The following is a 64,657-nucleotide window of genomic DNA, read 5'->3' as shown; positions in this document are numbered from 1 at the left end:
AGTAGAGTTTGGTGTCACAGATTTCTGGCTTTGACTGGCGTATTTTAAGCTTAGTGCACATGTTTTTCACCGCTGTATTTCAGTGTTTTAGAATTTAAAGCATCTTTTTAAAATAAAATAAATCTTATTATCTGCTTTATCGCCGAACAAATGCCCTGTTTGTGGCATGTGAGTATCTTTTAATGTGCAATATAGATGTGATAGAAGTATAATATGTGTCAGAACTGTACATAAGAGTGGACATAGCCACCTTTGGTTTGTGCTTTGAAGATTTTGGCATACTGACTGTCGCCGTCTGGGTCAAGAGGTCAAGTTTAGTGACTCAAGTTAGCTGAGGTGACGCCTCGCAGGCAGCTAACGGCCCCTGGATCTCAAAGCAGCTATACTGAAAGACCAGCTCCAGTCATGTTTTAAGACGTATAAAATGCTCTGCTTGAAATACTAAATTGTGTTTGATATATTCTTTCTTTGTGAACATCCTCCCAAGGCATCTCCTCCTTCTCCCTCATTAAAAACTCCTGAACCTGCAGAGTCCCCGCCGACTTTGTGCTACGTTTCTCCTTTCGTAAAATTACAGCCAAAAACAAAACACGTCTCTGCCATCCTTTAGTGGCAACTTGCTGAAACTTAGCCAGCTTGAAATGTAGTAATTAGTAGTAGTAACGTTAACATTAGTAGTCAGTAGTGAGTTTGCAAAAATGAAGATGACAGTCACGGCTGGCTCACGCATCGCTGAAGTGGTTGCCATAGGTTACACATAATGATACACATAGCATCACCCCGTCCATTAACGGGATTGGCTCCTTAGGTTTGTGATGTCTCAAACCTGCCAATCTGAAAACGTGTTGTTCAGCCTGTCCTTGGTACGCTGCAGTTTAAAAGCAGACAGGCCCAGCCGTGGAGATGACTGCTGATGTTGTCCCTGATATGTCTTGTAGCACATGAGAAACACCACATGGAGATGTTTACAAGGTTAAACACTTGATTTATACTGGAGGGGGGCTTTAAGCATGTTGTATAAAGATTAACCCCACTACAGATGGCATGTACACCCCTTTCACAAAAGCACTCACATGCACTGAACATTTCCTGACATTGTCCGGCTGGGCTGCTTGTGTGAGCACAAACAGCTAACTTTTCCACCCTGACTTTAAGCAGACTTTTTCCTGCCAGCCTCCCGGTAAAAAACGTCAGCAAGAAGTCAGGAGCCGAGGTGTGAACGCAGCAGGTGATAGTCAGGAACATTCACTACAAACGAGTGGGTGATGACGTTTATATTACGCAAACCAAAGACATGACAGGATGATTCGAAAACATCTGAAGTTGAAGAAGAAGGATCATTTACAAGACGACAGTAGCAAAGATGTCTGCAAATTGGATAGGTGAAGAGATTCAGGAGCTTCTGGCTGCGAGGGCCGACAGCGAAATTGTTCAGCAGTTGCAGTGACAGTCTCATTTTTTTGGCCTTTTATGCGTTTACTGAGTTTGACAGTGGACAGCATCGGAAACAGGGGAAGAGAGAGTGGGGACGACACGCGGCAAAGGGCAGAGAGTGAGAGCCGCATCGAGGACTGTAGCCTAGCCTCTGTACTTAGGACGTGTACAGAGGCGTCGCTGCGCTAAACTGTCGCCCTGCAGCTCACTTTTTTATGTCACATCCTGCCTCATGTGACCCCCCAACCCCCAACAGGAGACTTATGAGGAGGAACACACAACACTCTGTCCTGTTGAGGATTAGGCCTAAACGACTGAAGGGAGAGAAGAAGATGAAGCTGGCTGCAATAAAAGAGCTGGTGAGAGTACGCAGTACAAAGTCTGTAGACACACTGCCCCCAGCAGACTTCACACTTTAATATTAGAGTCAATGTGGATCTTCCTCTTGATGATCTAATGGTGCTTATTTGTCCGCTGCTATTTTCTCAGAAGGACGGGGAATTAAATACATTAACCAGACAAGGAGTGCACACAAAAATGAACTACAAGAATAAAATGATAATTAAACTCTCTCACCAGGATTGATTGTTCTGTTGTTTCCTCTCAGCGGGAGAGAGACAGCAGACTGAACGTCTGTCCTGAAAATGAGTCGTTGTGACTGACTCACGCTGAACTGATGGAGTTAAAGTGACACGGCTATCACTTGTTTATGCACACTGTGATGTTTCTGATTGAGCTTCACTCCAGAGAAATGTTCAGTTTGTCCCAGACGAGCAAACCCCACTTGTTTCCTCTGACTGGTGTGCATGTAGGAGGAATTATAATGCTGTTTTAATCTGACAATTTGGGAGACAAACTTCGTTGCCAGACTGGAATGTTAATGCTCGAGAACATGACCTCTGAAAGAGGAAAAGACTTTCTGCACAAACAATTTTGCATCCAAAACAAATAGTCCTTGAACAAACCGATGACTTTCTCCTTGTGGATTTCTTCATTGCATGATGTAATTACTCACTTTATACCTGCTTGTTATTTTTCGCAAAGTTACAAGCTTGTAAAACTTTACAGCCTCTTTTTAATTGACATCAAAGTCTGTTACAGAGCAAACCTCAGGTGCTCAGTGACCACAGGGCAGCCTGAGTTTTGATGGGTGGATGGATGCATGCAAAATAAACCAAGCAGAGAGGGAGAAGTTCTCACGTTGCTGATTTTAGAGGGTAGGAGAATTGGGACAGTTATCTGGCAGCTTTCAGCAAATCACCACTTCGCCCAAGGCAAAAAAAAAGTAAACAAAAAGCAAGACTTGCAGGCACGACAGTTCCCCAGTCTGCCATTAGAGGGCAGCACAGGCCATTGTTCTAAACAGAATCTGACTGTTGATCATTTAATAATCAGAAACTTTATAAAAGAGGAAAATCACAAGCTTGACTGTGAAACTCAACACACTGAAGATGTTTCTCACCCTGCAGAGCTCCTGCTTTATGAAAGAAAGTTTCTATTTTTGTGTTTCTTCAGAGCTGATGGAGAAAACGATCTGCTGTCAGAGGGACGGCTGGTCATTCTAATTTGCACATGGAGATAGTCTGCCAGCAGATTAACCGCTCATCGCACCAGCTTTTATTTTGAAATTTGGGCTTCACCTCCAGTGTATTATGTGATTAATATCGCTGTACATTCAATATTAAATATGGGATGTACCATTTTAATTTATTTTGTCTTTATTATGCAACAGAATTGGTTTGAAAGCAAAACTTTCCACACTGCAATCAAAAAATGGAGTTGAGAGCAAAACCTTAAAAAAAAATGTTTTATTCTAATTAAAAAATACATTTGTGATTAAAAGTGTTTTAATGCAAATCCAAAAGTTTAGCTTGTGGTTTAGCTGAATCTCGTCGACGGGACCTCGGCTGAAAGACGTCAGACACCTCTCTTATTGACCAGTTCTGATCGGAGTGATAGCTTGGCAACATCCACATCCACAGCAACTTCCTCATTAAACTGTTTCCGGGTCCTATTTACAAAATGCCACAGTGCCGTTTTCCTCGCTGTTTTTACCGTTCTGAGTCTAAAAAATATCCTTAGTTGTCTTAATTGATCTCCATGTGTTCGTAATGAGTCCCTGACGTGTTTGTTATCACAGATGATAAAGATTCCACGACCACCGGACACTGCAGCATTTTGTAAATAGGAGACGCTGCAGCACCTTGGACCCGAAAACAGTTTGATATAGAAGTGTGACATCACCACTCAACAACTGTGTTAAACTGTAGACGTTGCCAACTATGGTTGACAAGCTGTCACTCCAATCGAGACTGGCCAATAGAGATGTGTCTTATGCCCGTGAGATTGAGCTAAACCGCAAACAAAACTTTTGGATTTTCAACCACTAATTTAAGAAAAATGGCGTGTAGGTTTTATGTCCTGGTTACAGCCCTGTTTTATTTTGTCTAACTTTAAGCTTTTCCTTTTAATTACACATTAAAACTGCAACAATCTGATGTGAACATCTTGGCAAATAATACAAATATAGAGTCCCAAAGAAAATGTCAACATGTTGTAAACTAATTAACACCGACCGTACAGATCTTCTTCACCACTTTATGAAAAGTCATGCTGACATCTAAGTGGCTCACATTGACCTCAGATAACTGAGCCTCAACTCCCACATATACACAAATACATTAACATGCGGTGTGTATTGTGGACTTTCATCGCTGTCATAACAACAAGTCAAACAGTGACCAAAGCATCACGAACACAGACGCCAGGAAGGCAATGAAATGCTGCATTAATAAACTAATGTTCTGTGGTCACAGGGTTCATGCAGAAACACGGCGAGTTTTGCTTTGTGAAACATTAATCAAACTCAATGAGCGCCTGAGGCAAGCACACACACGGGAACACCTGAGGGGCAATATCACAGGAGCGCTAAACACAAGCCTGATTTATACTGCTGGTTATAAAAGCAACAAACAAATGCCTCCTAATGACTGAATATTCAATTAAAATGTGAAACAGGGGCAGATGATCGGCGTTGTACGACATATAAGAGCTACTGCATCAATCTGTTGACAATATTTCACTGACTGGTAGCGATAAATGTGTAACAGAGTGCACGGCGAAGCTTACAATGATCCATTTTGCAGTCAAACATTAAATATGAGCACATGTGCAAGCGGACTAAGTGATTATTATTCATACTGAGGATCCAGGACAAATGTGAGGGAAGCAACCGAATGTAAAAACTATCAGAGCTCATTTTTTCACCAGAAAACATCACGTGCTTCTTTAAAATGTTAATGTGCCTGTTTAGTCTGGATTCAACTGGACTATTCAGGAAATATTGTTATGATTATTCAGTTTGACATGATGACAAACATAAGCGATTGAATCCAATTGGTTCTATCTGATTTGATCTGCTGCCTATCACTTTCACACCGCGACCTTTGTCTGCGAAGGTCATCACATCTGCAACCAACAGCTTTCACTGCAGCTCAGACTCGACAACTACAATCTCGGATCCCATCAGCTATAGTCTGGCGACGATATAGCCTCTGGGGACGACAGTGAACATGCCGGGCGTGTAGCCAGCGGTTAGCGATAAACGACTTCCAGTCATGACTTCCTTTTCCACGTGCTGCATCGTTTACAGAAAAACAACCCGTCTTTCTTGTGAGTGACTTTAATCATCGGGTCTTACCTTTGCTGAAATTTCAACATCATTATACAGATTAGTAAAAAGTGAAAATGAAGCTTTGTCAGGTCTGTCCTCAAGAGGAGAAGAAAACTACTTTTAAAATGCTTGTTTGTTGAACGGAGGTCGGAGCGAGCATTTCTGATGCATTCGAGGAAGTCGGGAAATCTAAACGCTTTCATGACATAGTGTCAGGGAATTTATCTCAAGTTGAATTTTAGATCTAGACCAAATTGCTAGCTGTTAGCATGCGGATGTTTATAGATGTCAATAAGAAGGTAAATAATTGTCAGATGACGCTGATGGGAGCCAGGATGTCATTATGGCGCATTACGTTCCGCCTGCTTTCGCTCTCCACACAGACTGTTTTTCCTGCATACGCCGCAGCCTGCTGATACGTGATTGGTCAATATTACTCGGACTGCAGGCGTAGTACAAACGGAAACCAGAACACAAATTAAAAATACATGCAAATGAATGCACACTCTTGATTACATAAAACAGTCTGACCAATATAATTAATATCTCTTCTAAGAGAAAAGGTGTGAAACAAAGCGATCTTCCTTTTGTAATCAACAGATCCTAAAAAAGGCTGCAGGTATTTTAGCTTCTCCAGGACGCCTTGATGTTTTACCTGCTTGTAAAACTAATCGCTTTTCCAAATCGTTCGTCCTCTCTGCAGTTTGATTGCTAAATGTTCCTTAGGTTCTTTATATTTCTCGTTGAGTTTTTATCCTTTTATCAAGACCGATCTGTTATTATTCTATTTATTGATCAGTCTATTCAGTATCTGTGTTTAGTTTAGATCTTATTTCATTTTTTAGCTATTATGTTTAATCTATTGTTGTCTGTGCATTGCTTGTCTTTTCTGTACAAGCTGCTCCAAATCAATTGCCCCTAGAGGGATTAATAAAGTTGTTTTGAATATGAATTGAATTTGAGTTTCTCAAACATTAGTATTGTATTTGTCAGTAATACGATTTACATCAAAAATATTTTAAATCAATATATAACATTTTAAGGTATTTAAGTTCATTGTAAGAGGGTTGAATTTGTCACAATGACCGGTTCACAAAGGCAGTAATAGCTCCTTTGGTATAAGAAAAGGAGCTCCAGCTGTTGTTGCTTTGTATAATCCTTGAATCTGGTGCTCCCTCAAGTCATAGAACTAACTGTAACGATCGATCAAAGGAAATACTTTGACCGAGCTCTTTAATTTATGATCCTTACCTTCAGCAAAATGATTCAAAGTGACTCCTGACTTCTCCTCTGCTTCCTTTTTGGTTTTCATCACGTCTGGATCCTTGGAACGGCCAGAAATCTGCGTTAATTTGGATACAGCACTGAAAACTCTATGCAGAGCTCAGAGTGGACAACGTGTTTCCTGTGTGAGAGGTGCAGCATGAGTGTTCGCAGGCAGGCCCACAGGTAGATGGGAATGGGTGACTACAAATGAATAACACCTTAATGTCCTCCCTGCCAATCAGAGTGAAGCTGACTTTATGTGCGGAAGGTAATGTGGAAGGTGAAGGTGGGCTTTGGGGAAAGAGACGGGGGGAGGAAAGTGTGAGGAAACCGCTTTTAACCCCTGCTGGGACTCTCTCATATTCTAATGTGGCCATCCTGTGAGACGTTTGCCACTTCACTGTTATGCTAAACCGTGAATGCAACCTAGTGTCTCCCAGCCAAGTGTTTACCTGTATGATTCATAGCAGTATTCATGTTATTCAACGGCTCAGTCCAAGGGTAAACTGGCATGTGACCGCTCTGTTTAAAGGCAACAATTACTGGGAGTTACCGGCCACTAGATTGCAGTTTTAATTTGATTTTATAGCTTTTGCAATAAACAGACTTCAAGTTGTGCACGTGCACAGTATACTTTCATTCACGCAGAGTACTGCTGGCCCACATGTTGCACAAGCAGTCATTGTGAAGTCATTCAAGCAGGAGAAGAATGGGTGTATATTCAGTTGTCATGGTCTGCATGGAAACTAATCCCTCTGTTAAATATCCTCAAAGTTGAGCTGAAATAAAAAATAACTTTTAAGAAAAATGAAACACTTCTCTAGATCACATCTCTATTGTGCGCACTGAAAAAGAAAAAAAAAGAAAATCTCCTTTCTAATACCAAAATTTTTTTTTTTTCTAAAATAAAATTTTTAGGAAAAAAAATAAAATTTATATTAGAAAAGAGATTTTTTTTAATGTGCTTTTTATTGGTTTGAACCTAGACTATATAAAAAGATGGACGACATGACAGCTCCCTAAAAGTGAAGCCAAACCCTCTATATCGCCCCCTGCTGACTGGCTTCAGTGTAGGTCATAAAGCCCGCCTCCTCCATGTTAACAGATGGGACATGGGTCAAACTATAAAATCAAAATACACACCGAAATATTTCTCAAACATGGTTTCTGTCATTATAGTTAGTTCTTATCATGCTGATTTATGTCCAAGTGTTCATTGTTTTGACAAGTTTATTTTTAATTAGTTATTTGATGCTGTAAAAAGGATGATTGACAGCTCTGTTGACAAACACGGCCCCTGCAGCTGTTCCAGATTAGCAGAGTTGAAGACGAACGGCGTGAGGAAACGTAGCTAAAATGTGGCTACAGCGTCAGCATCGCAAGATGGCAGCGCCCGTCACAGGGGCTATTTTGGCATCAATTTTGTACAATGAAAGCAGATGAAGACGCGTCATCCATCTATATATACAGTCATTGGTTTGAACCAATAACATCATTACCTCTTCCTTTATCAATCAATTTTAAAATGTTAGCAGCAAAAAGCTAACATACACGAGTAAGCTAGCTAGTTACAGCATGTTATGTTGGTGTGTCTTTGGGTGTTGAAGGTGTGACCACATTTCAACATCAAATTCCTCCCGATGTCATACCCTGTCTGCCTATCCTGTTTAATGTTGTGACATGATAAAGAAGCTATATATGCTCAAAATGCGGTTACATCTGAAAAGTAAGACTTCCTCATGGTTGGGAAAGACCGATTTCTGCGGAAAGATGTTTGATCACTCAGCCGTTGGTAAAACGATGGCTGTCATAGGGTGGGATGAAGCGTAATTAGCATTTAAATACGAAGATATTTTCAGACAGCCTCCAGTGTCACACTCATTATCACCCATCACACGTTGTTTATTTTTCAGCAGAGACGTACAATAAAGCACTGCTGACAGACACAGGAAAATCTTCTTAAGAGTTTTAAGAGTTTATTAATTGGGCAATGCAAGCAAAGTATGCAAGTGAAAAGAGACGGGTCATAAATAAAAGTAGATGAGATACATCACACCACACAGATGCTTCTCGTGTGTGCAGTGTCCACAGTGTTTTGCAGCAATCATCTACCATCACGTGTAATCTCTCACTTATTGTGTCAGCTCCCTCAGACAAACATCACATTCATCAGGGAGAATTTATTCCAATTGCACAATATCTGCTGTTTGTGCCAAAGAACTGTGTGTACGGAGTTATTTCAGATGCACTATTGATTTAAATGCAAGAGCGACAACAGCAGGACTCATGAAATTAGATTTTCTTTTCAGTTATCTTCCAAAGCAGAATGTATGATGTGAAACGAAACAACAAAATATGCACTCACAAAAATCTATAAAAATGCAACATTAGCTGATATGCAAAAGAGTTTGGAGAGTCTAAAGGCAGCTAAGAAAAGCCAAATACTGTACTATTTGGAATTCAATTCACACCACTGAAGAGACATTTTGTAAACTTCACACCCCTTGAATAAGAAGATTAGAAGTGCAGTAGTGCTCTGAGCTAAATGCTAAAACCTGCATGTTAATAAGGAGAATGCTGTTGTTAAGCAGATATCTTCATTTGTTCGCCATCTTTGTTTAGCGTGCCAACATTTGCTATTAGTGCTAAACACAAAACACAGGCTATCATGATAGGAATATGCAGGTATTAGTTTCAGATATTAAGTCATAGACCAAAATATTGGACAAATATTAGACAAATTAAACCTTGGCCTGGTGATGCTGTAAAGCAAAAGCAGCAAATTCACCCAACTCTTATCAAGACATTTCTCTCAAAAGCACAAAAGTGAACCTCATGGGACTTAAAGGAAAAAGAGAGGTTGACTTACCAGCGTCAGGGGAGAAATATCCTCTGGGGATCATGAATGGGTCAAGATTTCATGGCAATTGCAGCTGAGGGGATTCCCGTCAGGACCAAAGTGCAGGACAAACCGACTGACCAACACTGCCATCCATTGAGCCATGATGCTTCAACAAAGAATGGAAACATGCATAAGACTTAATTGCGTCAATACAATTTAGGCACATGTGAGTACACAAGTATAAGCACTTTGTACAAGATGTAACTAAGTCGTTATTAGTTTTATTACATAAGAGAAAGGCTTCAAACAATGGTTGCACATCAGGAATCCAGTTCTCTGGGTGTTTTTTCATTAAATCCCCCCTCTTAGAAAATATGCTTCTTGCTAGTTACCTCTATTAAATGTGTTGCTCTTTTATATCAGCCTTGTGTGTTACAAGTTTGAATGCATGAAACACATACAGTAAAATGTATGAATTAAAAACTATTAAATGTCTTGACTTGATTGGCTGTATATCTGTTTTTTATTACACATTCAAAGACCATTTACAATCAGACCGGGGGATTACAGTGTCTCAGTCTTAATATACATCTAAAACTGTCACTCTGTATGTTGTCAAAGTAGGTTTCCCACTCCTGATCTATGTGCCAAACAACAATATAAGAGGAGAAATTCATTGGGATTCTTTTAGAGTAATTTAATCTGTCTGTGGGAATTGAAATGAACTGGCATCATACATTTGGCCTGTCATATGATAACAAGAATCCTCGTTATGGATTGGCAGAGGAGATTTCCAACTCATAGCTACGGATTACATCATTAAAGTTCACTTTGAGTTCACTAGCGCAGTGCAACTTGTTTAATTGGCTGTCATAAAGAACACTCGATCTCTCTCTCTCTCTCTCAGAGCTTTGATTTGCAGTAATTTCCACACAATATCCAAAACACACTGAATGTTGCTCAGTGTACCTTTCTGCATAAGATCTAAGTGGCTAAATCTGCAGGGAGTTTATGCATTGTAGTGGGTATTGCCAGTAAGTACATTTTGTCTCACAGTGGAATTGTTACAGCGCCAACATCCTTTTTTATTTCTTCCTTATATGCAAGACCAAAGCGAAGCCTCCCAGAAGTGGAACTCTGCATATTTGGGAAAGAATGTATTTCAGGTAGCTGACAGAGCAGATATAGACAACAAAGCCTTAAAAAATAGTCAGCTCTTGTAATATCAACATACACAATACTTATGTGACTTCTGTGTCTCACTTCCTTTAACTATGTTGACAATCTGCCAACAAAGTAAACCACATCCCTATAAATAGTTAATCTGTATCTGATTGTTCCAGGATCAAAATTTTGTTATTCATTGACAAACTGTTTCCCTCAAACGTGATTACCATAATACAAAAGCAACAGCTGACATGAAAGGATAGAGGCAGCTTTTACAATGGTCTTTTCGATGTTTCTGAAGGTTTTGTGATTCTAACTGCATGTTTGTAGATGTTTTTTGCGTCAGAATTCAATAACAGTTGTCTAACAGTTGTCAATTGTTATTATATACAATTTTCTCAATAATCAAGTTAAAAAATGGATTTGAAGTCCAGTCAATATGGTGTCCAGTTTTGGTTGCAATGTGGAAGCTACTTGAAGTCCCATTAGGTTAAGAAACTAACTCTCTTGGTGAGGTTAATTTAGGTTACAGTGATATTTAAGATTTAAGTGGTTCTCAAACGATTAAAACTTTATATAAATTTATTAAACACAGCCTCATTGAAAACCATTAAAAATGTCGTTTACTAATGCTAAGTTTCAGTTTACAGTTCATGATACTGTTGTTGCTATACCACTTCCGGCCACTACTGGCAGCACTGAGGACAAGCAGGTATAATACATTCATGATGAGAAAGGGAAAAAAATATGCGCCATCTTGGATTTTAAACTGTTCAACGGGACTTACCTACGCACAAGTGGAACATGCTGTTTGTTTGTTTTTTAACTGTTGCTGAAGAGTTCGCCTGTCCTCCGGCCGTGTCGTCTTTTCATCTTTGGTCCTATAAGAAACTTTATTTAGCACTGCATGGACGTTATGGTTGCTTCACTTTGGTAGCAACACAGGACCGTTTCAAGTAAAATATTGCTCATGTAATTGGTATTGGTAGACTTCAAATTGTTCGTGAAATTGGTTGCCTTTTTTTCCATAAAAACAAAATGCGTACAGTCCAGCTACTTAAACCAGCAGTAAATAACTAATGTTAACTAGCTAGCCAGCAACTGTCATTGCAAGCCGGATGAACATGACCAGCCGCTTTACTTTACGACAGAGATGGCGGGAAATACGGCGGAAGCTGCTGTCATCTCATCGGTTTCAGCCCTGCTATTCTTCATATCAAAACTGACCCCAAAACAGTAAAACTATAATGGCGGATTGCTTCATTTACCCCCCATGAGACGGTTGGAAACGCTTCCATTGTCTGCTACTGTTCTACTACAACGCTATAAAAGAGCAGCGTCATAATCAAGATAGCAATCAACGAGTGTCATAATCCAGATGTCCCTGTTACAGCTGGTTAAGAATCCGAAGTGGGGACTACCTTTAACGACTTGATTGGCAAGTTTCCGTTACAATGATAAGTTTGCACACAAGGACCACAAGATGCTCTCCTAAAGGTAAGAGTCATATTTCATTAAATATGCCAGTTTGTTGTAATTTAGTGGTCGGATATTTGCTTAGCATGACCTTTTTGGACTTGTTATGCCCCTGTAAACTTATGTTGTTGTTTAGTGGTTGCTATGGCTGCTCTTTCAAAGCTTTTTACCTGTGCTAGAAGTGGAGTGGAGGCGTTTTAAGTGCTGAGGCAGCAGGTGGTGGCCTGCAGCTTAACCCAATTACACAACATAGCATAAGTTGGACGTGCATTGGGTCCAGGCGTTTGAGCTGTATACCTTACACTGGTCTGTTTTTACACATTGTTTTAGGTGTAACCTAATTAAGAAGAACTGGAGAGACATCAGATAATGGACAGAGGCATCAGATTTAAGGGTAGTGAGACAGCAGATCCAACAGAACTTTATTCAGGCACATTCGTTGCTCGTTTAACTTGTCAAGTGGAGCGTCTCTTGTTTACATAAAGAAAAAAGTATATAACATAATTGGTCCGTTCTGCGCCTTCAGTTATCTTAACAAAAATAACTTAACGTGAAATTATCATCAACTGAACAAAGGGTAATCTAAACACAGGGAAATGCATCAGTCAAAATTAATTTACAACAAATACGTGGCATCATCAAATTTATAAACCTTCTAGAGTAACTCACTTTAGACCTGCTTGATAAACAAACCAGAACATAGGTCTAGTTTGAGGCAGAGCAAACTGAAACACGGGGTTTCCTCTTATTTCTAAGACTCCTGATTGAGGGGAGATTGAGTTCACCTGTGTCTAATCGACTCCAGCCAGCACAGGTGTGCATGTTGCTCCTCCCAGAGCTCAGAGGGATCATGGCAGGCATGAAAGATTCCAACACACATTGTGCTTTCTTTGTGTGCAGGTGGAGTATTATTTTGCAGTTTTGTAAGGGAAGCCACCTATCCTGTCACTATATCCATCACTGGCCTCGTGCATGTGAGGCCACAGCTCTCTGCATCACAGTGAACACAATGAGTACAAACTGTGCTCATCTGCAGCTAAACCTAACACGATCTTTGGACTTTCTGGGTTAATTTATGTAATTAAGTAACTTACAGCTCTTGAATTCAACGTGACCGCTGAGCAGTTTATGGTTTTATAATGACAGTGCAGTGTTGTGTGAGATTTAATTGCTTCCCTCTGAAGGAAAACTATTTCCATGAATCCAGAGGTATAATGCATGCATCAAGCTCAGCTATTCTTTTTCTTGTTCGTCTGTCCCATGACAATGCAATCTCAAATCTCAAATAGTTTTACACCAGATGACAGCTGTGGTCACGGTATGTAAGTGCAGATAAGTTTGTCTGTGCGAACAATGTTGTCATTCAAGTCCAGCACTGACTTGAATTATCTCTTCTCTTCACTTGGTAGCTCGTAAAAGTGCACTCACGTTTTTCATGACGCCAAGTTTTGATCTCCCTGCCGGTTCCCTACTCATAAGCATGAGGTGAAATTCACTCCTCGTTACATCATCAACGTGCACCACCTTGATGTACAGCGAAGCCGGCTGTTGTTTCATTGTTAATGCCCCTTTTAAATTGCTTTTATTTTTAAGTTTGTGATGCAGTCTTTTAAACGTATCTGTTGATGTCTACTTTGCTATTGATCGCAATCTTTATTTTCCTGCCTCCTGATTCGTCCACAAATTATTTACTTAATTCTATTTTGTTTTATTAACATTTTTCCACTGATCATTATTATTTATTAGGGATGCACGATATTATCAGCATGTTATCGGTATCTGCAGATAATAGCTTCGAAATGACATACCGGCAGATGTGTCATTTTTCTGCCGATATTTTCCGGCGCTTTAGTTCTGCCTAAATGCTCGACGATTCCCTAAAAAAGCTTGATGTAATGCTACGACATTAACTCGGTGCAAGTGTGTGCTCGCACTTGCCTGCCTTCCATCAAGCGTGAAGAAGGGTGCAAGATGTCTGCGGTATGGCAGTTTCCAAAACAGACAGCAATGTTGATTTCACTTTATGTATTTGTTCTGTGCAGTACCTAAAATGTGCCCTAGTTGTGGCTATTGTCAGGATGGTCTCAGGGAGAGCATCATCCACGCCTGTCTAAGTTGTATGAATATTAGTTTTATTTGAAAGAAATTGTTACATACAAATAAATATGGCATTTTGTACATAACCTAAGTTTAAATACTTTTCTTATATTGCCCAGTGAATGTGTACATTTTATAAAGCTCTGTATTATGTTATTTCTGCATCTGCCAGTGGGCCGCTACAATAAGAGTAGGCATGATATCAATTCCACTACAGGGGAGACTTGATGTTCATCATTCGTGCATAATATTTCGGTATCGAAATTGGCAATCGGCAAAAATGGTTGGAAAATATCGGCATATCTAATATCGGCAAAAAAAATATCCAGTTTCGTGCATCCCTTATTATTTATGTTATGTCAGTTTAGATACATTTGATACATAATCCATTTATTTAGTGAAGTATAACCTACTTGTATGCATTGTTATTTGGTATATTTACTGGCTCTATTATGTTGTTTTTTTCTGAGTTGGTTTGGTGTACAGCATCGTCTCTAACAAACCACTGATAAAGAGATCAGCAGTTGCAGAAACCACTTTCGTTCCCCGTGTGGCTCATGTCGGATGCGAGCTCTCCGATAAGGACGGGTGTTACGAAAAGGTCACTGCTGCTTTGGAGTTAATGAGCAACAATTAGGTAATCAATGACCCTGCACTGTGTTGACCCCGCCAGAGATGCTACCACTGTGTCTCCAGCAGTCTAGTTAGGACGGGATAATAAACCATAGCGAGACTGAGACGTGAACTGTGAGCCTTACAAAGATGGGGACATAATGACACAGATAGGTGACATATTTTCTGGTCGAGCGAGCCCGAGGCAGCGAGGCAGCACTAATAAAGTGACGGGGAGAACTTAGGATACGGTAGTTTTGCTGATACTGCCTGTTCTGTGGCACTGAAAGGTTGAAAAGGAGTTCATTGCAGCAACATGAAATATAATCATTTCTCTGGTTTCGGTTTTCATGAATTGCTTTGTAGTGAGGCCTTAGTTTCCCATCAGACTTCTTCAGCAAAAAAACAAAACTTGCAAGAAAAAAAAATCTATTATCACTAGAATAGTTATAATAGTAATAATATTATAACTATAACTAAATTGTACAATGATGCAACACTGAAAAAAAAAGCATATCCTTCCATTTTATAAGCTTGAGTTATTGACAGTGAACTTAATCAACTAATTGATGATGGTTTTAACCCAAAAATGCATGATGTAAAATCAGATTGAGCTTTATCTAAATTTTGGGTTATTCAAATACATTCATAACACAAATAATAAATTAATATTATAATTCACACAGTATTTATTTCCTCCATTAAGCTTAAAAAGATATAATCAAAGAATGTGGCATCTTTCCCTCACATGTCATTCCGTCACTACAAAGTAACAATGCAGTGTGTCACCCCAGTGCCACTGAACTGTGTCCTGTTTATCGCCCTGGCCAGATATTATCCTCGTAAAAAAGTAGGAATGCACCGATGCATCGGCTCAACATCGTAACCGGCCGATATCGGCCGTGTTGATAGACATCGGCCCATCGGCAAATAAGGTGGCATGTGCCGATGGGAGTTGCTGATGTTTTTATTATTTAACTGCTTTAAATGTGCAGACACGTAAATGTAAAACAAAAGTATTTATGTTTTCAGAAAGATTTTTGTTAGGCTATGTAAGCACTGAAACATGTACTATGACCAGGTGATTATCAAACAGACTAAAGAGGCTTTTCAGGCAGTTATTCTTTGAAAAAAGATGATTTTTAAGTGAAAAATGTTTAAATAAGAAAATGTATTGGGAATTTGAAAGATGAAGTGTGATGAAGGCCTGAATACATTTATTTTTTTATAATTAAAGTAAATTTTGGCCCCTTATCCAGACGAGGGTATTTATAATAATAATAATAATACAAAAATTACAGTTATTTAAAAAAACATCGGTATTGGCCATTAAAAATATTATAATTCGCACAGTTTCTATTTCTTGGATTAAGCTAAAAAAGATATAACTAAAGAATGTGGCAATGTTTTCTTTCCCTCACAGGTTATTGCGTCTCTGTAAAGTATAACACAATGCAGTGTGTCACCCCAATGCCACTGAACTGGGTCCTGCTTATTGCCCTTGCTGGCTCTCTCTATGTATTATCCTCATAAAAAAGCAGCTCTCTTTTTCTTTAGGTGTTCGTTTCATCCTGTTTGCAGCCTGAGAAAGAATGCATTTATGAAAACTTAATAATTGACATTTGCAGTGACCATTTCCTAATGGCATTCCTGCTCGGTCTGTATGAGACTTGACATTTCTTTATAAGTATGTTGGGAGCACCTGCGTGGACTCTCAGCGGGTGTCCTCCTGGGTCACAATGACTGCAGAGAGATTCGGTTACTGCAGGTTGCTTTAAAATCTGTGACTATTAGACCTTCAGGATCGACAGTCAGTTGGAGGAAAAGCATTGAATTACTCCCACACAGAGCAATCGTTTGATTTCAGTGAAAGAAGCACTGATGCAGCTGTATTAAAGTGATGATCAGGCTTTAATAGGTTCTGGAGAAGTGCTGCGCTGCTTAACCAAAGCACTAGGGGGCAGTATAAACCTGTAATCAGTCTCTAAAAGCAGCACGTTTTTTAGAGGAGCCACACAAACTGGAAAGGCCTCTTTTCTGTTAAGTAACAGTTGGTCTAATGTTTTGTAACAAAGACAAATAAGATATGCAAATTGTATTGTTGCTTTCCTACCAACAAAATTGCTGTTGCTTCAAGTGGAGGCTGAATGTTTTACTGAGCACAGCAAGTGTGTTTGATTGTGTCAGGTCTCCACTGATGTAATCAACCATGCCTTATATTTGATTGTAAATTGCTCCCTTTAAACTAGTTTTCATTCCTCATACCTCCACTTCACCTGAGTGAGCCTATGATGATATTCACTCCTTTGGAGAACACAAAGGTGGTTTTGTCAAGGCTGACTTGATCAGGTGATGTGCTCCTAATGGGCAGGTGTTGGCTCGACTTACAGCTGGAGCCGAAGCCGTGGAAAAGTTGGTTCAGCAGTTGTTGGATGTCTGCAGGAAAGAGAGAGACAGAAAGAGAACATGCCAACCTCCAGCCGATATATCTTTGCCCATGCAGAGACTTTGCTTTGGGGCAAATAGCTGTTTGGTCTAGTCTGAACGGCTCCACTACAATTGTAGTGACTGAGTGAGGGCATTGCTGGTATCAGAGGTGGATGTGAACTGACATCCACACACACTTAACCCACCAGCCTGTTGCCTTCAGAATGTCTCATTCAGCAGCCGAGCAGAAATACAGACAGAGATGCTCTGAGAGATTAGCGTCAGTGATTCGGTCCAAAGTCAAGACGTTAAATCATCGGGGATGTTTTTTTTGGTGGCAAATTTGAATGTTTGTGTGTGTGCAGCTGTGGGCCCCTGCTTAATGAGCATAAATATGCGGCAGGTGTGTAATGGGGTGTCTCAACTGTACCCCTGAATAGTCTAAGAATCATATTATTAGCTAAGAAGTCAATCAAACGTCAGACACAGGACAAAAGTAGGGTCTGCATTCCTTCTTGTATTTATAGTCCAGCCTGCAGTGCACACGTGTGGAAAACCTGATAAACGTGCATCTTAAGTTGGAGGTTTGCTTTTAACTACGTGTTTGCGTACACATGATGGCTGCCGCTCGCTCCCTGCGTCCGTTTGGCGCGTTGGCCGTGCACGTCCTCAAAAGCAAGATGCCGTATGCACATGACCGGTAGTAGGGCTGAACAATTAATTGAAATTTAATCGAGCCGCAATATTTTTTAAGGGTGAAATGTGTGTTAAAAGCACACAGGATTGCAGGATTAACATCATAGTAACATCCTTGAGTGTTGCCATGTCTGTTGTTTACATCCTGCACATATGGCAGTTGCATTCAGCCTAAGCTCTCCGGTGTGCCCTCTAGCAGTATCCTCCAGTAACACGCGTAGTGCAAAGAGAAGTCTGTGACCGATTATGTTCATGACGCAGCCGGTTGTGTACGTGAACGCAAGGCCAAGCAGGAAGTATATCTCCGGCCTTACATGGAGAACATGAGACTTATGTAGATCAATAAAGTTATTCAAAAAGCTTCCGTCAAAGCTTCCTTTTGAGTCGCTAAATCTGATTCGACTGACAGGATTCTGAGTTGGGTACAGCCTTAGTAACGGTCAACATAGGCTAGAATCAAACGCCAAACCTGTCGTGAAATATTCCCAGGCTGGTTAAAGTTAAAGCCATTCAGACTCATTTTGCCACATTGTTCTTATTTTCTATCACCAGGTCATCCAGGTAATTGCTCCAGAGGCTAAGCTTCAGCTTTCAAACCAAAAAACATTTTCTGTGCCAATTAAATCCCACAGGAGTAGAAGCAACCATGGGTAAAGGGTTTCATTTAATTAGTGCACTTCAATTTGACGTGGGCCATCTATTTATATGACCCTCTAAACATTTCACCTGCTAAATTAACTTTAGTCTGTCTGCAAGTATAGTGAGCTCTAACAGGAAGCAAAACCCGAACAGTGTTTCCTGTTAACTAGCGAAACAAACTATTTTGAAGTGAACATGCACCGTCGGACAGGCCGGGTGAACGCTGTGATCTCTGCTTATGAGATATTTATATTATTCCTACTTAAATCACAAAAGGTAAAAGTGTAGACGAGGACGGGTGAGAAACCGTTTTTTATTTCTCATAATATTCCAGGCATGGAATGAGTTGTTGCGTGGTGTAACTCCACAAAAGGTCACTGACATCCTGATATTTTGTAAACTGAATTTCTGTACTTAAGCTGCACACACACACTCACTGCGGGCTGCTGTGTGAGAGGCAAAGGCTGCAGTTTAATGATTAAAATGTAATGTAAAACCTGAGCTGCAAAGTCTCCCATTTTTCCAACACCTTAACGTATATTATATAGGGATGAACCGATCTGATACTGATATCGGATTTCTGTCCGATACTGACTCAAAAAGCTAGATCGGGTATCTGTTACAATGGGCCGATCTATTATATACAGTTCTATGCTATTGTGTGTTTACAGCAACCACGTGCGTGTACGACCTCACGTGTCGTAAGCCAGCAGGTTAGCGCGTGCATTTTGCGAGAGCTCAGAGCTAACATGGAGGGAGCTAAAAACAAAGGCTCAGCAGTTTGGAGACATTTCACGCTTGTTACGCCAACAACTTCTACAGCTACTTGCAGATGTAACCGCGATGAGCTTCACCACAGATATCTGGAGCTCTGACGTTTCCCCGTTGTCACTTTTAAGTTTAACTGTACACTGGCTGGACGCGAGTTTCACTCCGCACAGTGCTGTGCTTCACGCTAAAAACTTCCGCGGATCACACACCAGCGACTCGATTTCGGCTGTAACATGTAACATTTTCTTCTCATTTGATGCAGTTGTTTTATACTTGAATTCCTGACCAATCCCTTGCCTTGGAAAGGTTTACAGTTAAATTATAATTCCTGTTAGTTTTGAAGAAAATTCACCAAACTGCTGGTACACAATTATAATTGTTATAATAAATAACAATTGATATTTATATATGTGTATTTATTTCATTTTGTTTTACAAAGTTAGAAGGCCAGATGTTGCCTTACACAAATGATTACCAGTCTCATACTCAGAAAGAGGAATAAAGGTTATTAATTTAACACTGTATCGGATCGGTACTCGGTATCGGCAGATAACCAAGGCCCAGTTATCGGATCGGTATTGGGACCTTAAAATTTGGATCGGTGCATCCCTAATATTATATATTGGTGCTTTGTATATCATTAGATATACAGTATGATAGTCATTAACTTGCACTGGATTAACTACATCTGAAGAACATGTTATTGCTCGACTTTATATTGTACAATACATTAGTTTGTGTACGTATGTTTTTTTTCAGTCCGTTCTAACACAATAATTTGCTCATGTAAAACAGCTGTCCTGCAGAGATTACAGGGCGGCAGTGACTCCATGTCGGTAGGACATGATTTAAGCCGGGGGATGATTGCGCATGGCATTTTTGAAATGTCAACAGGGGTGAGAAGTGCAGAGCTGCCAGCTGGCTTATCTGTTGTTCTTCTGTCCCGTAGTATCACACTATCCGGGCTATAGATTTCATTTCATGGGTCGGGTTGTGTTGGGGTGTAAGGGGGTGAGGGGGTTACTTCCTGCTGCTGCTGTTGGAGGAGACAATAGAGAATATCAGAGGGAAAACATCCTGTTGTGTGAGCTGTAAGCGCACATTCAGACAAACAATTGCACCGATTGAAAAAGAGGAATGGAGGTGACACGTTTAGATTCAGTATGTGTCCACAGCCTATATGTTATTAAGTACTTTATTGACGAGATCCCATACTCACCATGTAAGTTTCAGGCTCTTTCTAAACACTTCTTTAAAAGTAGGAATGACTTTATGTAGGCTTTAAGGATATCACAGTCCTAATGTGGTCAGTGGACAATTCTGAAAAACACACTGAATTATGTTCAGTGAATGTTTTTTGTTTTAATTTGTGTAATATCTTCAAATTGCATCTACGTGTGAGTGGCTGCTCAAAACAATATCTTTATGTAGAGCAGCATTATACTTACTTTAACTGAAGATAACCGCTTCACAACCTTTATAAACTACGCTTACTCGTAATGGAGAGATATGTGCCGCTCTAAAACCACTCTGCACCTCAAACACCTGTACTTTCACTTCATAACTTGGGTTGAGTGTGATGATTACCTGGGTCTCTTGCAGGAAATCCTTAAGGCAACCTTACTGGTCTTATCCTGATATTCCGATGATATTAAAGCAGCAGCAAAGATAACCAAAGAGTGGCTGAGTGATAGGCTCGACAAAACATCTTTGACAGGCTTTTAAGTTGCCTTCAAGAGAGTGAGTTGTAATTTTGGACCAATTCTTAAATAACTGCTTTAAGAGCCTGCACCTTTGCTGCTTTGGTACCAGCTCAATAAGAACAGATAAACAGGCAGATAAACAAAGGCACTGACGAGCTGCTGAACATAAAAAACAATATAAATTCATGCTCATTCCTAACCCTGAACTCCAGAACCCTAACCACATTATCTTGCTCCATCAAGAGCATACTACTATATATACACTCAGTTGCCTCAATTTTATACGGCGCAACTTGCTATAGCTAATTCAGTGATGCTGAACTTTATTGCATCATTCAAAAACATTATTTAGCCTCATTTTTGTCGGCAATGACTATATATGGATGCGTCTCCATCTGCTCTCATTGTACGAAATTGATGCCAAAATAGCCCCCATGACGGGCGCTGCCATCTTGCGATGGTGACGGCATTTGGCGCCAGAGTCTGCGCAGTAGAGATCGGCGGGTGGAGCTGCCGTAGCCACTTCCACTAACCAAAACGCTTATCTTACCGAAAAAACCCCCAGCAAAGATCCCATACGCCGGTGTGTTTAATACCAGAACAGCTTCTTGTGTTGGTCTGAAGCAGACGTTCACAGATATGTAAACTTCAGTGACTGTAGTGATTGTTTTAGTAACGTCTCTTATCGCTGATCCTCCTCTACTCGGGACTGGGGGCATTTGTCAACAGAGCTGTCAATCATCTTTTTTACAGCATCAAATAACTAATTAAAACTAAACTTGTCAAAACAATAAACACACGTAAATCAGCATGATAAATAACTAGCAGTAATGACAGAAACCATGTTTGAGAAATATTTATTTGCAGTGTATTTTGATTTTATAGTTTGACTCATGCCCCATCTGTTAACATGGAGGAGGCGGGCTTTATGACCTATACTGCAGCCAGTCAGCAGGGGGCGCTCAAAATGTTTTGTCCTCACTTTTAGGGAGCTGTCGTGTCGTCCATCTTTTTATACAGTCTATGATTAGCACCAACAGGGTGGGCAAAATAAATGAAACGCCTCTCTGTATGAAGCAATACAATTAAAAAGCGTTACAAACGGCAGCCTCCGAACGACCATAAAGTTGAATCATATTAAGTATTGTCCAATATGAATGTCATTTCTATAGACGGCTTTAATATTGCCACATTTCTCTACCTTAATGCAGGAAATCTGCTCTGCATGTTACTGTGATTCTGAGTCACGGCACTATATAGCGGCTCCCCATGAAATACTGCGGTCGTAATTGTCAAGTGCCTCTTGAGGAGAGACATTTGCTCAGAAAATGGCCTCCACAGGGAGATTTCAAGTATCAAGCAATCTAGTGAGCTCCCAGGAGGCCTCAGTTGGGGCCCACAGGGCTAAAGGCCGGCGAAGGATTGGAGAATAGCGGGCAGTCATTACTGTCCAGCTGCTCCCCCTGTGACGCTGTCCTGCTCAGGGACACTAAGGCGTCTTCTACAGTGCAGCTGCTGTAACAAGGACTCAAACACAGGACTTTAGTACACCTGAAAACATAAAACACATGTGATTGCATATTACTGCTGGGGCACTGAGTCTTCGTCCTGTCAGAAACAAACAATACAGCATGGGAAAAAAAACCCTTCACAAGTCTGTGCATTCATGCAAACGCACACAAAGACACAGATATGCATGGACACACACAGATTACAGCCACAAAAACAGATGTCCGCAGACGCACGCCTACATGCTTCACATATATACGCATGAACACATCGACTCGCATACAAACGCAGATGTGAGCCGACAATCGTGAACATGCTGGTACGTCTGGAGGAGTGTATCTGTAAGAAAATATGTTGCGCTCTTTTCAAGTCATGGAGACGCTTGTCAAAGATAGAAAAGCGCACAGTTTTGGTCTATAAATATGCTCAGATTCACATGTTTAGAAAAATCCATTAATGGAGGAAGAAGGTGAGGAGGTGTTATGATTCAAACTGGACAAAATCTCGAGTAATAACTTACCAAAGAGAATTCTACCTTACATTTAACACACAAAGCACTATTGCGGCTTGCTAAGTTTAAACCATAGACTGAAATATGGCCATGTTGCTTTACAGGAGCCTGACGTGACCAAATTTGGATGAGATGGTGATGGTGCTGCAGAAAAGTGAGTAATCAGAGCTAAACAGTCTGTGTCTGTGGCTGATCCATTAGCTTGGGAATGAGCGAGTTTAACTTTCCCAGGAGGAGATTCTGTGTGTGGTGGTGACTGACTGCAGGTGTTTATTTATTAGACTTAAAAGAAGTAGTGGAATCGCTGCTCGCTCGTCCGGTGAGATAGCGGCGGGTGAATGACACGTACCGGGAAACTTGGAGCCTCAAGTGGCCAGTCGAGGAACTGCAGTTTTTTGCAGTTCCGATTGGCTTCATTTTCACTGAAGCTGAGCAGTCATTGCAAATAGCAGTTTTGCGATCTATTTCGGACACTTTGAAAAACTTCCACACCACGGACATTTTGGCTTCTAACTCTCTCATGCTGCAGGTAGACACACGTGACGTCATCACGCTGCGCTGCACAGGTCTTCTTCGCTCCGGGGAAATTGCACCGAGGTCGGGCATTTAATCAAGTATGCAGCAGCCCATTATTTTATTGGTTAATTATATCGGCGGATATCGGTGTGTTGGCCGATATCCGATAGTTAATTTTTAAGCCGATATCGGCCGATACCGATAACGTGCCGATAATATCGTGCATCCCTAGTTTAAACAAGATATCCATTTTTTTAGCAGACAGGATTATAAATGTCCGATTGTAGTGTAATAATGGCTTTGTATTAGATTTCCCTCTCTGTGAGGACCGGACAGCAGCGGCACTGATAGTCTTGCAGGGGAAACACAAGTGATGCCCTTCAGACAGATTATTAGAACTGATTAAAAACCAAATTGAGTAAACAAGAGCCTTTCTGGGGATTACAGGCTCCAAGACAGAGGCATAATACGCAGACACAATTTTCCTTGACAATCAGTATAACCAGTACAACCTCTCTTTGGCTTATTACAGTGAACATTCTTATTACGTCCTGAATAGGCTGAGGCTAATTTCAGCTGTCATTGGTGCCATTATTTATGCCTAAGTGGATCTGTGTGTCAGAACATATTTCAGTCATGCTCTGTTTTCACTGTCATAGAAAGTGTCATGAAACCTCTACATGCAAACTATTGAAATTGACATTTTAATGAGAGATCTTGCAACAGAAATCAATTTGTTTTGCTTCAGCAGAGTGAACAGTTCAGACCCTCCTGCCGCCCTGCTCTTTAATCATCATCATTACTCCTTTATCTGTTACATTTTACAGCTCAAACAGTGAATATTTAACAGGTTTCATTGTGTTTGCTGTGAATTTTTCATCAAGCTTACCGTTTGTGCGATCGTGTTTCTCTCGCTAACAAGTCAATATGCTGGAAAGGAAAGCAGTTAGAAAATTAAGTTGACATATGTCAAAAGCTGTGGCTGCTCTCTGTTGCGGTGTTTACAGTAATTAGTGGGAGGAATCAATTCAATTTCCTTCTTACACACACAAACAAGGGAAACACAGAAACAGCTTGGAGTCTGAAAACACAAGCAGTGATGGTGTGTTTATATGTTACACGTAAAATAATCCAGTGCCAAATGATTTCAACACCCTGGAGCAACATTTGATTGTTGCTATTGATTCGTGCTGGATTCAGAGCCTCGGTTTGGTAAAAGTGTGGTGAATGAAGGAGCAAGGGCGATGGGGGTGATCGAATCCAAGCGACAGTCCCCAACACATGAAAAATAAAAGGCATATTAGAAGGAATGAAGCAAAGAAAGAAGTGTTCTTCTTTTTTTGCACATCAGGATATTTCACCTGCCCAATTCATAAGCCAGTTTCTGCAGCTGATTAGCTGTTTGACCTCACACAAGGTCATACATGAACCTAAAGACTAATTAATCATATTAAAGGGGCTACAGACAAAGTGGTGTATGTCGGTTGTAGATATACAGTGTACATGTTACTAAATCAGCTTTTCTACATTGGAAGGGAACCCTGAAGGGCAGGTTTAACACATTTTCTCCACTGTAAGGGCTCCATGGAGGGCACTTTATCACATTTTCTTCACATGAAGAGGCCCCTTTGAGTTTGCTTAACTCCTTTCTCCACTGGAAGGGCACCCTCGAGGGCACTTTGAAACATGATTCTCCACTGGAAGGATGCCCTGTGAGGCCATTTAACATGTTTTATCAACCAAGTCGACCAAGTAAATACTTTCTCTTTGCTGGTTTTGTTACAACTTCTATTCATTCAACTGTTCTTAACTTTCTAGGTTGTATTTGTGGAGATCTTTTTTGTCAACGCTGTCCTAATCTAATATACCTGAAATAGCTTTTTGCTATGAAGTATTTGCGTTGGCAAGGGCGACAGCTTGCAACCAATGGGAATTTCATGTACAGCATCTTTTGAAGGCGGCAATTATTTTTACTTGAATTGTCAAAGGCAATTTCCTTCATCTTCTTTGTCTATAAAAACAATGATAAATTTAGATTTTGTACTTGTTCTCTGTGTCTTTGATGTTGTAGGCTGTATATTTTTGGGTTGTCCTGCTGTCAAAGAATTTAATGTTGATGATTTTAGTTTATGTTCCCTTATTTTCCCCATTTCCAATTTTCTTTCTTTTACTGTTTCCATGTGGCTACATAAACAGATGCATTTATGAAACATATAGGATTCCACTTGACAAGAGGCCATGCTCAGGTTCAGGCTGCAATCAACCATAATCAGGGAAACTCAATGCAATGAATGAGGTCATGGATTTGACCTTCATCAAACATGAATGCTTGCATTAGATCTTATCTTGATCTCCATGAAGTTTTCCTTGGTGGATTTTCCAAATCTTCACCTACACTGTGGTTATAAACCTCCACTCTAACAAATTGCATCATGGGTCATCAGACCTAAGAGATGATTTAAAACTAACTTGTTTTTCACAGAACACTGCACACAGAAAATGAGAATGCATCATAGCTGGGGTGACGAGTGTGTTATATATCAGCTGAGCAGATCATATTTTGAGCGTACAGATTCATCACAGCAATCTGTTTCTCATCTACACGTGTAGTAATGAGCAGCGTTCCTCCCTGAGGAGCTGTGTTTTTCAAAGTCACTGCTACAGATTATTTCAATGTCGATGCCAATGGAGAAATATCACCAGGACGCAGACAAAGGTGTTTAGAGCTTTGTAGACCTGTTCCAAAATATTACCTATAATGAGTAAGCTCTCTAACTCTGAGCCTAAGAATTCATTGACAGCGCTGAAAAATCATAATTACTTGCTTAAATTGTAATTTTCCTTTGATTAAATTTTAATATTTGTTCCTCTTTCCTACCGAAACACAAGTCATGATCCCTGACAGCAGCATTTGTTTCTTCCTCATATTTAACAATGCCAACAAGAAGATAATTACATCCTCCCGTGTCTCAATCAGGGGTTAATTATGCAGACTGTTGTGACTTTAATGCTGTTAATTGTCTGCTTCCAGCGCACTAAATGTGACATGTTATACAATAAAAACGGTTGAGGGTTATGGGTGATAACCAGCAGAAATTAACCACTTACAGTCATCCCTTTTTCTTGCAATTAACTGCTATTTAATCTCCTCATATATTGGAAGTTATTCTGGATTCTGAACAAAACTCTTGCCAGTTAAGTACTTCATCCCTTTGGCCTGTTATGTTATTTTTACTCTCATGTCATTCCTAGTAAAATGTGCACATTTATAGCTGCAACTTGATGAAAGTCTTTCTTTTTGAAAAAGATGGATCTTTATTGTGATGTCACGGTGCTTGATTCTAATTCCAGCCATTTATTTCTGTATTTCTTGTTTTGTCTGAAGCTAAAAAAACACACGTTCGATACACATTAGATACTTTAAAGAATGTAACACACTAACATCTATTAGCGGAAGAACCCGCTAATAGATGCCGATTGTCTCTTTTCCTTTGCCGGCTGAGTATACTCCTGTCGGTCTCTTTTCTTCTCTTGTTCTCCCCATGCATGAGTGGGTTCCCTCCAGGTACTCTGGCGTGAAAGGTTGTCTGTCTCTTATACCCACCTAAATTTCCCACCTAAATTTAGCGCATTGACGCAGGTTTTTCAGACCCGGGAAGACCTGCGTATGGATGTTTATTGTTTCTGTTCTCATTGCCAGTGGAGTATCCTGCTTTCGGTCTCTTTTCTTCTGCGCCACCATCTGGCATGGCAAACGCACCAGAGACAGGGTTAGTAAACTCACAAAGAACTTAGATTATGCTCTTTGGTAAGCAGCATGGAGGCCAGTGAAGATGTTATGGTAGTTAGGTCTTTTTGTTGTTGTATGTCTGTTTTAGGGATAGACCGATTATCGGCGCCGATATTCGGCATTTTGAGGCATATCGGCATCGGCCTTTTTTTTTTTTTTTTTTTTTTTTTTAATCTGACGGCCGATAAGAGTGCAGAGTGCTCACACACACGGCGGAGAGGAGAAAAAGTTGCAAATTTTATTTAACTTTGTTTTATTTACTTTATAAAACTTCAGGAACTTAGTTATTTAAATTTTCAGTAAACTTTATAAGAGATGCTGCTAACCAGGGAACTCCCTGCCCCTTTTGTTTGTTTGTTTAATAAACATATGCTTAAAGGCATTTAAACAAAGTTGTTGTAGAGTTTGTATTATTCAAAATTTTTACGCCAATATTTTCACTTATACTGCAAATGAATATTGGCTCCAAATATCGGTTATCGGCCTCCTTGACTACTAATAATCGGTATCGGTATCGGCCCTGAAAAAACCATATCGGTCTATCTCTAGTCTGTTTATCAAACTCGGCGCAGACAAATTTGGAACGATGTTCGAGTGCTGCTTGGACAGAGACGGGTGGAATTTGTAGCTGAGATGATAGCGGAGACGAGCGTGACGACCCGGGTTTTGTGTGCCCATCAATGCCGATCGGAGCCGAGGCAATAATTACCCGGGTCTACTGCAGAGTCATTTAACCCGGGTCTGAATGCCGATTGTAGCCTTTCCCACTAAGCAAAAAAGCCGGGTGTTTGCGGGTTTTTTGACCAGTAGGAAAGGGACTATACTGTACTTGTGTCTTAGTTCGCTAAAAGGTCTTAAGGGTTGAACTTCTTATGTGAGGTCTGTGATAAGATATACAGTTGCTTTAAAGTGAAACAGCTTGTGAGCTTTTAGTCTAACGGATCAGTTTGAAAGATTGTACATCACAAAAGGCAAAATCACGCTGTTGTATTTTCACTTTTAAAACGATGCCAACAAAGTTTTGAGTGAGTTCTAGTCGAAGTAAACATGTATTCAGTTGAGTTTCTTTTGTACCCCCAGAAGATGTTACTAAAAGCCTCCATTCAAAAGCGCCAAACAAAGCGTACGTCCTTGAAAAAAGAGTTGCATGATGCTAATGTGTAAACATAATGATCTGAGAACTTTTATTTGCAGCACCTCTGGCCCTGTTCAGAATTCACTGGCACGTTCCCAAAACAGAAAATACAGAATCATTCATAACTGTAAGGCAGGCTCTGTACTGGCGTTGGCGACGCTCGACAACGTCGAACCCTTCACTTCAAAGTCTGGCACAAAAGCTCAGAGCCCCGTATAGCAACGTTCACGAACACAATGAGAAAGAAAAGGGTAGTACACTCACAAACATATACAACAGCAGCTACAGGTAGAGAGTTACTGCTCTTTTGAGTATTTCCCTTTAAGTCCAAGAACTTGTCTTAGCGGATAAAAACCAAAGATTTGTGACTCTATTAACAGCTACCATGGCTTTAGCTATAGCAAAGTGGTGGAGAGAGTTTGGCAATGGGCAGCTATCTTGATGGAGGGGACTATTATACTGTCATGGTTTATCTTATGTACTCTGGTTGACCACATCTCTTTTAGATGGTGCTGCTGGACATTAAGCGACCAGGGCATTTGTCCGGGATGTCTGAGCAAAATGCAGCTCTATTGTCTCTTAGTCTCTCCTCTATTCCAGTATTGATCAGAAATAAAAGTCCTCTTTCAGTCACTGGAGGAGAGTCGTATTAGAGCCCCATATTCACAAGCAGTTTCCATCCTCTGAGCACAAAGCAGATTCATTGGTTTACTCCCTCCATAGTCCCTCATAATATTTAAAATAAGAGCTTCTGTTGATAATACAAATCTTCACAGGTACTGACATACTTCATGTCTTTGTATCATACATATATTTTCATGATTACTTTTGAAAATGGATACAGGTGTAAAGCTGGGTAAGTCCACAAAAGCAGCACTTTGACTTCATTTCAGCTTGATCTTAAACAACAATGTACAAATGTACAGACTGGCTTCTGTCTGCAGGGGCCTCCCACACTGTGAGAGAGAGAGAGAGAGAGACAGAGAGAGAGAGACAGAGAGAGACAGAGAGAGAGAGACAGAGAGCACTGGCAGGTGGAACTGGACCACTTAGACACAAAAATAGAAAAACAGAATCGCTGTACATATTTAGAGGGAGGAGGAACGCCACATGGTCCATTTTCCTCTGAACTGCACCGGTCCTCCCATCTGCTCGGTGCTAGGAGGGTCCTCAGCACGCACCCCTGCAGTCTTTAGTGTCCATTGTTGAGCAGATGAAGGAGGAACAACAGAAGGCTGAAGGCAGCTTGAAGCATTAAGCTGGAAGGCGATGCAGAGCTTGGGAGGCTGTTGGATGGCAGGGTGGACTGGCCTACGAGTAGTTCATTTCCTAGAGCCTGGGAGGAGACGGAGAGATCAGTTTATGGACATTATTTACTATTATTATCTCATGCTGATGATCTGCTTCTACTGCTATAATAATGCCTGAGTTTCAGGTGATTACTTGCATAAAAGTAGTCTGGAAATTATTTGTCTCACGGTGTATTTTAAAACAAAGTGTTGGCATTAAAATATAAAGCCATGGCCATCACAGAACCCATCGACTATCCTCTAACAATGGTTTATCCTCTGGGAGCATGGGACAATTTTCTCTGGCTTCTGGTGTAGCTAGCGGTTATTTGGATTAGCCATAAACAATTTTCATTTGTCATTGTTTACAGTCCAAGTAGCAACTTGAGATGCAAGAATCGAGTTGGAGTTAAGAGAAGATGCCTGATTGCTATTGCACTTGTATGCAGGTGACAGTTTTTAAAGACCCCGTCCAGTGAAAATCCAGTGTTAAACCTTGTAAACATCTCCATGTGGTGTTTCTCAAGACATATCAGGGACAACATCAGCAGTCATCTCCATGGCTGGGCCTGTCTGCTTTTAAACTGCAGTGTACCAAGGACAGGCTGAACAACACGTTTTCAGATTGGCAGGTTTGAGACGTCACAAACCTAGGGAGCCAATCCCGTTAATGGACGGGGTGACGCTATGCATATCATTATGTGTAACCTATGGCAACCACTTCAGTGATGCGCGAGCCAGCTGTAACCGTCATCGCCATTTTTGCAAACTCACTACTGACTACTAACGTTAACGTTACTGCTACTAATTATTACATTTCAAGCTAGCTAAGCTTAAACAAGTTACCACTAAATGATGGCATAGTGGGTGGGGACTATGTAGATTTGGGAACTTTTAAAGAGGGAGAAGGAGAAAATGCCTTTGGAGGATTTTTACAAGGTAATTAAATGTATTTCGCAGAAAAAAAACATATGAGACACAATTTTATATGTCTTAAAACATGAATGGAGCTGGTCTTTAATCGAAAGTTCAATTGTTGTATCATAGTTGAATGGTGCAGCCCCCGCCCCCGTGGTAGTATTATAAAACAGACCGTGGCTAACAACAGTCTATGCAACTGCTTCTCCCTCAGTGGATTCCCTCAGGACCATACCATTAAAACATACACTTTTATAATCGCTTTAATATTTAAATATTCCAACATCGTTAAATGTCAATGCTGGCTCCTAGTGTCAGAGAATGTGCCCTGCTGGATATCTGACCATGACAACAAGACCACACACCTGTGTTGGTATTATTGTATCCAGAATGTTCCTCATAGTTTCTATGGTTTCCTGTGGAGAAGTGGTGCTCCTGTTTTCTCTGCTGCTGTAGCCGGGGCTGGGAGTACTGGGCTGGCTGACGGACGGCTGCTGGTCCGATTCACTTCCAAACGTCATGAGAGCGTTCCCTGAAACATGAGGCAAGTTGGGGGGAAAATTCAGCAACATTTTCTTTATACTGTGTGTTTTCATCTACTTCCAGTTATTTCCCATTCAATCACTGCAGATGCGTTCAGTTCTAAATTGTACATTTATCATGAGAGCTTTTGCTTGGTCAGAGCTGGTTTGGATTTAGTCAGCAGCGACGAGAGAAACGAAACAGAAAATACTCAGTATTCTCTTCAAGTATCCAAACTGCACCTGCCTCTCCACATCGACCTCATTAACTCATAGACCATTTGCACTGGCCAAACAACTCTGAGACCTCTCTCTGTATCTTTTCTAGGCAGGGGGCCCGAGGAAAGACTGGCCAAAGATTCACCTCGCCGCACACACTAAGCAAAGATACTCATGGTGTGTACAGGTTCAATGATAGATATAGTCCCGCTGAGGTCAATAATAAGGACCATTAATTATTCACACTCGGGAGCAGAGGTCGTAAGAGAGATGGAACTATGGAGTTAGGATGAGAATTATCATTAGGAAACAGGCCAGAAGAACAGAGGACACGATAAATTACAAGAGACCCATGTAGCACACTGTAATGAAATGATTTTATGAGCTCACCTTTAGACCACGTTATTGTTGCCATTCATTATGTAATATAATTTATTTACTACTGCTGGAGCTTCTTCATTCTGTAATCAACAACCTTCATACTGTAATTCATACAGTATACCTCTCATGCAATGTCGCTTGAATTCCTATGGGGTCCTTTTTTGGTAATGTAAGATTTTCTTTCATCTCAATTCCCATCGATGCAGCTGTGCGCACCATTCATGTATTTTTAGTCGCACTATTGATGTTGCTCTGTGGATTGAAATCTGTTGGTTTTTTTGGTCGGTCAGCCACCTTGGTTCAGAACAAAATGTCTCAAAAACTACCGGATGATTTCTTATTAGAACTGGCACAGAAATGAATGGTGCTCAGATGATGTGTCCTGCTGACTTTTGTGATCCCCCCCCAGCTTCCTCTGGCCCAAACATGAGTTTGACATTTTGACATGAGTAGTTTTGAGTGAAATATCTCAAAAGCTTTTAAATACAGTGCCAAAATATTTGGTTGAGGCTTTCATGTGTCCTCCTCAGGATGTTTTGTCATAGCTTACATCAGTGGTTACCAACCGTTTTTCCTTGGAGCCCCCCCTGCTTGTATCTAAGAAAGGTTTGTTTTGTTGTTGTTTTAGTTTATTAAAATTATCTAGTTATTAAAATAAACACCCCATTTAGTTTAATTTAAATATGTGGATGTGGGCATCTCTGCATGCATGTATGAATGTATGTCAGAAAATATATCTCTGTGCATTCATGTATGGATGAATAGTTGAACAGACTTTTGATTATCAAGTAAGTGCTTTTTTTTTAAAAACGTTCAACTCTAATCTTGACAATCTCACTGCAGACAAAGCCAGGCACACCTCCAGCGGTCTTTGTCGCCCCCCCCTAAGGGGGGCCCGGACCCCAGGTTGGGAACCACTGGCTTAGATGATCCTCTGATAGATCATCTAGTGTTATCAAGCCATCGAGTCATAGTTTTGAATAATACAAAACTATGGATTATGATTAAAAACCTGACGGACTGGAAAGGCACTAGAGCACAGCACACACATTCACCGAGGCCAATAGTCCATTCTTCTATGACAATGCAAGTCTTCAATTATGGCCAATATATGAGATGTTCAAATATATTTCCAAAGCAATAAGAATTATCTGAAAATATGGTTTTGCCTGGCTAAAGTTTCAATATCTCTGCTGTGAAGATTAGAAAACACTATCATCTACATTTGCACAAATACTGTATAAAATGCTTGGAATGAACATCACAAATTGGCGCTTGTTATCAAATACATTTGTTACAAAAAACTGGATGTTATAAGGAATTTGTTCTCCAGTGGGGTCCTCCATTATTTAGACACTAGTGTTTAAATTTAGTCTGACCAAGTCATTTCATTAACTACAGGCACACCATGAGTCACTCCAATTAAGTTGTTCTGAATACAGTTGAGTTAATTATACAACAGTTATTTCCGACTAAGTAATCTGATTGGACAATAGGAATTCCATGAGTAGTGATATAGAGCACAACATCACTGGGACTTTTCACTCTGTGTATCAGTCCGCCTCAGCCAGGTGTTCTGAATACTGTCAATTAACAATACAGCAGACTGTGTATATCTAGATTGATCAAGCTGGTACCTCTGAATGTACACAACAGACTCTTATTTTACTGGTTGATGATACATTTAAACAAACAGATAAATGTACATGATAAAAACAGCTGATCTGTGGTAACCTGGAGACACAGAGTGCCTCCTTTGGGTTGCTTGGCAACAAGCGTCAGGTTTCAGTTAAGTTGTGGAACTAGTTGAGTTGGTGGAGCAAAAAGTAATCTGTTGTTGATTTACAAGTTACAACAGATGCAAAAACTGTTGTATAACTGTTGTATAAAAGCAATATCACACTCAAGGTCATGATGTTGTACTGAATATCATCACGGCTGTGATTCAGTCATAGATCATTTACTTAACATTATCTGTTGTTATTATCTGTCATTATCTGTTGACTATTACTTTATTTTACTACAATATGCTGCTTGTAGAACTGTTGTATAAAACCAACATCACGCTCCAGTTTGAGCTGTTGTACTGAGTATCAGCCAGCAATATATTCCTAAATAGATGCTAAACTTGTGTTACAAAAGTAAGAGTTCACTCAAGGACAGAGGTATGAAGGATTTTTTGTTGATATACCAATGCATTTAAAAAAAGTTTTCAGAAGCAAGTTTTTATGAGCCAGCTCTCCAGCTTTTTCCTTCATTAATTAAAAAAAAAGTACACAAGGTGTTTTGGGGAGATTTAATAAATATACAATTACCTAACAATCACAGGACCTGCTCACTTATAATTCACTGAGAAGTGACTGTCACCCACCCGGGTGAAATTACCAAGGAAACAGCATGAAGGGGATGATTAATAACTGGAGACGATGGAGTGAGCGAGTAAATGGGAGAGAAAGAAAAGCAGAGAGACACTAAGAGAGAGAGAGAGAGGGAGAGAGAAAATACTGTTAATACTACAAGAAGCATAGGATCTGTGGTTGAAACAAATTGCTCTGCTGCTGTTCGAGCATGCTGGGAAACATCTGTCTCACAGGATCCCGACTGCTTTGTCATGTCTCACCTTTTGTCACAGAACTTATTGACTTTTCCTTCATATATAATCCCACATTGCAGCTTGTGAGTGCAAACTATTATCATTTGGGAATGTACTTTTTAGATTTCATTTCATAATGAAATTACTCAGCAGTGGAGTTGAAATGATATGAAACCAAATGAATCAAATCAAACACTGGAGGAATGTGTGGAGCAGTATTTGTTTCAGCTCTACAGTGATATTCTTTTCTTTATATAACTGCTCACACTCAGAAGTCCTGCTATGTTCACACTGGGACTGAAAGAGTTCAAATGTGTACTTTTCTTTATCTCAGTTAATTAAAAAAGCAGTTGGGAGTGATTTTTTTTTTTTCCAAATCTGATGCAAAATTATGCTTGTAGGAATAGACCTTTTTCTTTACTGCTCTGTAGCGAGGATCTTTCACATGACTGCCTATAAACTGCCACTTACACTTCTTTAGATTTAAAGGGTGCTATGAATGAAACCCATGAGACGCATCATGTTGATTAGTGATTGTCAGGATAGCTAGTGGTTGGATTTTAGTTGGACTGAGCCAGGCTAGGTTTTCCCTTCTGTTTCCACTCTTTATGCGAAGCTAAGCTAACCCGATTTGTTTGTTTATTTAGATGCCCATTAGCTTTAGCATAGCGAAAGCTATTCCTCCTAGGGTAGGGAAAATGTGGGACCGTGACAACACAACTTGGCACATTTCATCACAGTACAAACACACAACATTATACATCACATCTGCAGTATGGCTTAGCCTTACATTTATTATGTGAGAGAGATATGTGAGTGACATCTTTCTTTCCATCTAACTCTCACTTAGAAAGCAAGTCTACATATTTAGTCGGGGTGGGAATTCCAGGGTAACTCACAACACGATACGTGGCCCACAATAACGATAATATCTGCGATAATTGATATATTGCAAGACAATCATATAAAGACACATCCCAATATCTGATTAACTGAAGAATACAAAATGCCCCTAAAAAGGTAAAGTGCAAAATTCATGTGATTGATCTGTTTAGAGCGCCGTAATAAAAAAGAAAAAAAAAAGAAAATTGATATTTGGCGCCAGCGATACGATAATTGAATCGCACCAGTCGGGACAGCGATATATTGCAATATTGATATTTTGTCCCACCTTTAATATTTTGCGTGTAACACCTATGCAGTTTGAACTTCAATGCTGATATTGGAAAATGAAAACTACTGCAACTCTGATCTTAGACAAGCTGCTCATCGTTGCAGTCTGATGATGCAGTTTGTGTCCTTGGAGCTGAATAGAAACTGTAATTTATTGTACATTTTGAAACTTCAAGTATCTCAGTACTCTTCTTTTTCTCCTGTGAAGAGATCTGTTGCTTTAAATCGTCAGCGACCAGAAACGGACCTAAATGTATTCTGGGGGGGGGGGGGGGGGAAGTTGCCCAACCACCGAAAAAATCAGCTCTTTCCTTTAAACTGCAACACATTTGTTAAACAGAACAAAACGTCACTTTTGTTAATAATCCCTTTCTACAAACACAACCCCTAACCCACACCCTGAGTCAGTACATTCCACGATTGTGGATAGAGTGGCACTCACGGAGACAGATGTTGTCAGTGAAGTATCCCAGGAAGGTATCGCAGTCTTCTCTGCGGCTCCCGCTGGCCGAGCAGGAGCACCACGGAGCCACGCTGGACGTGGAGTTGTCGACGTAGTTGGGAGTGATCGTACTTCCTGCAGAGAGACCGCACCAGGCCTCAATCAGTATAAAATATTCATTCTCCTTTGAGCTGTTACACTGTATGCATAGTGCTTTATTATCTGAAACATTAATGGACGGATGATGCATTTCCTATATGCTGACCTTTTGCAGAGGGCTGATAATAACCGTGTGTTATTAGCTAGACTAGCTGTCCACTGGCTTATGTGATAGGTTAGTGAGATACTCAGAAATCCTCCACTTTTCTCTCTTTGAGGTCACAAAAAGGCATTGAAGCCTTTTTTTTCTGTGGCTGTTTTTCCTCCCATCATAGTGGAGGTAGGATTTCAAGTGCTTTAATAAATACAAGACAGGAATGAAAATGCCAAGTGTGTGTTTGTGCTGAGGGGCACCATTTGAGGTTCTTGAAATGCATTAGGTCCTCTCCGCAGTGTGTGGAAAAGAAGTGGCTGTTCTTCTTCTTTTACGGACTGTTATAAAACAAATTAAACATTCTGCAAAGAGCCTCTGTTTTTCTGTAATGAAAGATTTTTATGCTTTATCGTGAACTTTTGTCTTTTCGTTTGGATCGTGGAGTTTCATTTTATTCTCCCACTCACATTTTTACCTGTTCTGTATTTATTAATTCAGCCTCTAGCCAGCTTTTACTCATTCCTGCCTTTCTGTTGCTGCACAGCTTTCTCTTCTCTAAAACAGCATATGGCTCACATATATTCCCTCACATTCTGCCTCTTTACTTCTCCACCACTTCATTTTATTTCATTCTTCCGTCTCCTCTTTGTTTGTTTTCTCTCAGGTGTGCACCTACCTATGAGCCCTGTGTAGGCGAGGAGACAGGCTCCATAGTTCCCATGCTTGCAGCCGTTGGCGGACGTTTCGGAGGGTTCGCAATCGTACTGGAACTGTGCCAGGCGAGACCTACAGAAACAACGATCACCGGTTAGCAAAAACATGATAGATCCCTGCTTTTGTGTTCTGTAAAAGTTTGCTGGTTCTTTGTTCTACATATTATCTAATAGAACTTTTCATTTAATTAAGAGTTTCCCCTCTGACATTAAGAAATATTGTTGCCAGTGGTGAAGAGTGAAAGCGTTGGACTGTAATGTGAAAGTGATAGAAAGAGTAATATATTTCATCCCCCAGACCTGGGATCATTAGTAAAGCCCTCTGAGTGTAATGGGGCTGTGAAAAATAATGGCCATGACCAGAGATAGCAATGAGCGATAACTCTGATCCATCTGGCTCTTTATCTGCGCTAAATATTTAATGTGTTATTCCAACAGGCTCTCTGGGGTGTTCTAACCAATGGTGGTAGAAAGCTTTAGGGTAAAACAGCGGGCCATTTTGTTGATTGAGTGGCTGTTTATTTGGTTTCAAAGAGACATAATACTGAACAACTCTGACCAAAATATGTAAGGTGAGTGTATCCAGAATCTATATCCAAGGAATACTTGAAACAAGCTGGGAATGATGAAACATTGGCTTTGTGGTTGTGGTATACCTTGAGAAAAGAGGTGGATCATTAAGCACAGAAAAAACACAAGACCATATTATAGCAATATGTTATTGTACCCATATGAGACCATATCTATGTGAAATATAACTTTAATATAAGAACTGAAAGAAGGGCCTACACTGAAATAAATGGGAACCAATTAAAAGTTTGCATTAAGCTCCGCACTCACCTGCACACATAGTCTGCATTGCAGATCCTCATCTGTGTGATGCAGTTGGGTTTCTCCCCGCTTTCATAAGAGCAGCTGGGAACAATAGTCTGCCTGCGGCGCTCTGCGCAGGCCGTGTCCGTGCACGGGCAGAAGAGCAGCTCGTGCGTGTAGTCGGCGGGGACGCGGTCAAAGAACCTGCGCAGGGCCTTGTTGCACTTGGGCCGGTTGCACAGGCCCGACTTGGCGGTGGGTTTGATGCAGGCCGAGACGTATTCCGTGCGGAGCTTCTGGCACAAGTCGTCCACGTTGCAGGCCTTAGCGGCATCGAGGCAGCGATTCACAGTTGTCATGCCAACATCAGAGTCTGTGGAGGGAAGTAAGGTCAGAGATATCAAGTGGATATCAGTGAAACAGTAACAACAAAAAAGTGAAAAGGTGTGATTAAGAGCATATGTGGCTTTGCTCATGTGTTGTCTTGAGGTTTAAACATTGAGAAAGTTGTTCAGCTACAAGGAGGAAGCTGCACTGAAACGATGCTGTCCTTCACATTTTCAACCATTTTATGTTTCTGAAGTGGACATTTGTTTTCTGGGAGCTTCTGCAAAATAATAGCTGAAGCTCATACTGGTCAAATAAAACACAAGTCTGCAAATGAACGCTAAATTGAACTTCTAATATTATTGAAACATGTCAGAGATCCTACAATTTCCGTCTAGTGATCACTTTATTTCTCCAATCTTAAGTACCAGTAGAGTGACGTCTGCCCACTGTCTGCAGCCAATCCCTCACTGTCCCTCACTTCTTGTCAGACGTGCGTCAATACCACGTTACTATGGCTATGGCTCCATTTTTTATTTCAAGGTTAGTTTAAGCGCCCGGTCATATGTGGGCTATTATGTGAAATAGTTCTATTTTTTTTTTTTATGTGATAGCCGTCTGAAAGCCTCCTAACAAAGGTTCAATCAGGCTTGAATGTGTGTTGCTGCAGTTCATGTCTCCAATTATTGATTATTTAGGCTGGAATACATTGCTTTGAATGCTACAGATGGATCTTTTTTGTGCCCTGATGATAGCATTGTCCACTAGCATTAGTGACAGCTGTGTTATTAACTGAGTAATGCATGAGAGCACGAGAAAGCAATACAGACACTGATTTAAGTGAGAGCCAGAATGCATAAAATATTTGATGTCCACATCCAAAGACAAGTTTAACTAGAGTCATAATAGTTTTAGATGAGATGCAACATAAACATCCAACTCCTATCCTTCTAACAGGTCTGACGCTCTGACTAGTCATGTCTGAGAGTGAAACATGGTCCTCGGCGTGGCAGCTTCTGAATGAACCTGCTGCCTGGAAAAGAGCAACCAGCAGACCTCTTGGGGCTGTTTGTGTCAGGGATGTGTCGTCAGTTGTCATTAGGTTTGTGTGATTTGATGATATGTGTTGTGTAATGATGGATTTTTTTAATTGTGCAGCAAATAAAACTCTTAGGTAGGGATTTAACGCTACACTTAACTCACGATACAATTCATGATTCTGGGTTCACAATACGATTTGTTCACCTTTTTTTAAGGGAATAAGATTGAAGTCAAATTATGAATGAATATGATTTTTTAATTCAGTTTTCAGACAAGAGCATGTTGAATATTTGTTCTCTTGTGTTTCCTTTATAAAATGAAGTAATCCTTTTTTATTTTGAGCTTGTGTACAAACTGAAAAATGTTTTTATGTGATAAGTGAAACTAAAAATACCTAACAAAAAAATCTTTTTGAAACTTGATTTCTACAGACATTTTAAATTTACATCAACTAAATGTATAATACAAATACAAACAAGAAGATTGTTTTTTGGGAGGGAGGACAGTAATTGGTGTCGGACCGCGGGATGTCCAGCAAAATAGTTAACTTCTTGTTGTCAAGGGTCCAAGTGTTTTCTCCTTCTGTGAGGCGGCTATTGAAACATTCGGTTGTAAATTCAGTTGCAGAAGACAACAAAAACTTTTTATTTAGCTTTGGACTTTTTTCGAGCTATACTTGGTGCTAAAGAGTCTCTCTGCTCCCCCATATTGTGTTTCCTGTGGCCGCGCCCTTAGCACCCTCCGGAGTCGATTGCGCCCATTCAAGTCAATGCTTGTGATTCCACAGCACGTGTCGCGGTCCGTCTCTGGCACGTCCCAGAAGCGTCTCTCCGCTCTGCTCCGCTAAAGATACGCGCCAAGTCTATTGTTGACGGAGGGCGCTTCAAGCACGCGTCAAGCTGAACAGAGCAGATCGTTCTGAACAGGAAGTCACACACGAAAGCAGCATACAGCATCCGGTCATTTCAAAATAAAACACAAAGTAGACTCCTGTTTTTTTCCGATTTCATAACATCAACACACTGAAATCTTGAAGAAAAAGAACACTTTTAACTTTTATTGTGTGATTACGCGAATCTAGCTTCTTGGGCGCAGACACGGCGCAGGCCTAACGTGTCCAGCATTAGGATGTCCAACTTAAACTTATATGGACAAATAAAGGCTTATCTTATCTTATCTTATCTTATCTTATGTACTTTCTTATTTTTGGAGTATATTATTTAAAATGTAATGATGGAAATGCTCTTACATGTCTTACAATGTGCTATATCACTGAGTACAGTGTGTTTTTTTACATAGTTTTTTATTTTACATAACACAAAATATAATCTTCGCTTCAGACTTTTGGCTTGTTTTAATCAACTCCATCAGATTGCACATTTCTTTGATCCCGAGGCTGTAAGGAACAATGCCTGGATTAGTGTTCATTGACAGTCATGGATTATGTTGTTTACACTGATCCTGGAAAATGATCAAAGTTGCCGTCTTAGAATTCGAGGATGAAAATGTCGAGCTGGATGCTGGAGTTGTTTTCAGATGAAAGGTAAAACTTGTGTTCGCAACAGAAGGGACCTCGGCTTGTTTTGGGCATGCTTCCAGGGAAAAATCTGTCAACTCGTGTACTTGTGCGAGAACAAAACATCTTCAAAGGGTAAAAATGTTTTAAATAAGGTGAAAGTTAATGAAGGTCAGTGAACTTGCCAGCTGTAATAGAGGCCAAGCGGACGTAGTCGTAATCCCTCTGCACTGTCTCATAGGGATAACTCTCCACCAGGTTGAGCCCTGAAAGAATAATTGACACAGGTAGAAACATTGGCTTGAATGTTGTACAATTCACCAACTGTCTACATAAAAATATATGTACGATTTGATGAATAATTCAAGCTCATGCAGCTGTTGAAACAGACCATGTATGATGGACTGATGAAGACTCCAGTAGATGCTGAGACAGTTCTTCTCCTTCTTCATGCCTCGTTTACACTGGCAGCCGTGTAAGGGGCTGGACAGTAGGGCTGACACTGCGTTGGCACACTGGCTCCTGGCACCGGGGCCCAGCTTCACGCTGCCATTGCCCGCCACACACTGACGCAAAGTCCGCAGACGTGGACTGCAGGTCTCATCACTCGAGCACGAGTCTCCAGCCACCAAGCAGTCTCTGCCGGCCAGAATAACCTCTAACAGAGCTGTGCGAGAAAATCAGACACAGAGCAGAGAGATTTAACGTTATGCGATGAGACAGGAAACAAGGAATATGGTAGAAGCAAGCTGAAAAGTCAGGCACAAATATGGGGAATGAGAAGGAAGAGAGTGAAGAGGAACTTTTTAAGGAGCGAAAATAAGAACAATTGTACAGGATTAATGAGCATCAAGTTAACATGCCATGAAGTGTTTCTGTGTTATTCTGAAAAGGTGACAATGAGGAGGTGAGATTGTGTTTAATTTTGGCACTCCAATCATACAAACTTGTGAAATTTTAATGGATGAAGTTGATTCTAAGACATTGTGTGCGACTGTTCACTTCCAACCAAGTAATTAGTTTGGATAAGTGGCATTAAATAAACCCTAACTTTTAACATGAGCACTCACTTTTAACTTCATTAACATTACAATAGACAGACTTTGTTTTGATTGATCAATCTGGTACATCTGAATCTCACAGGCCACCAAAGCAACCGTCTACAAAGTAAACAACAACAAGCTGTTATGTGGTAACATGTAGACATACACAAAGTAGCAAGTATGTTTCGCTCGGCAACAACCCGGTTCCCGTCAAGTTCCCGGACTAGTCGTATAGATGAAACCAAACAAATGATTAAATAAACAAATAACAGTAACATGTTGTTGTTTTTACTGTTCAATCTTATGTGCCACTTGTAGAACTTGTTAAAAGTAATATCACACTGGATGTTGCGCTATTGTACTAAATATGAGCACAGCTGCGATTATCTTAAAATCACAACCATGCTGATATTCAGTATAACAGCACCTCCGCTCGAACAAACAAAAAAATGTTCTCAGTCAGGGGTGGAAATGGCAGGGCGGCTCAAGGTATGATACGTGGCCCACGATAACGACTTTATCACGATACAGCGATTCTGGGATAATTGATATATTGCAAGACAATGTATATCATGATGTATCGTACAATAATGATACATCACGGTATCTGATTAACTTCTTTTGCAGCCAGTTCATTTCTGTTCACGTTAACCTCATTCATGTCATAAGCGCCACTGCGAGGAGGCATGAAGTACAGATGCAGTGGGTCAAAATCGCAGGGAAATCTGTTTAGAGTACCAAATATTTGTAATATTTGTTACGATATATTGCGGTATCGATATTTTTTCCCCTATTCTCTATGTTTCTTAGGACAGCATTTTATGGTTTAAGCCTTTTGCTAGCTCTAGTGACGGTCTCTCCACCTCTTTGGTCCAGGCTTTAGACAAAAGTATTCTCGACAATGGGATGGATTGTAATGCTTTTCTTTCTTCAGATATTCATGGTCCCCAGAGGATGAATACTCATGACTTTGTGGTTTTTATGTCTTTTCACAGAATCTCTATTAAGCTGACCATAACTTTGCATGATTCCCTGACAGTGGACAACATGCTTTGTTCCCATCCAGTCTCTTCCTGGCCTGTAGATTCCAATAATTGCTGCTTTGTTCTGAACGTCCTCGAGGCTGAATTGCTCGAGGTATTCTTCCTAACGTTTCTCAGACTGTAAGTTATGAAACACTGCATTGTGAATGCATGCTGAATAAGTATGCATTATATTCAAATACTGAGTGGCAGACTCATACAAATGCTAAACCACACTCGCTTATTCACTGACGGACCTTGTCTGGAGTAGCTTTACTTCTACCGCATGAGTCAAGTCCATTGAGAGAGCCGGAGAACATGAATAATCGGTGTGTGTCGCGTACAAAAAAAAAACCGGGGAGCATTACCGAGTGAAAGAACCATGACTTAGCCGATGAAGTGCCACGTCAGTTTATTGAACACTGTCTCAATGTTCCAATGTAACAGCCAGTAAAAGAGGAGGTGTGCTTTTTCAGGATAAGTGCTTCGGGTAAGTGGCGTGAGCAGGAAAGGTGAATTTAAAGGTGAAGGTTGTTGAAATGAAGATCTTTATCAGGTCTTTTGTTTACTAGAAAGCAGGCCTACCTGCTATATAAACACTGAGGAAGTATCAAAACAATTAATCAGCATAGAAAGGCACAAGGCTAGGATTCAGACTCTTTTGTCTTAAATGAGGCGCCACTTTCCTACTGATGTCATTATTATAGGAGACTTGAGCCTTCGTTTCCAAAAGTTACTGTCACCAGGCTCCTAATGCTGATTAATAATACATTTGAACAGCACTAGAAACGGTAGATGAAAAGCTGTATAAATAACATGACTGCCGCCCACAGGTCTGTTTGTATTTATAAAGAAACGTGTCGCTCCACCTGAACTCTCTCTACGGTTATGCAGGTGTCTGAGCTGGTGGCCCAAGAGTGGTAAAAGTAGGGAGGGGGGATTTATTTTGTTTGAAGATAACTACACTTAAAACCCAAATAGTCCAATAAGACATACTTTTTCTTGTTAATTGTATATATGAGCATTATTGTACACTGCATTTATCATATAGACTTTAATTTCCTGTTTGTTTTTTTTTAATCACAATAAATAAACTGTACAATCTAAAAATCCAAAAGGATTATTTCAAATTATATTTCTTTATGAATATGCGAAAATTGTATCGTGAACCCAGTATCGGGGTTCGTATCGAATCGTGACTAATGTGAATCGTTACAGCCGTACTTTTTTGCGCAGCCACTCCGAGCGCTTCGAGTTGAAAATCACTGAACTTTTCAGAAAGCACTGGTGTCGTCCCCGCCCCTTTTTTCAGGCAACCAATCAGATGTGTAGTAAGTTAAACATATTGTTGTCATAGAAACAAAACCTGCGTGCAGCGTTTTTTCTCTCACCACACAAGCGCCTCATCCCAGCGCCCTGCCAGTGCTTTTCTGCCAGAAAAAGGCGCTATGTGGACACGGGGCCACACACACATTTCAGTGTCCTGTTGCCTTTAAATTGGTCTTCGTGTTTTTAAAAATATATATATTTCTTTGCCTTTTATGCCTTTATTTAGAGAGAGGACGGTGGATAGTGTCGGAAACGACGAAGAGAGAGTGGGGTCCACACACGACAGGGCCGAGGGTGGGAGTTAAACTCTGGGCTGCTGCATCGAGGACTGCAGCCTCGGTACATGGGTCGTGCAATTTAGCAGCTGAGCTAAACCGGCGCCTCTTTGTGCTTTAATGTGTTTTTATTGTTTTTATATTTGAATGGATTGGACCATTTCCTTTTCAGGTAAATAGAAGATGAACCAGCTGGCACCATGTGTCATTTAATACACGCGCGCTGTTGAAACTTAGCTGTATAAATGTAATTTGTTGGTGACGAGGTCGCAGGAATCAAAAGGATTTGTACTTCAAAAACAAACTCTATAGAAATCTGACGGGAAGCAGGTCTTTACAACACGCAGCAATACAAAAACATAATTATATGCATCAATATTTCACTCCAGGTGTACAAATGTAGACATTTAGCAGATGTTTGTGTCAGAGAGCTCATGAGGCACATAAAAACAGACGCTTGCTGAAGGTGTTGGCGATGGAGGTGGTGAATTTTGAATAAAGCTGTCACTCTTTCTTTCAGCCTTTGTTCGGTTGCACTCCCTGCGGTTTACTTTTTCTGCTGCCGGAAATACTGCAGAAAAGAGATGCTTTGTTTGTAGCCCCACGCTGCATTCATGCTCGTTTCTCACAGAATGTTTACATGTTATTTTACATGACGTTAAACCCTGCGTGTGTCCATTTAAGCCAGAAAATTACATTTCTACTCAGGTCTCGTCTCTCTAGAACATTTGTGTTCACAGGTTATTCCGGCAACATATTCCTAAGCATGACTCACAATAAGACGAGAATCCCATTATTCAAACATACCAATTGTTTTTCCTCAAGTAATGTCCCTTCCTCCATCTGCTTACATCTACATTTTTCAATTTCATGCTGCTTTCATCTGCTCACACCTTACAGTTTTATGTGGCAAAATTGTCTCAGCTACCGTTCTGATCTCTAAAACACACGCACACACACACACGGGAAGAAAGCACATCTTTTCCGTTTTGTCAACACCGTTCAATCAATGACATTTTCTTTCAAGGCTGGATCTGTACTCAAACCCTCAGCTGAATTACATCTCACTCACATCAAGAGTTATCCAAGCTCTCATACACTATTCAGCATGTCAGCTAAGTGCATCCAATACAGACATGTGGATGCTAATGGGGAAAAAAGAACAGATCCAACAGGCGCCAATGTCCTGGAAAGGCCAGATGGTCAGTTGCAAATTCAAGGCAGAGATCCCAGGCCCTTCCTGCTGTGTGTGTCGGTTTGTGCTGCCCAGGCAGAAGCTGGAATAGACACCATACATCATGAATGCAAATGAGCCGCTTGATTTGACATTTCCAATAAGCCCGTCTCAATGTACCAGTGGGTTTAGCCAATTAACCATGTCAGTAATCAATGTGTTCGGAGGCTCAGTTAAGTCCTCAGTTTCCCTGCCACATAAATCACAGGCAGATTGGCTGATCAGTTACCCTCGCGCACCGGCTTAATGGTCCACTTCAGGAGAGATAAAATGGAAAATGAAACTTAATGAAGTCGGCTGGAATGTTTCCCTCTCTTCTATATACCTACAAAGCAGTGAGGCTGAGAGGGGAAATGATAATGCATTGGTGCATTTAATGAGTATCACCTTTGTTTCACTGCACTTTAGATTTGTAAAGTATCTTCATAGTTGGATTAAAGCTAGCAGCCACTGTCTGTAGCGTCTGGGAACACTATACATTTTTGTCTGGTTTGTTGGAAGCGACTCCTGCATTCGTTCAGGTAGAAAAAAAACAATTTAAAGTCGAGATATATGAGTGCACAATATGATTTTTTTGGCCATACAGTTAACCTTAAGTTACCTGCTTCTTGAAGTGGCTGCAGATAAGATCATTTTTCCTCTTTCAGAAGAAGTTCATAACCTTTAGTTTCTGCACACCTGGTTGCCAGAAAGGCTAAGATGTAGTGATTACAGATTCATAGCTCTAGGAAGCCTTGTTGAACATGTGTTGCATATTGCAATAACTTGCATAATAATGGTAACCGATAAGTCAGACCAGGCTCTGCAGGAAAAATAATGTGACAGCTGGACTTTCTTTTTAATATGAATGATCATATAGGTGGGTATCAAACAACACGTGAGCCAGTGCAGATGTATACGGATGTATCTGTGTTAAAGCTCCTGTGAGGAGTTTTTCACTGGTTATGAAACAGGCTGAAATTAATTCTGAAGCCTCTATATGAGCTACAAAAGCAAACCAGACCATCAGCGACAAGATTGATTATTTCTATATGGTTATTTTTAATGCCTAAAACCGCTGGCGGGGGGGTAGGTGTCAGACGAAGCGATTAACTGCCTGCTGCCTTTGTTTACATTTTCCAGGGTAAAAATTTTAAGTAAGTGATACATATGACTGTTAAAGAAAGCAGGATGAGATTTAGTTAAAAACCACCACTTAGGCATGTACAGAACAAAATCAGCAAAGAGATAAGAGGTACGGCTTTGTCCACAGGGGGCGCCAAAACCACCGGAAGTTCCTCACAGGAGCCTCAAGGTAATATCAGGCTGATAAATTATCTGTCAAATATATATTATGCATCCCTTTATGATATTATCGCAGTACCTTTTCTTATATAGCAAATTTTTAAATCTTTAAGCTTTAAATCTGCAATTACTGATTTTTTTTTAGCATTTAGGGGCAGCAGAATCATTACGCATCGTCTTTTAAGTTCATATTGCAAACTAGTGAGCAAGCAGTTATGGAGCAAAGTTATCATTCATTACAGTCATTTTTGTGTCCAGAAGATAAATGTCCAGTATTCACTCTTTTGGCTCAGTATTTAGTCTGTAATAAATCCTTTAACAAAGAGACTCTTCAGCTAGTAAATTCGTCTCTAGCAGTGTCTGTCTGCAGTTATGTGCTGAGGAGGTCTTGCACAGTTGGTTTATAGTGCTTTTTTAAAATAGCTTTCTGCTGGGGCCCAAAATGACTCCATATGACATGATAATGTTGTTCAGTAACCGCTGGACATGCAAAGCAGCAACAGCTTGTCAACAAGTCCACCAGATGAACTTGAAGGCAGAGGATATGTCGAGGTTGCGTTCACCTTTCGCAGCTCGACCCCACAGCACCCAAGTGGCCAAAAACTTACTGCAGGTGTAGCATGACCGTTCTTTGCTCTTTGCTTTCTCAACTTCAGCTGTGTCTAGTTTAACTTACAATGTCAAAGTCTAAAGCAGCACAAGTTTCATTCAGCTGTAACTTATGTTTCGTCTGCATTAAATTAGCTTCTTTTATTTCAAAGTACATTTACCACGACTAGTCTATTGTCTCTTTATTTGTCTCTTGCATCTCATCGTCAAAAGCGGGGGACAAACTGAGCCTAAATCAACCACATTTATTATCTTAAAAATCTACACTTTCTGCTGTATGTGTATATTACTTTGAAATATAAATTTAAGCCAAAAGAGTGCTTTTTGAGAGGAGAAAGACATTCCTCAAAAGTCATTAAAATGCAAAGGGTTAGAAGTGGCCCACTTTAATAAAATCTAAGGGAATATTAAAGTTGTTCTTATTCTTTATTGATCCCCCGCTGGTCGCATTAAGTGCTTTAAGTACAGCACTTTTCTCCTGAGAGAAAGTCTTCATACTGTCCTCATTTGTCCTATACACACTGTATATATCAATGGCAACATATTACAGCTGAACATTTAGGTAATTTGCATAATTGAATACAAATTGTTCCTCCAGTGTGTGAATCATCTCTGCAAAGATGTATTTTTCTCTCATAAACTGTTGCTGTCTGATTCTCTGCGTAGACCACATTATTTGCTTTTATGGAACAAAATTAGCAATTTTAGACATCAAAGCAGAGAAGATTGAATTTGGCAAAATGAGACAGAAAAATATCCATCTGCGTTCAAAATAAAGCAATGTCAGCTCCGCGCTCACACTCCATGTTAGACATCAAACAAAAACCCAAAACAGCGCCGCAATTTAGCTTCAAAGTTCTGAAAAGAGGAGCATTCACACCGACGTGTAACTTGATACACATGATATTTTTGTGTTTCTTTTTATAAATAATCACTCATTCAGTTTATTCTTTTCCAACAATGCGTCTTTTCTAAAACCCTGCTTGTATAATTTTCACTCGCGTCCTCACATTAGCAAACAGCCTCCGGAACAACAGATCAGTCACACATGCATATATTGAAGGACTTTGTCACCAATGAATGAATATGCAGCTGTTGCCTGTAAGAACAGAATGCCATATTAGTTACATTACACACACATATCACTTAGTTATGCGATATAGCACCTAAGACACATGGCAGAAAATAGCATGAAAATCAGGATGTAAATAACAGCAGCAGAGGATGTTCTGGTCTCAATGGTAGATATGAGTAAACTACTCATAGCAGCAGCATAAAGTCTCAGAGTTTGTCTTATAAAATAACTTACTTGAGTGGTTTGAGTGTGCATGATGACCTCAGGACATGAATGGATTAAATGCTCTGCTTGAATGAGGAGACAGATCAATCAAATGTTTTTTTTATGCACTTCCAGGGGCTAGCTTTAAAAGGTGAGGCACGTTACCTTGTGAGTTGACATCATATATCTCACTCAGGGTTTACATTAGCTGGTATGTGTGCGCTTGACGGGTTGAAATTTCCTCACGGCCTGTGAAACTATCATTCAGGATTTCGAGGAAATCTACTCCGACTGATCAAAGCTGGCAGAGATTGCCAGCACCATTCCTGCGTGGAGTGTGGCTGCAGAGCGTGGCTCCTCGCTCCAGAACCGGATAAAAACAGCCCGGAGAAGCCGCCTCACTGAGGAACAAGGTTCATAACGTGCAAGTTGTCTCAATGGCTTCAACTTTGCAAAAGCAGCGGAGCAGTTCTGTTCAGTGAAGCCTCGCTGCAAACTGACCGAAACGGCAATTTGACAAACGCCAATTTGGACCGACGAAGCTATTTTTGACTTCTTCATGTATCTTATTTTAAAGTTATTTATATTCAACTGAAATGAAATGCAAAGCCCCTCCCTTCAACGGCCAATGTCCAATCCTACGTTAAGGTAGGATAAGATGAGATAGTACTCTATTGATCCACAGAGGGGAAATTCGGTTGTTTCAACAGCACAAAGACAAGCAAGAAGCAAGTAGCAATAAGGCAAGTACAAATAGAAATAGGAATAGATTAAAATCAAATTAAATTAAATAAGGGAAATATTCAACTGGTATACAAAAGTGACATAAGTGACAATCTAGCAACCGTAACTAGGCACAGGAGGCCTGTCAAGCTTCCAGATGACGTGAAGGCCAACAGCAGATTTCCTCAAAGTTATTAGCTTTTCCTTATCCAAAAACTCGAGAGGAGGGATGTCGGACATGCATCATGCACTCGCAGCTTAATCCATCGAATATCAACAAAGACTCCTTCGTTTATGCTCCAAGTTAAGACGCTTACTAACTTGACTAGGTTAGCATTAGCAAACAAAGACGGTTGAATATGAATCAGAAGTGAATCCAGATCCAGTGTGTGGATCAATCCCGCGATATGCGAGCAATATATAACTTTAAACAAAATAAAAACGTGGGATCATTTAGTTTCGCTAGCAATGAGCTTTCAAATGTGTATTTGCTCTTATTTCCCTTGGAACATCTCTCACTGTTACTGTAACGCCATAATGTTTACATGTCGGTGCGAATGCTTGGCACACTTGGCACGCTTGGCCATCAAAAAAAAGTCGAGCATAAACTCTAAAATCAAAGATTCTATTCAGCAGGGAAATTATGTTCTTCCAAACATTAGCATTAGAACGGAATGGTTTGCACAACAGTACAGACTCTGCTCATGTAATCCAACACACGCTTCTTTTCTTTGCAACATCTGTATAAGATCAGTGTCTCATTTAAGTTGTGTGGAGTTAACCTGCTAATTTCCTTCTACCTCTGCTTCACTTGCGAAAAACAGACTTTTATTGTGAAGCAATCACAGGAAGCACAATGTAATAGTCATTATCGACTGACTTCTTCATGTAAACAAAGTGGCTGCGGTGTACAGACAAAGAAGCTGCTAAAGAATTGTTTACTGTAGTATTGAATCGCCCCGTCACTGTCCAAGGGGGTCGCCAAATCAACCATGAATGAGGACTCGCTCCCTCTGATAATAAGAGCTCATTAGCTCATGTATGAAGATGATATTCCTTTACTGCCAATAGAGCCCACTGAGTCTTACATGCTGTTGCTTTCATTCAAAGGCGTGACAGAGAGGTCTGTCAAGGCACTGAAAACCTGTGTCCCTGTAAGTGACATCTCACGTCTCTAAGATACCATCAGGTCCTCAACAGAAACATCTAGTTCCCTGATTGTAATCTCCCCTCATCCACCAACACCAACTCTCCTGTCATCTTTACTCAGTGGAGCTTCGGCCTCTCCAAACATGGACACAAACACTGCATGGGGACATTTAAGCACGTAACAAATACACACCATCTCAGCCAGTACAAAGTAAAACAAGAGGTGCAACATCTAACAACCAACAGTACGGCACGTCGCTGTAATGAATAGTCACAGCCGCTTCTTAATTATGCTGCGTGTGCTTACATCTGTCCCCCGAGGCCCTTACATTGACAAATATGCTTATTATTAATGACTCTTTATTACTAGAGGCAGGAGCACGATGTCTGCTATGTTGTTCTGTTTTTTCAAACACTCTTTCCTGTGTTTTTTCCGCTGTTTACTTTCCACCTCTTTTAGAATTTCCCATTCCCAAAAACATACAAATTGATCCCATAATGCAACGGCTGTTGTGCCAAGGGAGCGAATCGTAAACAAAAGATTGTATCTGAGCGCACCGGAGATGCTGGTTGTTATTCATGCCTGGAATCACTGCTCCGAGTTAGCACCCGTGTCAATTTGATCCAACAGCTCGATGCTGGAAGACTGACTGGCACAGCTGCCAAAATCTGGAGAATTAAAGTTTGTTTGGCTCTTCTGAGTGTCAGTAGTAGCACTCTGCATGTGTGAGTTTGTGAATGAATGTGTGTCTCCTTTTCTTTGAATGTGAAAACGTGCGCACAGGGAGTTTGGATGTGATTGATGTGTTTGATGCAACTTTAAAAGGCCGTGGCGTTCAGTTAAAGTCACAAGATTGTATCATTAAAAGGATAGAGTGTTCTCATAGTCGTGGGGCAGGAATGAAGATTGAGAACAAATATGCAAGAGATGTTTTGTGGACATTTTTTTCTCGACAGAATCTCTATTTGTAACAAGTACGTTGTCCTTGCTCTGCACTGTTTTATACCCAGAGAACAGGGACAAAGACACTCTAAAGGAAAACGCGATAGTTGTTCAGGGATTTTCCTGAGCCTCAGTGCTAGCCAAAAAAGAAGTAATGCAATGACAGGAGGTAAATCTTGTGCATACTTATTTATATAACTGTTGCACACTGGGTAAAAACATTTTTAGAGCGGGCTGATTGTGACCAGGAGAAGTAAAATAATAATGGAATCTAATATAGAGCAATATTCTGTTGGGTGGTCGATTGCCCAAGGCACATTTATAAACTTAGATTGCTTTTGTGTTCTCGACTTTATTGACTTTAATATATATATGTTTTCTTTTTCATTATGAGTTCATTTTTTTCTGCTTGTGTTTACGAAGCACTTTGTTAACTCATTCCAACAGAAATTAAATCATTATCATGTCATCATCCTCATCATTGATGCTCGTTTGATGAACTACAGGTGCAGATGTTAAAGATTCATGACTGCGATATGTATGTTGTCACATCATTTATCATCCGATCACGAGTCAGAGATGTATGTACGAGAATAAACATTCACAGCTAATGTGTGTGAAATCACACTTTAGCAAACATGTGATCCAATTGATTTGCATACATAATTAGCCTTTTAGCAGGTGTAGATTTCAACCTATTCTGAGAGATCTCATCAACCACGACCTGCCCCTTCTCAAGGTCTGATTCAGGAAAGTTATTCAAGTCCAAACACAACCCTAAACTTTTGTGGCTCAGGGAAATTTGCTAAGTTCATCTCCATCCCCAGTGGATGATGAACTGGGAAGGGAGGGGGGCATCTTTTTTTCCCAGTTCATTAAGAAGCCCAGACTCGACAGATGTGATACCAGTTGCCTCGTCTGTAACTTGGCTTCCTTCCTCTAGTCAGCCAACAAGAGCAGGTCGTCCAGATAAATTGAATCTAATCCCCGTCCTGGTTAACAGCTCCGGACCGTCTCCCCACATCTGGAAAAAGTGTGGAACTATAAAGTTGTCTTGGACAATCTCAGACTGTATTTAACACCTGATTATATATAATATATATTATAACAACTTTTTTTCCTTACAGACAGTTTTATATTTTAGGTGACAAATGTGGAATTATATCCATTATGACTGGGAAGTGTGAGACGTCTTAACTGCACTTCAGGTACCAACAAGTCCCTGATAATACTAACAATTTAACCCTTATTGCATGTGGTTATTAGCGCCTGTGTTTCTGAATGGGACTACTTTTTGCAATAAGACTCATTTGTATTAAAAGGAGCCAATATGAATACTGACTAATCTTAATACTGGCTCAACATAATTAAGATGCTATATGCTTGGCAGGGCAGTTGCAGGGCAGGGGTGCATTTTACCAAATTTAGTAATAATATGCACCCATGTGCTTTGAAAATTACTTACTTGTTTCTTTTTGTCTCATTTCTTGAGGTTTAAAGATATAATTTTGAAGATCTCAGTTTTGTTCTCCTTGGCGGCACCCGTAGCGATAAACGGTAATTGCGGGAGCACACTTCTCAGATATCCAGACAGTGCTGCATGTTTGATGTCCACGGTTAACTCCGGTTGTAACTCTTGATTTTCCTCCTCGTTAGACTGTTTGCCTTCATCTGAGCGTCCAACTTGTTTCTTTTTCTTTGGATTTTCACTTCTTTTTGAAGTTGTATCTGTAGTCATTGATCTTTTCTTTGTTTGTTCAGCCATAGTAGATTACTGTTTACTCGCAACACGGTCTCACGCAGAGGCCGAAAAAGCAGCCGCTTAGCTCCGCCTACCCTCTCTGGCAGACCAACCACTGCTGGCTGATGGAAAACGCGTCACTAACTGGGCGCCGCTTATGAAGTCGCCACAGACACCCAGTCTGTTATACTGCAAATGCAAAGGCTTTCATCAGTGGGCCATATGCTCTGTCACCATTGTGTTACCTCATTCGGCGATAGATAGAGACTTAACAGACAAATCTGCGAGATTATCACTTTAAAGGCTGAAAAGCCTCTGGATCCTTTGGTGAATTTGGCCCTCAGTTTAATGTATCTGGCTCCTGGTTGGCTTGACATTACTTGCATGGAGACATTAGAGTGGTCAGTTTTTGTCAAAACCAATGATGTAGAAAAAACATTTAACTGATACCTGAAAAAACAGATGTTGTGTGGATGAAAACAGTTGTAATTGAACCTAACCTGAGAAGAGGCTGTCTGAAAATCTCTTCCTCTCTCTCTCTGTTATTGTTACTGAAGTGAAACAGATGCAACATACTCCATATGTGTGTGTGTGCGTGCGTATGTCTTCTAACTGTTCCTCCTCAGGTGGTATACAGAGCTTTTAGAAACCACCTGAGGCTTACATCACTGGCAGGCTGAAACAGTCATAAAGCCCTGGGCCAAGAGCCAAAACGCAACCAGCACAGACACCACCCACCTGCTGACACACTGTGGATTTTTTTTTACTCGTGTGTGCGTCTGTTTCGTTCCTTTTGAGCCATAACAAACAACAGGACAAAGAACATGCTTCCTCCACTGACAATGCATAATGAATGACAGAGAAATGGCTGCCTGGAGCAGTGCTCAGGTTCTGTCACAGTCATTTTGTTAAGGCGAACGGGTAGGAGATGTGAACACAGACAAAAGAGAATCCTCTCTGCCGAGGAAAACCTGTAATTCAGCCCTTCCTTGTTATGTGACATGTTCACTCTGAGCTTCATCTAAGAAATCATTCATTTTTACATCACAATGACACAAATCTCTTCAACTTGTTACTCTTTCACTTCGCATTCAACAAATGTTCTCTGCCAAACTCACAATTTTTTATTCTTCTCATTCACATTACTTATGTCCATCGATATCTTTATCCTCTGTTTAATCTTTTTAGCACAAACCGAAACATGACTCCCTATTTATTTGTGACAAAGTCATCTTGCTAACATTACAACCGCTGAGCTTTCTATCCCATCCAGTCGAGGCAGCTGTTCACCGTGAGTCTGGTTCTGCTCGAGGTTTCTGCCTGTTTAAAGGAAGTTTTTCTGCCATTGTGCCAAATGTCGCTAAGTACTGCTCATGGTGGATTCAAGTTGGTCTCTCTCTAAATAATAGAAAAAAAGAGTACGGTCTGTTTGTAAAGTGTCTTGAGATAACTTTGTTTTGATTTGGTGCTATACAAATACAATTTGAGTGATTGATTGATTGATTGATTTTGCGAAGCTTATATCATTTGCATTTCCCTTGTCCACACTAAAACATGTCTTTGGAAGGCCAAAACACAGATCGTGAAATCAGGCCAGGTCGGTGTGTGTTAGTGGTGTCAAAAATGATGTTGGATTATTCCTTCTAAAAAAAAACATGGGTTTGAACTATTTTAATATCTATTTTTGTGCAATATGTTCATGAGGGCAGACCAATACAACGAGAGACAAATTTAGTTGCAAAGGATGCAAGGACATACGCGAACACGCGAGACAGCCGCGAGAACACGCGAGACAGCCACGGTAGTTGTTGATTTTTTTGCTGACCGCCAGGGTTAGCCCTACACACGGGTCTGTATGTGACTGACTGAGTAGCTGACTGACTGACTGACTGACTGAGTAGCTGACTGACTTTCAGAGCCATAGAGAGAGAGTTGTGACATCGCAATGGCGGATCAGGAAGCATATTGGACCTCCACAGATGCGACTCTGTCAGTACGGCTCTACTTCGTTCGGGGAGCAGACGGGGCTGCTCCTCCGCTGTCCTCACCTACGTCCGCAGCGCGCACCTGCTTTCTAATAACGTCATCATCGGCCTCATAAGGACAGTCCTTGTAACACAAAAGCACACATTGACCTGATGCGCTCTTGGTTTTGACCTAGTGTTGTTTCACATTGAATATTAATGTTAATATCCGAATATCCTTTTGTTATTACAATTCGATTATATCTTTGAATTTAGAATATTTGTTGACAGCCCTACTGTGTGTGTCGTATAAATGTTATACAACAATGGTAAATGGACTGTACTTACATAGCCCTGTTCTAGTCTTGACTAGTAACCACTCAAAGCGCTTTACACTACATCCCATTCACACACACATTCATACACTGATGAACTGTCAATCAGTCATCACATTCACACACCGTTGGTTACGCCACCGGGAGCAATTTGGGTTTCATTGTCTTGCCCAAGGACACTTGGACATGTAGCTGAGCTGGGGATCGAATCTCCAAAGTTTTCCTAGCTTCAAGTCAATACTTAAAGACATACGGTATACTTGTGTTTTGAGGTGAGAAACCGCAAATGCAACACTCTAAAGGTCATCAAGTTAAGGACATCTTCTGACCTTGTTCATGTACCTGAGAGGCTGTATTTAAGTCACAGACAAACAGGAGGCTTCTCACATTTGTATAGAAGGAAGAAAGGTTACTTGTTAGTTTCACTGAGAGGAAATTAGGAAAGGGTTTCTTTTGATATTCAGAACAGTTTCCATCAGTCTGACTCTGAAAAGTTCAGTTGAATCCATTTTCCCAGATGTGAGAAAAATACAGGTTGTGATTACTTTGGAGTTAGACTGATGCACTGAAGTTTGCCTGTGTGCATCTGTGTGTATCTGTGTGTGTGTGTGTGTGTGTGTGTGTGTGTGTGTGTGCTAATTTGTATGTCTTTTTGAAGGCTTGTCAAGTTCAGTCTCAATGTCAGACAACAAAGACTGCTTTATCTTCACTTAGAAACGGTGACAGTATGAGTGCACCGACTATTGGTATGTAATGGCTGCAATTAACTTATCAGCATATCGTCCTTCACTTGCAGAGGAAGAATAGAGTGACACATCATCAGTGTGAAAGTGTTGGCTGTCTGTAGCACCGAGCGGGACTCATGCCAGCCAACCAGGGCGCACAGATGATGTGTCTCCAAAAATATAGGCTGCAGAACAGCTGATTCACTTCAGAAAATGCTCACACTGTTAGATAGAAGCCATTTACATCATGCTTGTAATGAGATCAGAATGCCTCATGAACAGGCAAAACTCTGCCAACATCACTATTTATCGTCTATCAATTTTCCCATTGATTCCTACGACACCTTGTTGGAAGCGTGTGCTGAGCCCCAACCCCTTTAGTTAATGTTGCTATACCACTGTTGAATGACTCATGCAGATTACAGTGATAATGTCAGATTTACAATTTAATATTCTTTGTCATTTAGGAAACAATAGGGGCTTACTGTTGCTAGGTTACAAAAGTTATCTGGAGGCACTTGCTTCCCTTGCTAGTTTTAATTTACTCTGTATGTTTAATATTTGCTTTTATTCAAGGAGCTTTTACAAAAAAAACCCCTAAAAACAATGGAAATGAATCATGTCCTGGCTTCAACAGCAGCTCTACACCTGGAAAGTGTTTGAAAAACGAAAGGATTAGCTTCTCCTCCGCCATTGTTGTTGACAAAATTGATATCGAAAGTCCCGCCCCTTCTTGATTTTGATTGATCGGTGAGGAAGAAGCGACATTGCGCAGCGATGTTCCAAAAGGTAAACTATTTTCAACTGGGAGCGCTGTGAGCGCGGCGACAGCAAACAGTTGATGTCGAGGGCGTTTTTGGGCTGAGGACACAGAGCGCTGAAAACACTGAACTGTTTCCTATAGAAAATAGGGGCAAAAAACGCTGTTAGTGGACAAAGGCCCTTGTGAACAAAACCACTGTTTTAACACTTTTAGGTGGCTGATATGAAGCTGTCACTGGCATATGTTATTGGGTGAAGCTAGCTAAAAAGCTGAGCTAACGTTAGATGAATGAATTGGTAAAAAGGCTATAATACTCACTGTATCTCAAGTTGCGTTCTGTCCTACTATTCACAATGAACTATATGTCAAAATGTAGTGCACAATTAGTACCTTCATGGTGTGCTGTTTCACTGGCGTAAAGCTGTGGTGTAATCCCTAAGATAATAGACTGATGATCTTATATTGGATGAGCAGTGAATGTGAGGAGGAAAACATCACACACCTTAGTGAGCTGGGTAGTACTCATGAAAGCAATTTATGTCTCAGTGAGCGAGTTCAGTAATCCAGACCAGCATTTACTGGAGTATCTGTTAAAATCAGTGAAAGTAGAAAGTTTTGTCAAATCGACCAACTTCAGTTATCAGAAAAGTTCTGTCAGGAAGAGTTTGTCAGCCAAGAAGAAGACTCCCCTTAGAGGGGATTGAACTCAGAGTCTTCTGCTTATAACACAGTAAAGTATTAAGCCAACAGCACTCCAAGCTAAAGTTTAATTGCCCCAAACTGAAGCTTGAAGCTCTAAGACTGTTACATTACTGACAGCAGAAGTCATTGATTGGTTTCAGTGCTCCAATAAGCGAGGCTCTGCCTGTAGCAGGGATTGAACTCTCAACCTTTTGGTATAACAGGGGGAAAGTGCTGAGACGTTCAGGTGTCCCAGGAAAATGTATCACAAGATGACATTCAGTGATTTCCACACACAGACCGCCCTGCAGTAACAACCACCAAGGTATATTTGGCAAAACCAATTTATCATGTTTTATTTTCACTTTAACAACACGATCTTTGATTAATTAATTAGTGGACACTTTTCTTGCTTTACCCCTCATGTTTCTGTTTGTTCTGCTGCTGCAAGGAGGTTGTCAGGGGGCAATGGAAGAAGTTTGCCGGGTCTGATGAATCATGTTTTCTTTTCCATCATGTGGATTGCTGTGTGCATGTATGCACTTACCTGGGGAAGACATGGGACCAGGATGCACTATGGGAAGAAGGCGAGCCGGCGGAGGCAGTGTGATGGTTTGGGCAACGTTCTGCTGGGAAACCTCAGGTCCTGCCATTCATGTGTATGTTATTTTGACACGTACCACCTACCTACAGATTCTTGCAAACCAAGTACACCCCTTCATGAAAACTGTATTCCCTAATGGCAGTGGTCTCTTTCAGCAGGATAATGCGCCCTGCCACACTGGTTTGGGAATGGTTTGAGGAACACGACAACGAGTTCAAGGTGTTGAATTGGCCTCCAAAAAAGTCGAGCTTCATGGGATGTGCTGGATAAACAAGTCTGATTCATGGAGGCCCCACTTCGCAACTTACAGGACTTAAAGGATCTGCTGCTAACGTCTTGGTGCAAGATACCTCAGCACACATTCAGAGGTCTAGTGGAGTCCATGCCTCGATGGGTCAGGGCTGTTTTGGCAGCAAAAAGGGGACCTACACAATATTAGGCAGGTGCACCGAGTTGGTGCTGCTGTCTCTCGTTGCTGCCATGTTGCTTTCAATAGTTACAGAATGGCAGTTAAAATATCAAAACCCAAATGTGTTTTTTGGTGTGGTTGGTCTGCCAGAGGGTAGGCGGAGCTAAGCGGCTGCTTTTCTGGTCTCTGCAAGTGTTGTGAGTAATCAGTAATCTACTATGTCTGAACAAACAAAGAAAAGATCGATGACTACAGATACAACTTCAAAAATAAGTGAAAATCAAAAGAAAAAGAAACAAATTCGACGCTCAGATGAAGCAAACAGTCTGAAAAGGAAAGCGACCGTCAGCGAGGAAATCAAGAGTTACAACCCGTCTGGTTAAATTTGGAAGTTCACTCAGGCAATAACCGTTTATTGCCAAAGGTGACGCGATAGAGAACGCAACTGAAATCTTTGAGATTGAATCTTTAAACTAAAATATTAAAGTCACCACTTGAAGAAATAGGGTAAAGTATTTTTCAAATATGGTCAATAGACAAATAATAAAATATAAAACATTTACCAGACAGAAAGAACTTTGGAAGTAAACAAAAGCAAAAGGGAAAGAAGCACACAGCCTGCAGTTTGTATAGAAGTAAGTGAAAGCTTGACAGTGCTTTACATATCAATTAAGGTTTTGTTTGTAGCTTGATTACATTCTGAAAGAGAGGAGGCTTGTGGCCGCATTTTAAGGTATTGTATTTGTTTGAACTGAGCAGTTCAGAGATGTTTTTCTGAGGTAGAAGAAGCATGGCTCGAAGTGATGAGTCCTCAAAGCGGAGGTTAAAGCTGTCTCTTTTGACAAAATAATAAAAGAAATCAGCACAGAGAACAAGTTTGTGAATCTCAAGGCCTCTTTCACATTTTCAAGTTTGAATGGAGTCTGAAGCCCGGCTTATGTCAGAGCATTTGAATTGCAAAGTTGAGTGAAGTTGAATCACTTTTCTTGTAGACTTCTATTATACAAATATGAGTTTAAAAAGAAAATCAATGGAGCAGGCTTTGGAAACAAAACGTCCACACATCTCCTGAATGAGCTGCACAGTTTGATACTTGGATACTTTTTTAGCACAAAGCAAGAAGGACGAGTCAGATGCTAAAAGATGTACTGAGGAAAAAAAACAATAGTGTCAGTGTTGGCCTCTGCACAGCACTCGGAACACAAGGGAAATGTTTCTGAATCAGAAGCAGCGCTGCTTTAACAAAGTGATTAAGTGTTAACCTTCTGTCGGGTCTGATGTTGTGGCAAGGCTGTAATACCTGCCAGCTGTGGCTGTCACTCAAGAGTCATTACAGCCGGGGGGAGGGGCCACACATTCCAATACGATGATTGATGGGCACTTTCACTGATGAGAGTCCTCTGTGCTGCTCAGACTCCCAGCATGCCCCTGGTCCTTGAGGCCCGTCTGTTGTCTTGTAATACAGCAGAAACATGAATCTTGAGACAGGGTATTTTCAGCTGATTGCCTCCTTTGCGATTTCCATAGCAGGTTTATTTTAAGGCAATAAATCTTGTTGCTTTGGCTGTGTTTTTTAATTATATGGGTCCAGATGCACCGCAGTCTTGTCTGTTTTAGCTGTAAATTATTAAAATGTGGTGCCTGGCCTTTATAAAGCACCACTGCTTAAGTCCCAGTTTGATTTTGAGTCTCCATTTCCCTCCATGATCTGGAATATAGTTCCTTTAAAAAAAGGATATCAGTGCAGGGAATTGTCATTCAAGCCAGAGCCAACATTAAGATGACACAAGGTGAAATGTGGGTCAGCGTGACCAGATGTTTGACTGTTAAGGTAGACTGCAGAGCAGAGGACTCTGTCAGTCATGCCAGACCCGCGGGACTAGAAGAGTGATCTGCAGTAGCTCAGCTACATGACGGCTTTGGGCTCAGTGTTTTTAAAGCTTCAGAAGAAAGGTCACGAAGGGATCAGACACCAAAAGGCGTGAACTAGAGATCAAGAGGAACATAAGCCTTCAGTCAACACAGGCTGGAGTGTAAAGACACAAAAGCTAAAAAGAAACATTTCTCGCGAACTCTTCTTTAACCTGTCAAAACTGAGCTGTTTGTCAAAGTGCGAAGGAAAAGTGAAAGTCATTCCTCCAGGATCTAAAACCCTGTGCACCTATTTGTCATCTTCAGAGCTGTCAGTCACACTTACAACACTGTTAGCGATAAAAGAAATTTACAGTCAGGTGCTGAAGCCTTGTGCAGTCTTAAATAAATACCACATAAACACACAGCATGGAATGACAGCTACACATTTCCCTCTCCTCATTAGCACGTCACAGGGATGATTCACAGTGTGGCATGTGGCTATGCATGATTGCAAAACAGCTTTGACTCACTGCTAATTATTCTCCATCTTTAGAATTTCTTTATTTTAATTGCATGGTATGTGTTGCAGGATAATTGTGCAGTATTTAAGGCATGTTCTGCTCTCTAACAGAAAACGCTCCTCAAATATCCGGGTGGACATTGTTTGTGACACTAACGTCTACAGCTCCATCCTCTATTCTCTGTTTGCTGTAAACAAAAAGTCTCCCGGAAACAGCTATCCATTATTCAGACACGAACCCATTAGACTTTTCTGCTGCTGTTTGTAGAACAAAAGCAACACTGTGCATGTAATGATTACAGTTTTCCTTTTCAGCCTCTTCAGTTTAACTTCCACTGGCAATAAACCATAACAATGTCCTAATTAATTTCAGCTCTGAAATAGTTACAGCGTCAAACAGACTGTCTGGATTATAGCTCGTAGGGCCAAACATTAACTGAAGCTAGTATAATTGAATACGTGGCTTCATTTCATTAAGCATGTGTGCTGTGTTTCTGTAAAGGTAATGATAAAGAATAGAAATGTTCTGAGACAGACTTACAAGCCGTGTTTTTCTACAATGTCTGCACACACTCAGAATATGAAAAGTTATAACGTGCAGTAAGTCAAGCTTCATTCCAATCTGTCATCAAATTCAATCAAAGGTTTTTGCCATCATAATGTAGGACTGTCATAATTTCACCCCTGCTTCCATGCACAGCTTCTATGAATTTGTAGTTTTCCAGAACTGCTCTAAAATTCATAAAGACAAGTCTAACTCAAACTCTAACATATTGAAAAAGTTTCAAATATACTTTTCAGCATAACATTCTGTATAATATTCTACAAACTGTGTCTCAATTCAGGGGCTGCATCCTTCGAAGGAGGCAGTCTACGGAGGATGCAAATGAGATGGTCTAGTCTACAGTATTTCCTGTTTGTGTCACCAGCTGTTCCTGCCTTTACCCTTACGTCACCAAACGCCACTCCTGTCGCCTAGCAACAGGTATCTAGCGGGCTAACTAGCCAGCACAACTAACGTCACGTATCTTTACCTATTGTGTTGTGAGGTTCGCGAACGATCCGATTCTTTCGAGCGGCTCTTTGGTGCGAACGACGGGAGCCGAGTCAACAGCCACCGCAACATAGTGCAGACGATGAGCAACATTATGAGCCTCCGCCAAGTTTGTAGTTCTTCCTTTGACATCTCTGTAGTCATACAGAGTTGTTGGCAAATCAATGATGTTGATTAATTGTTCCTACATTATTATTACTTTTTAAATATGTGCGTGTGTTGACACGGGAGAATAGAGTGCAGGTATGTTCCTGAGTCCAACCACTCTCTCACCTCAGATCTTACGGCTCCGTTCCTTTCCGAGAGCCGAACAGAGCCATAAGATTCGGCTCCCTTTAAAGACTCGTAATTCCCAACACTACTCGGGATACATTGGGCTGCGGAGGATAGATCCGACGGATCATTCGTGGCCCGGGACTCGGCCGCATTTGACGAGCCTTTGAATTGGGACAGCCTTCGACATGCCGCTGTGAGGCAATCGGCATTCAAATACACCCTTCGAATGATGCAGCCCCTGGATTGGGACACAGCTACAGTGTTTCTTTGTGGTCACTTAAGTGTAACAAATTGCATTAGGAGGAAAGGGCCCCTAGCAAGCTGGAAGTGACACTATGGTGACCTGTGTTACAAAATAAAGTATAAAAATACAGCTGGCTTTCAACAGAATCCTCTTCAATGTGCTATTAACAGAGAGAGCTTTTGCAACAGATATTTCCAGATCACCAGATCACCACGATGTCACATTGTCACTGACTCTCTTTTCTCTGCTTCTTTCTAACACCCTGTCTAGTCTCAATCTAGATACAGTTGCAAAATTGGAGAATATTTTGGGCGTTGATTAAATTTCTCGCCAAAACTGACACAAGTGGAAATTAATCGAGGTGAAACAGAAAGATGTTACATATATATTAAATGTGTTTCAAATGTAACTTTTCCAGTGAATGTATGCGTCTCTCACCAACATTAGGTGACATGGTTTTATACTGTGTGCTACATTAGCATTAATATGATTATCACATAGATTGCTTTCCTTACTTTCCATTGTCCCTGAATACTAAGACTGTCAAGGCTAGCTCATCCTGAATGCAACGAGTGTCTCTGCTAACAGCCTGTTCAAGGACTCCTGGTCTGGTCTTTAACATGTTTAGATTGAATGTATGTGGTTAACCTGCTCGATAACGATCAGTATTATTTAACAAAGGATATAAGTATTTTGTTTATAAGCAAAATGAACATTTCCTAATTTATTTATTGATCTTGTAATTAGATCACTTTCTCAATATGCAAATAACTGGTAGTCTGCCCTTGTTATTTCAGGCTTATGCTTATTAAAGGCTACGTTCACACTATTATGTTTCATTTTTTTAAATGCAGAACCAGAGGCCAAACATTTCTGGTGTTTTAGAGCCCCGGAAACTTTTGGAATCTCATCTGACTCTGCTCTAGTTTGTCGGGGTAGACATGAAGACTTGAAGAAACAATAATGCCGGCGCCATTTCTGGATTATTGGGTCTTATCAGCCACGACATGCCCCGTCCTGATTCTTCACGGCCCTGTCAAATGACCTTTCTCCTTAAGTTTGACTAATATCATTAATTAAACATGCAAAAACAAATGCAATGCTTACCTTGATATCTATGCTACACTGTTACGCAGTTAACATTCTGCATTTTGTAATGCTACCACTGCCTACATGCGCAGAACGCAAGCTATTCAAGCAATACCTGTGTCCACTGGCGTTATCAGCCCTAATATGGAGCTAGCTGAGTTTTGAAATGTTGCTAAAATGCTCATCCGGACAGAGAGCGATAGATTAATAAAGTCCACTTGGGTTGGTTGACAGTTGGTCAATCACAGAGACTTTCACCCAGGAAACCGGAGTTTGAGTCCTGTCCCAGACTTACTTGACATGAGTAACGTAATGAAACTCGTCGATATAACCAAGTAGCTTTGTTACCTGAACAACAGCTTCAGTTCCATTATGTGAACCACTTCATAGAAATGCTTTTTTCTCCTCTGCCTTGTGCTTCTTTGTATTCTGTGAGGCAGTGATGGTGAATTCATGTCAAAATGTCTCCCAAACTCTACAGCATTTTTCAGTGACCATGAACACTGTTAAGGCATGAATAAAAGGCAAAAAGTCAAAGAAAAAGCCACGTGCAGAGAAAATATCTGTAATGTGTGGACGGGGACTGAACGTTTAGATTTAAGGAAGGCCAGACATCCACGTGTTTGGTTAAAATGGAACTAAAAATGGTGACAATGTGGCAATAAATATCCACATCAGGAACAAAGCATATTAGATACATATTTTCTTTCTAAAATGAACTTTATTAATACACTTTAAATGCCAAGGTGACTTGGCTGACAGTGGTGTCATTCGCCCAAGGTTGTTTTTTTATCCGTTGTGTTTAGTGTGTAACTTTTCAAACAGCATTCAAGAGAAACTTGACAGGATAGGACCGGAGATTTCTCCTCAAACAACCTCTGCTTTGTTTCCTAGCTTTAAAAGGCTTGTGGCATTGTGACATAAAGAGAGCAGCATCAGCCTTAAATGACCTTTTGTTCATCACTATATGCTGTTTTTGTGACCCCAAACAGGTGTTTCTCTGAGGTTTCAGGTGCAAGATTCAACGTATAACAGCACTGAGGCA

At 40.6% G+C, this 64,657-nt stretch overlaps 1 protein-coding gene across 1 annotated transcript; it reads right to left on the bottom strand.

Annotated features, from left to right (window-relative positions):
• Positions 1-29,456: 29,456 nt before the first annotated feature.
• gfra4b (GDNF family receptor alpha 4b) lies at positions 29,457-58,215 on the bottom strand. The gene is made up of 9 exons (XM_069670325.1): positions 58,110-58,215; positions 46,574-46,654; positions 40,855-41,130; positions 40,649-40,729; positions 37,607-37,952; positions 36,730-36,839; positions 35,801-35,935; positions 30,837-31,003; positions 29,457-29,600 (listed from the first exon to the last, which is right to left on the bottom strand). The coding sequence occupies exons 1-9, from the start codon at positions 58,213-58,215 to the stop codon at positions 29,457-29,459; spliced, it is 1,446 nt and encodes a 481-aa protein (XP_069526426.1).
• Positions 58,216-64,657: the final 6,442 nt, after the last annotated feature.

This window comes from Semicossyphus pulcher, unplaced genomic scaffold, assembly GCF_022749685.1.
Source record: "Semicossyphus pulcher isolate SPU_LCO1_2020_fin unplaced genomic scaffold, fSemPul1.0.p SCAF_2, whole genome shotgun sequence".
Taxonomy (NCBI): Eukaryota; Metazoa; Chordata; class Actinopteri; order Labriformes; family Labridae; genus Semicossyphus; species Semicossyphus pulcher.
The sequence above is the reverse complement of the archived record's forward strand: the minus strand, read 5'-3'. Positions and strand labels throughout refer to the sequence as shown.

Excerpts from the sequence above, each read along its gene's own strand:
- gfra4b (XM_069670325.1), bottom strand. The coding sequence starts at position 58,215 with ATGGCAGGACCTGAGGTTTCCCAGCAGAACGTTGCCCAAACCATCACA. Across the intron at positions 41,131-46,573 it reads CTCTTTGCTGATTTTGTTCT|CTCTGTTAGAGGTTATTCTG; the intron begins GTACATGCCTAA and ends TTTCTCGCACAG. Across the intron at positions 35,936-36,729 it reads CGCCTACACAGGGCTCATAG|GAAGTACGATCACTCCCAAC; the intron begins GTAGGTGCACAC and ends GTCTCTCTGCAG.